This window comes from Enhydra lutris, unplaced genomic scaffold (genome assembly GCF_002288905.1).
Source record: "Enhydra lutris kenyoni isolate GAN:26980312 unplaced genomic scaffold, ASM228890v2 scaffoldscaffold25, whole genome shotgun sequence".
Classification (NCBI taxonomy): Eukaryota; Metazoa; Chordata; class Mammalia; order Carnivora; family Mustelidae; genus Enhydra; species Enhydra lutris.
In genome coordinates this window covers 23,447,249-23,505,151 of record NW_019154109.1, presented here as the reverse complement: position 1 = coordinate 23,505,151, position 57,903 = coordinate 23,447,249, and the positions used below count along the sequence as shown (strand labels likewise).

General features: G+C 47.6%; 1 protein-coding gene and 1 non-coding gene across 2 annotated transcripts; one reads left to right on the top strand and one right to left on the bottom strand.

Annotated features, from left to right (window-relative positions):
• The first annotated feature begins 4,254 nt into the window (after nucleotides 1-4,254).
• LOC111150986 (HHIP like 2) lies at nucleotides 4,255-47,628 on the top strand. Its single transcript, XM_022508661.1, has 13 exons — nucleotides 4,255-4,575; nucleotides 8,388-9,040; nucleotides 9,814-9,957; nucleotides 12,521-12,852; nucleotides 13,896-14,022; nucleotides 19,191-19,336; nucleotides 23,685-23,766; nucleotides 26,858-26,940; nucleotides 27,648-27,948; nucleotides 31,561-32,258; nucleotides 33,165-33,184; nucleotides 35,452-35,855; nucleotides 47,022-47,628. Exons 1-13 carry the CDS (start codon nucleotides 4,255-4,257, stop codon nucleotides 47,626-47,628), a joined length of 3,918 nt encoding a protein of 1,305 aa, XP_022364369.1.
• On the bottom strand, nucleotides 32,513-32,585 carry TRNAT-UGU. Its single transcript has one exon. It is a non-coding gene; the product is annotated as a tRNA-Thr (tRNA).
• Nucleotides 47,629-57,903: the final 10,275 nt, after the last annotated feature.

Here is a 57,903-nt window from a genome sequence, read left to right as displayed (position 1 = left end):
GATACATCGTGATGGAATGCACAAGATCTGGGCTACATTCCAGAACACCTAAATTTAATTTTTTGATTTTTATTTTTTTAAAGATTTTATTTATTTTAGAGAGAGAGAGAGCACGCAAGCAGGGGGAGGAGCAGAGGGAGAGGGACAAGCAGACTCCGTGCTCAGTGTGGAGCCCAGTGCGGGGCTCGATCCCACAACATGAGCCGAAATCAGGAGTCAGACGCTTAACCACTTAGACGACTAAGCCACCCAGTTGTTCCAGAATACCTAAATTTTATTGCCGTTTTTCCCATTCAACCAAAGCAGGACCCTAAACGTTTCATGGAGCATCTCAGAGGTAATTCACTTGTCTGTACATTGGGAATACAGCATTTCCCCTTTACCTCAGAGAATTTTTGTGAAGTTCAAAGGAGATTAGGAAATACTTTATATACTGTAATACAAATGAAGAGAGTTATTAATACATTCCCTAATCTCAAACACACCTGTTCATTTCCATATGGTGAGAAGGCAGATAAACCAAGAGAGAAAACTGAACTATATGGAAGGGAGTGAGCTAGAACACTTCTTTTTCTACTTTTTCTGTCTTATTCCATGACATGATGCTAGAATAAACACCAAACCTGAACCTTCCAACAATATTTTTGAAAGGCACTTGCCAGGGGTGCCTGGTGGGCTCAGCTGGAAGAGCATAGGCAACTTTGATCTCGGGGTCATGACTTTGAGCCTGAAGCTGGGTGTAAAGATTACTACAAAAATAAACTTATAAAAAAAAAAAGTGCCCTTGCTATATGAAATAGCGTGTTGGGTTGAAATGGGTTGAACTGTGTATTCCCAAAAAGATATGGTGAAGACCTAAGCTCCCGTCCTTCACAGTAGTGACCTTGTTTGGAGGTAGGGTCTTTATGGAGATGAGCTAAAGTAAGGTCATGAAGGTGGGCCTAATTCGAAATGACTGTGTCCTCATAAAAGGGAAAAATCTGGACACAGACACACACAAACAGAATTCTCTGTGAACACAAAGACAGAAATTGGGGTATCCTATCCTCAGGCTGAGGAATATTTGAGATTACCAGTAAACAGATTCTTCATGGCCCTGAGAGGAACCAACCCTACTGTCACCTTGACCTCTGTCTTCTAGGCTTCAGAAGTGTGAGGCACCTGCTGTTTCAGCCCCAGTTTGTGATACTTTGTTACAACAGCCCCAGCAAACGAATACAGTATTTTTTTTAAAAGTTCTGTTTGCTTCCAAGACTGGAGCACAGGTGATTTCAGATACTCAGTCTGGTCCCAACTTGTAGTTCAGACTTAGCTCCAAAGCTCACGTAACAGTGAAAACTTGTTTCCTGGTCTTCTCCATCTGTACCTCGTCTGAGCACCCTGCTTAACCCTCCTGAGGATTTTCCTAGCCACTCCAGCCTGATGCTCTCTCTCCCTCCTGGGGGAGTTTGTTTCTCATTGTTACCTTCATATCATCTGCCTAGTGTTATTGGTCCTTTCTTCTCAGAGCATAAACTCCTTGAAAAAGTGTGTTTTGTGCATCCATTTTCTGTCCGACATTCCTCCTTCAGAATAATGCTTTGTGCATGATAATAGCATATTGATGGTAAATTAATAACTGCATAATGATTATATAATCACATATATAATTATACTGAAAATATTATGTTGTCCCATCTGAAATATTGCATCTTTTAATAATCAGAAATGTATGTGTCAATATGTCTGGTGGGACCTACTAGCTGATCTTTTCTTGGTAATTTTAAAATCCCTCTTTGCCTAAAATATTAAGATCTGATTTGAATTTATATGTCCTGGGTGGATAGGAATTATTATGTCCAAGGTTTTTTGTTTTGTTTTTTAAATTTTACTTATTTATTGAGAGAGAGAGAGAGTGTGTGCGTGCACGAGTAGGGGGAGAAGCAGAGGGAGAAAGACAAGCAAAGTCCCCTTCTGAGCATGGACCAGGTCTCAGGGCTTGATCCCATGACCCATGAGATCATGACCTGAGCTGAAGCCAAGAGTTGGACACTCAACAAACTGAGCTAAACTTCTTTATTTTTTCTTATTATTTTTAAAAGATTTTTACTGGCCCCCTCAGGGATCACGACCTGAGCTGAAGGCAGACACTGAACCCCCTGGGCCACGCAGGTGTCCCCGCTATAATTCTTTAAACACAGTCATTAAGAATTATTTTCCGAGAAGCAGGCATTCCTTTTGAACTCAGTATATTTTGTGGCAAAGGCAAAACTGAGACATAAATGTCAATAAAATACCTAAAAGTACTTTCAGGTCCACATGGAATGAGAGAATGCACCGACTCTTATGCCTCCTGGGGTCAGGCTGTTCCCTCCCATTTCCAAGAAGGTCGTGGTGCATGAGTCCGCTGGCTGCAGTTGGCCATTGTGTTTGTCACTCCTCCTGCCCAAGGCTTCCAGGGCGATGACATTATCTAACCTTCCAGCAAACAGTCCCCTGGAAACAGCACAGACACCAGTGATTCATGGGTGCGTTATTATGTTTTAAAAACCAGTATTCAACTAGGGATGTTACTACAGTACAAACAGGAAAGCAGAGATGTGTTGTCGAATATTCTTAACGACTCCCTCCTCCTGACTTTTCCCTTAGTTATGAGAATGATGTTTGTTTGTATTTTAGGTGCCACCGGGCCTTCATAAGCCACAGCAATGTCAGCACACACTTGACTAGACTGGGGCTCCTTGTGCCCTCTTGAGGACACCCTGGAAAGGCTCTTCTGGGTGGTGAGCAGGAACCCTCCATAGAAGCCCATCTAGGCTGAGAAGAATCTTGATTTCATGGGCATTTCAAAGGGCAATTTTTGCCCATAAGGAAATTTCAGAGTGGAGTAGAGCCATGGAAGGTACCAGAAGGAAAGTGAACTCTGGTGATGCCTCTGCAGGCTTATGCCCAGGTTCAGGCCTCTGTCTGGGTTTGGGGTTGTTTGAGTTCGGGACTCCATGTCCTTCATCCACTCATTACAAATATATATATATTTGTATATATATATATACACACACACACATACATGCATATATAATATATATAATATAATGTATAATATAAATATATATATAATATATATAATACATTATATATATATATTTAAATTTTATTTTTTGAGAGAAGGGTGAGGGGCAGAGGGAGAGGGAGAGAGAGAACCTCACACAGACTCCATGCCCAGCGCTAAGCCTGATGTGGGTCTTGATCTCACAACCCTGAGATCACGACCTGAACCAAAATCAGGAGCGGCTGCTTAAGCGACTGAGCCACCCAGGTGCCCCTCATTTAAGAAATATTGAGCCAAGCCTTGTTATGTGCAAGGAACAGGTATAAAGTGAAACACATTCTTAAATGCTAATGTTGAAACATATCCTAAGTGCAGAGGTATGCCCCGAGAGCGAGCATAGAGCTGGCACAAATAAAGACGCAGATGTTCTGTGATTGCTGGGGACGCTGTCCAGTAGCCCCCATTGCTGACTCCTTGTTTCCCCCGGGCCACGCTCCCTCCCTTCTTCTTGCTCCTGCTGTGGATGTAGGATTTACGGCATGTCCTCTCTTCCTACCACTGCAAGGATGGCCCTCTCCAGATCACAGGGACCGCATGGCTCCCCGTGCCTCCTCCTACCGGCTCCCCCTGCCTCCCCCTACTGCCCCTCCCTGTTCTCAGATCCCTGCCGGAGTCCCGGTGGTGCCATTCAGCACTACTGGAAGGTTTGCATCTTTCCCTTGCACACTCCGACCCCTGGGACTACGTAATCTGTAATCCCACGTGTTCTCTCCGGGAGACTCCCAGCAGCTCAGGCTTGTGAAAGAAGCTATAAACAAAATGTGAATTTCCTGCCCCTCCCCCGCCCCCACCCCGAGGAATTCTTAGCAGTTTTCTTGAATCCCAGCAGACCTGCCATTGACACCACTGAACCTTTTCCTAAGAAGCCATGCACCCCAATCACTCAGCAGTAAGGGTCAGAACTTGCACCAGCTTCATGTTTAGGTGGGATTGGAGGGGACGGGGACACCTCTCACTGTTTTCATAGGAGGCACTTGGCTACCCACACCGCGGAAGGGGCACCGCTCATAAACCACCTCAGGGAACTCCTTGGGGGCGGGGATAAAAGGAAGGAAGAAAACACCCTGGGGGTAGAGAGTGCAGGGTGGGGGGGAGGGAGGGAACTAGAGCACAGCAGGGGAGCCAACCTGAGCCAACGCGGCAGCCGGAGTCTTCCAGAGCCCAAAATGCTAAGGACATCCACTCCTGGGGGTGCTCTGAGCAGCTGGGCCCTCAGACTCCCTACTTCTTCTGGCATTTTCCACCTCTGCCTCACATTCTGGTTGGGCCAGGTGGGCTTGCCGCAGGGACACCCCCAGTGCCTGGATTATGGGCCCCCCTTCCAGCCCCCGGTGCACCTCGAGTTTTGCTCAGACTACGAGTCTTTCGGCTGCTGTGACCAGCATAAGGACCGCCGCCTCGCTGCTCGGTACAGGGACATCATGGATTACTTTGACCTCAGGGGCCATGAGCTGTGTGGGGGCTACGTTAAGGACATCCTGTGCCAGGTAGGCCTGAGTGAAACCCTGCACGGTAGTGAGGGAGCCAGCTTGGCAAAGTGCGGATGCTGGGCTTGGTGGCGTGGGTCCTGGGGCAAGGGGGTTGGGGGGGCTCCTTGGCCACTGGCCCTTTAGAAAGCTCTCCTGGTAGCTGTCTCACCATAGAGCTCCGGTCTCTGGATGCGCACACGGAAGCGAGGGGGTGCTGGCTTTGGTTTCCACCTGGAGACCTCTGGCGGGTCTCCCCACCCCCAGGGGGTCCGCTGGTCCTTGGGCTTTCTCACCCCGAAGGCAGAGATGGGTGTCCCCCATGGAGCTCTCCGGGCAGCATTGCCTGGAGTTTCCCTGCACTGCCCTGGGAGCGGGGCGCAGTGCCTAGCCGCGGTGGTTACCGAGGCCTTGGAGTGGTGGCACCTGCTGGGGCCCATTTGTGCCAGGGGGTCTCCGGTGTGATGATGGTGGTGGCAGAGTCGGGGGGCTCTCCCCGGCATTCTGGAGCTGGGCTGACAGGGCTTCAAGCTGCTGGGAGACAGTGACTCACAGAGGTTCTGCTCCTGCAGGCTCTCCAAGGGCCAAAATCCACATCCCTGGCAGGCATCCCCCATCACCAAATTCTGGGAAGAGGGGTTCAGGGTGCAGGGGAGAGTCACCCTGGAGGACGGCCGCTGAGAGAGGCTGCCACGGGAAGGGGTGCTCTCATGAGGTGTGGGGGCGAAGAGGAGGGAGTACAGGCAGACCTGTGATCTGGGACCCCGCTGAGCCTGTGGGCGCAGCCACTGGGCCCTCCCGCCTCCACTGCTCCGAGCGCACTGGCCGCCCCCTCTCCCCATGGGCAGGGCACACCGTAGATCGCGACGCAGAATCCAGCCACCTGGGTGGTATCTCCCCGGGGCTGTACTCTCCTACCTCAGGCACCACCCCTCAGCGGGGAACAGGATAATTAACTCCGGAATAACCATGGGGGGCCGAAGCTGGGCTCTTCTGAGCAACACCAAGATCGTTCGTTTCCGAGATGCCCCCTGGTGAAATTGTCTCCACCCTCCCTAGGGCTCCCCTCCCCCGTGCTTTCCCTACTGGGAGAAGTTTCCGAAAGTCAAATTCAGCAGCTCTCCTCTTGGAGGGATCTGAGGAATCAGAATAACCTACATGAGTCTATTTATTTAGTCTCAAGTCCCCTCCTCTTTCTTTCCGCGAACGGAGTGTATTCCCAGCAGTGATTCTGCGGGAAGTTATTAGGATCCTGATTTTACTGTTAAAGAGTTCGGAGTTTTTTTGTTTTTGTTTTTGTTTTTTTAAAGATTTTATTTATTTATTTGACAGACAGAGATCACAAGTAGGCAGGGTGGAGGTAGGGGCGGGAAGCAGGCTTCCTGCTGAGCAGGGAGCCCAACGCAGGGCTTGATCCCAAGACCCTGAGATCATGACCTGAGCTGAAGGCAGGGGCTTAACCCACTGAGCCACCCAGGGGCTCCAAGGAGTCTGGAGTTTTAAAGAACTTGTCGAAGGTCAGACCGTGCTGAGGCACAAATCTAGAGGCTCAGGCTCTGAGTCTTCTGCCCTTTGGATCATATCTCACCAAGACGGAGTCCCAACAGTACCAACCCATTTACTTCATGGTTTTCGGGCCCGGGCCAAGTGTATGTCCCATTAGAACAGCCTTGGTGCATCTTGCCCCCTTCCCTGTTCTCCATGCAGAGAACAGAGTCTGACACCACACGGGAAACTCTTCTGGGCTTTACTTTCCTTAAATAGAGAAATGCTGTCCTGAGATAACTGAGTCAAAGCAATTCTGCGGACTAAATTTCTGCCCAAGCGTGTGCCATGCTGGTTATATTTCCACGGCCCCCTCTGTCCCCCCTCTTCATTCCACTCCTCCAGAACTTGTCAGAAGTCTTACAACCCTTACCGAGTGGAGGATATCACCTGTCAAAGTTGTAAACAGACTAGATGCTCCTGCACTGTAAAAGTTCGCCACGTTGACCCTAAAAGGCCCCATCGTCAAGATTTGTGTGGGAGATGCAAAGGCAAACGCCTGTCCTGTAACAGCACTTTCAGCTTCAAGTATATCATTTAAATGAATGTAAAAAAAAAAGAAATGGTCCTACTTGAACGTGAGCTAACAGAGCAGACATGTTAGCTTTTCTCTATGCTCCTTTCTGCCTCTCCCTTCTCAAAAATACTTCATGAAAGGCTGTATTTTTGATAAAGCCTTCAAATAAAAGTACTGCAAAAACGAAAAAAAAAAAAAAAGAGTGAACAGGCCAGTGGGATGAGACTCAGACCAGTTCATTTTGCTTCCTGTCAGCAGCTCTGACAGGTTTCCTGAACTGAAACAGGCCATCCAAGGAGAGACACTGAATCTTCTCGAAGGATTCTTTCTTCCCTTTTTTCTAATAGCTAGGAGCTTGCTCTGCAACCTCCCATCAGGATTGAATTAAGAGTGAACAGGGAATTCAGGCACATCTGAGAAATGCAGCTCTTCCCTTGTTAGGTGGCAGGGAACACAGGTAGGCTGGGATGGTCCCCCTGGCGACTGCTGGCAGAAGGGTTGGTGATCAGAAAGGGGGTTCTTGGGCCAGTGGGATCTGTCTGAGGCCCCAAAGTGCACCCTTTAAAAACGGCCTTTATTACTTATTCCCAGTTGCCTGCCTTTCATTACTCTCGGGAGGTAGTTGTCTGCCCACAATAATCTATTTTCCTCCTAAAAAAATGTCGTGGTGTAGGGAGCCCTGAGGAACAGGTACTTGGCAGGTGGGTCCTGTGTGTGTCTGTGTAAAGAGCACTGTGGCCCCATAGCCATGCCTCAAATTTGTGTAACTCCCAGCGTCTTGCTTTGTATACAGGAAGCACTTACATAGTTTTATAAGTAAGTGAAGAAATGACTAGATGCCTAATCTCTGGGAGTGATACATCGCATGTCTAGTTTGGTGATTTTATTTTGAATCATAAACTATTTCAAACATATAGAAAAGCACAGAAAATTAAATACTTAACGTGTATCCAATACCCAGATTTAACAAAAACTTTTGCCACATTGCTTCGGATTTGGGTAAAAGAAGTCTTGGGGCACCTGGGTGTCTCAGATGGTTGGGCATCTGCCTTCGGCTTGGGTCATGGATCTCCAGGTCCTGGGATTAAGCCCTGCGTCTGGGTTCCCAGCTCAGCAGGGAGACTGCTTCTCACTTTCCCCCTGCTTCTGCTATGTCTGTCTCGTGCGCTCTCTCTCAAGTGAATAAATAAAATCTTAAAAAAAAAAAAAAGGAATAAAGTCTTATAGATACAGCATTTATAATAAAGGGAACGGTAGGGAAATTGGTTCTCTCTCTCTCTTTTTTTTAAAGATTTTATTTATTTATATGAGCGTTCCTGAACATGAGCGGGGTGGGTGTGGGGCAGAGGGAAAGGGAGAAGCAGACTCCTTCCCAGCAGGGAGCTGATGTGGGGGCTGGATCCCAGGATACTGGGATCCTGACCTGAGCCCAAGGCAGACACTTAACCGGGTGGTTCACCCAGGCGGCCCGAAATTAGTACTCTTTAAAAAAAAAGTCATCGCTTACTAAAACTTTAAAGTGTCAAGAACGAAGTTAATATGCTAAAGAAGGTATGGTGAACATGAAATATTGCTCCCTCTTTTTGCCTTCCAGGAGCGCTAACTGGCCAGAAAATTGGGGTCCCCGAAAAGAGCTTTACCAGTCGTTGCTCATAGAAACTCCAGAATCCTGATTCTTTCCTAGACCATTTTCCTCCTGTGTGCTCAAAAATTGGGACCAGCCCCACCATGGCCAGTCTGACTACCAGTCAAGCTTCCTTTTTCTTCCTAGGAGTGCTCACCCTATGCCGCTCATCTCTACGATGCTGAGAACCCTCGGACGCCCCTCCGGAACCTTCCTGGCCTCTGCTCTGACTACTGCTCCGCATTCCATTCCAGCTGTCACTCTGCCATCTCCCTACTGACCAATGACCGTCACCTGCAGGGCTCACATGAAAAAGATGGTGCCCATTTCTGCCACCTCCTCAACCTTCCTGACGAGGACTATTGCTTCCCTAATGTCCTGAGGAATGACCATCTTAACCGCAACCTGGGTGTGGTGGCCAAGGACCAGCAGGGCTGCCTGCAGCTCTGCCTGACCGAGGTGGCCAATGGGCTGAAGAACCCGGTCTCCATGGTCCACGCTGGGGACGGCACCCATCGTTTCTTTGTGGCTGAGCAGGTGGGCGTGGTATGGGTCTACCTGCCTGATGGGAGCCGCCTGGAGCAGCCCTTTTTGGACCTCAAGAAGATCGTGTTGACTACTCCCTGGGTAGGGGATGAGAGAGGCTTCTTGGGGTTGGCTTTTCATCCCAGATTCCGCCGCAACCGGAAGTTCTATATTTATTATTCATGTCTGGGCAAGAAGAAGGTAGAAAAGATCCGGATTAGTGAGATGAAGGTTTCTCGGGCTGATCCCAACAAAGCTGACCCCAGATCAGAAAGGTGAGATATGCCCATGAGAATGAGCAACTCTGTACTGCACTCCAAAATAATGCCAGTGTGTCCTCTGAGATGATAAAGGGACATGTTTCCGGTTTTAGAGACACTAGCTTATAACACTGACCAAGGAGTCATCAGTAGGGAGATGGCAGACTTGCAGCCACAAGGGTTTGAGAAACGATTATAGATAATATCAATGTATTAGATATAATAGTGGCCTCTGATTATTGTGTGGTCATTGAATTCCAGGCCCTTTGCCTTGAACATGGATATTATCCTTACAGAAAGCTGTGGCACAAAGCCATAGAGCCCTAGATGCATGGTCTGATGAAGGACTTAATTCTGTCACTCCAAGCTTGTGGTCTTGCCACCCTACCAGTCTGTCTTTTTTCCTTCTTGTTCTTTCTGCCTTGTGTCTCTTGTCCCAAACAGCGAGGTTGGGGATTGAAATGGACACCTAACTGACAGATTAACTCCTGCTGGGTTGCCCAAAGGAAGGGATTAAGAGTTCTGGTAGAGCAAGAGAGTAAGGCCCAGAAAAAGGTGATTGTTACCCTGGCTGTGTCTACAGCTCATGAAATCATGACAGGAAAGAAAAACTATCCATGAAGCAGTCATACTGGGGAACAAGGGGAGTCTTAGCGCTCCAAGCTTTGTGATTCTTGGAAACTCTGAAGCAGGACTTGGCTGACTTGGGCCAGTCATTTCTGGGTGTCTGAAAAGGATGCAGTTTTAGCTCATATCAAAACCTAATGCACAGTTTCTTTTCCTTCCAGAGTCATCTTGGAGATAGAAGAACCAGCCTCAAATCATAATGGCGGACAACTTCTTTTTGGTGTGGATGGCTACATGTACATTTTCACTGGGGATGGAGGACAGGCTGGGGATCCCTTTGGCAAGTTTGGAAATGCTCAGAACAAGTAAGCTGGGGGGAACTGGGCTCCTGTCCCTTTAGCGAGAGCCCTTGGGATGTTTTTGCTGAGATGGAATCTCCGGAGCATCAAACCCAAATCACGTACTGCAAGACGTAGCCCCCTCTGTTGAGGCACGTGGGAGAAACATTTGGTTTTCTGTCCTGTGAATTTCAGGCACAGTGTATTCTGGAAAGTAATACTGTAGATGCTCCGTGTAACTCTCAGAGTGCTATGGGGACACGAATTCAGAGTGTTCAGTATGTACTAGCGTGACAGTATTTACCTCACCAAGATCTTACGCATTTCAGTTCAACTCAGTGATGTTATTGAGTGCCACGCTCTGGGCTCTGTGCTAGGCCCTGGACACGTGTGAGAAGATAGTTAATACGTGATATATTTTGAATGCTTACTGTGTGTCAGGTACTGTTTTGAATACTTTGTGTATATTGAAGAATGTAATTCTGTTTATTTATTTATTTGAGAGCAAGGGAGACAGAGCGGGAGGGACAGAGGGAGAGAGAAACTCCGGCAGACTCCATGCTGACCATAGAGTCTGGCGTGGAGCTCCATCTCACTATCTGAGCCAAAACCAAGAGTTGGATGCTTAACTGACTGGGCCCCCCAGGTGCCCCAAGAACATAATTCTAACATCCCACGAGGGCAGGGATTTTTATCTGTTTGTAAATTGATGTGTCCCCACCAACTCAAATAATGCCTGGTATGGGAGTCACTTCAGAAATACAATGGAAGGGAGGACTCCTATGAAGTGTAGGTATTATGATAGTCATTTCACTGATAGGAAGATGAGGCACAGAGGAGTAAAGTAGCTTGCCTAAGGTCACACAGCAAGTGAGTGGCAGAACCAAAATTCAAACTCAGACAAGCTAGTGCGAGAGTCCAGGGGAGTCTGGGCTGACCTAGATCAAAGCCCATGATCCTGATGTCCTTTGTAACAGCAAGCACTTGAATGCCATTATCCTCGATAATAAAATATTGAAGTTAAAGTAGTCAAGAGCTAATGGCGGCGCCTGGGTGGCTCAGTCGGTTAAGTGGCTGACTCTTGATTTCGGCTCAGGTGGGGAGTCTGCTTGTCTCTCTCCCTCTGTCTCTGTCCCCAGTCAAATAAATGAAGAAATCTTAAAAAAAAAAAATAATCAAGAGCTAACATTTGTCAGATGCCTACTGTTGGGAATCGAGTCACCTGCTACAGGCAGGGTAACTCATTTAGCCCTTAAAACCACAACTACACTGCGAGGTTGTCTTTCTCTAGCCTGTTTTACAAATGAGGAAACTGAGGCCCAGAGGCCGCAGTCAGTGGCAGAGCCTCCTGAAAGCTCTGTCCTTTCTGTGACCACAGTGCTCTGTGAGGAAGAATAAACCAACTCCTTTTAAAAATTCATAGTGTTAGTGCCCACTTTGGCAGCACATATACTAAAATCAGAACACTCCAGAAAAGATAAACATGGCCTCGCTACAAGGATGTTTCATATGAAAAAAAAAAAAATTCATAGCGTTAAACCCAACCTGAGAGAAACCATCTCATTGAAAACATTTTAAAAATTGGAGCTTCAACTTGCTTGCTCTGGGTTGTATGGGCCAGGATCCCATCCGATTTATGCCTTCTGGTTTTCCCTGAGCCAAAACTTGGCAAGTCTTAACATTTTGTTGTTGTTGTTGTTGTTTAAGATTTTATTTATTTATTTGACAGAGAGAGAGGGAGAGACAGTGAGAGAGGGAACACAAGCAGGGGGAGTGAGAAAGGGAGAAGCAGGCCTCCCGCTGAGCAGGGAGCCCTATGTGGGACTCCATCCCAGGATCCTGGGGTCATGACCTGAGCCCAAGGCAGACGCTTAACGACCGAGCCACCCAGGCAACCCAAGTCTTAACATTTTGCATAAGTCAGTCTATGTGTCTCGTACAGAGATGACTTTATGTATAGATCTTGTATACACGTGTGTATATCTTTAAAAAACCCTGTGTTCCCATGTGATTCTTAGTAGTTGTTTGGCGTTGACTATCAGTAGGTCCTCCTGGGCAGTCTCTGGTCTGGTGCTATTTTATTTTATCTTATATTTCATTATTTTATTTAGTTTTAAATTTTGAACACTTAACATGAATTCTACCCTCTTAAAAAAATTTAAGCATAAACAAAAATTGTAGGTGTAAATACGGTATTGTTAATTATAGGGACAGACGTACAGCAGATCTCCAGAACCTACTCATCTGATTAACAAATGTCCAACAGATGTATGGAAAGTGTCAGTCCTCATCAGGGAAGTGTAAATCAAAAACTACAATGAGAGATCACCTCCCATCCATTAGGATGGCTCTTTATCTCCCTCCACCGCCCCCTTCCCCCCCAAAACAACCCAAACACAAAAAGACAGCAAGTGTTGCTGAAGATGCAGAAAACTTCGTATACTGTTGGTGGAAATGCAAAATAGTGCAGCTGCTCTGGAAAACAGTAAGGGGAGGCTTCAAAAACGGAACAAATAAAACTCGCCAATGACCCGGCCATCCATTTCTGCGTGTTTATCCTGCGCCTGTTCCCCGGCGTTCTTCCTTTCAGAAGTTCCCTGCTGGGGAAGGTGTTACGGATCGACGTGAACAGGGCAGGCTCAGACAGCAGGCCTTACCGAGTGCCCCCGGACAATCCGTTCGTGGCCGAGCCAGGGGCCCACCCCGCCGTGTATGCCTATGGGGTCAGAAACATGTGGCGCTGTGCCGTGGACCGAGGGGACCCCGTCACGCGCCGGGGCCGAGGCCGGATGTTCTGTGGGGACGTGGGACAAAATAGGTTTGAAGAAGTTGACATCATTGTGAAAGGCGGGAACTACGGCTGGAGGGCCAAGGAAGGGTTTGAGTGTTACGACAGGAAGCTTTGTCACAATGCCTCTTTGGGTAAGTCAGAAGTTCTCTGGGTGATTTCTGGAGTGGACTGAGGGGGTTGGAGGTGGAGGTGGGGAGTATGACCTGGGAGTTCTGCCCTGCGGGTCACTCAGGGGTCTTTGTTTATGGCCTGTGGGATCGAGCTTCCAGGTTGGCCCTCCATTCACAGGCACCGGAAACATGTTGGGTTAGTGCTTGTTGATCTGATGCATTCGGGTCTCGCCTGGGTTCGGGGACTGGGATTGACCGAGGAATCTCTATTTTAGATTAGTTACCCACAGGGTTTTTAGGCTAATTTGAGAAAACCCAGCAGAGGAAAGTTGGTGGCTCTGTTTTTCACTTATTCCCATTTTGCCCAGCCCACTGAGATGGTATTCCATATGCAGACTGGTGGTACAGTCCATCAAGATGTGCTTTTCAGGCGTTTTTTTTTTTTTTAATCAGTGGTGCCAAATCTTTTTTGACCCTCATAAGTTGCAAAGGAGTTTTAGAGACCCTCACAAGATTTTCAGATCCTTAAACCTGAGTATCTGCCATGTCAGCCTAGGGAATACACTTAGGTGTGTGGGTTCTCAGGTCACTGCCTCACAGGTGGGGCAGTCTTTGGCTTCCTCTCGGCTTCCAGAGGCCAGTCAAAGGGGAAGCTCACAAATATTGTGGTTGGTGTGTTGAGAAAAATAAGCATGATTCTCTTGGCTGCCTGCCCTTCCAAAGACCAAGAGAGAAAGCATTCTCCACTCAATCAGGCAGCTACATTTAAAATCCCCATCTTCCTCATTGAAGCTCTAAATTTTTTTTTTTTTTTTTTTTTTTTTTTAGGGAGAGAGAAAGTGTGTGTGTGTGTGCATGAGCAGGGTTGGGGGGAGAGCAGCAGGAGAGGGAGAAGGAATCCCAGATAGGCTCCGTGTTCAGTGGAGTCCGACAGGGGCTTGGTCTCAGGACCCTGAGATCATAACCTGAGCAGAAATCAAGAGTCATATGCTTAACCAACTAAGCCACCCAGGCACCTGAAGGTCTCAGTCTTTAGCTGTGACACTCTCTTTGTTCATGGACAGGTGACATTCTGCCAATCTATGCTTATGGTCATGCAGTGGGCAAGTCAGTCACTGGAGGATACGTCTACCGTGGGTGTGAATCCCCAAATCTCAGTGGCCTCTACATCTTTGGGGACTTCATGAGTGGGTAAGAAGGGATTGGTATCTTCTTTCATTTCTTTTATTTCAGCATTTTTATTGAGATACAAACTACATGTGGCGAGACAAAGTCTCTAAGAGCACAGTTGGATAAAGTTTTACAATATATACCCTTGTAAATATGTTAAGATGCAGAACATTTCCATCACTCTGGAAGGTTCCTTCTTGGCCTGTTGCCTGTCAGTACCACCCCTTTCTCTCTCACTCTCTCACACACACACACACACACACACACACACACACACACACACACGTCGGCCAGAGGTAACCACTGCCATCACGTTAATTTTGCTTCTGGAATTTAATATAAATGGAATTGTGTATATGCATTCTTTTTTTGTACGTGTATGGTTTCTTTCATTCAGTAACATCAGTGAGATTCATCTCTGTTGTCACATGTATCAGTTTCTCTCTTTTATTGCTTTGTAATATTCAAGTGCATGAATATAATACCAGTTATTCATGTAGTCTCCCGTTTTGGCTATTTCCAGTTTTTTACTACACATTTATTATATATTTATTATGTATATTTAAGTGTGTGTGTGTGTGTGTGTGTGTGTGTATAGCTTATGTCCAGCAACCTTGTCAAACTTTTTTTTTTAAGATTTTATTTATTTATTTGACAGAGAGAGACAATGAGAGAGGGAGCACAAACAGAGGGAGAGGGAGAAGCAGACTTCCTGATGAGCAGGGAGCCTGATGTGGGGCTCGATCCCAGGACCCTGGGATCATGACCTGAGCCGAAGGCAGACACTTCACGACTGAGCCACCTACGTGCCCCCTTGTCAAACTCTTATTAGCTCAATTGGCTTGTATGTGTGTGTGTGTGTGTGTGTGTGTAGATTCTATTGGATTTTCTAGAAGAAGATCATTTTGTCTATGAATATAGATACTTTTACTTTTTCTTTTCCTGAATTGCAAGGCTTTTATTGTTATTCTCTTGACTTAATGCTTCTTCTTAAACTTCAGTACAATGTTGGTTAGAAGGTTTCCGTTTTTACCAGTGAGTATGATGTCAGTTGTAGGTACTTATAAATGCCATCTATTAGGTGAAGAAGTTTTCCTTCCATTCCTAGTTCACTGAGAATTTGTATTAAGGCTCGATGTTATGTTTTGCAAATACAAATGCAAAATGCAAGATGCAAACGCGTCTTTGCATCTTGTGAGAGAATCGTGTGGTTTTCTCATTTTTAGATTTTAATATAGTGAATTACATTGATTGCTTTTTTTTTTTTTTTAAATCATTGAAGCAGTCTTGCATTTCTGGAATAAATACCATTTGGTCATGATGTATTTTCCTTTTAATATATTGTTGGATTGGATTTGCTAACAGGTTGTTGGAAAATTTTGCATCTGTGTTCACGAAAGGGATTTCTTTCTTGGAATATCTTTGCCAGATTTTGGCGTCAGGATAATGCAGGGTTTATTAGAATGAGCTGGAGAGTGTCTCCTCCTCTTCAGTTGTCCAGAAGAGTTTGTTAAAATAGGTTTTATTTCTTCTTTATATGTTTCTTCCAGGTGAAGTCATCAAGGCCTAAAGTTTTCTTATAGAAAACGTATAGTTGTGTCTCGTCTGGTGATTTCTTTGGTCTTCTTTTTTTGTTAAAGATTTTATTTATTCAGGGTGCTTGGGTCGCTCAGTGGGTTAAGCCTCTGCTTTGGGCTCAGGTCATGATCCCAGGGTCCAGGGAGCCTGCTTCCTCCTTTCTCTGTGCCTGCCTCTCTGCCTACTTGTGATCTCTCTCTGTCTCTGTCAAATAAATAAATAAAATCTTTTAAAAAAAGATTAAAAAATATTTTATTTTTTCATTTATTTGAGAGATATTGAGAGAGAGAGCAAGGGAAGGAGAAGAGGGAGAGGGACAAGCAGCCTCCATGCTGTGTTTAGGCTGACTTGGGGCTCGATCTCAGGACTGTGAGATCATGATCTGAGACAAAATCAAGAGTCAAGGCTTAACCAACTGAGCCACCCTGGTGCCCCCATTATTTCTTCTGTCTTCTAATTGGTGCATTCAGACCATTAACATTCCACGTAGTTAGGGACATAGTTGGATTAATATCTACCATATTTTTTACTGCTTTCTATTTGTTGCCTTTATTCTTTATTCTATTTTTGTCTTCCACTCTTTTCCCGCCTTTTGTGGATTTAACCGAGCAATCTATGTAATTCCATTTTCTTCCCTTTTTTAGCATGTTAGTTATACTTTTTTTTTCTTTTTCATTGGTTGCCTAGAGTTTGCAATATACATTTACAGCTAATCCAAGTCCATATTCAAATAACATTATGCCACTTCAGGATGAAAACTATGGTCACTGAGTTGAGACTGTCCTCTTTTCCTTACTTTTTTTTTTTTTTTTGTTTTTTTAAAAGATTTATTTATTTTAGAGAGACAGAGAGTGAGCAAGGGGCAGAGGAAGAGAATCTTTTAAGCAGACTCCCTGCTGAGCGAGAAGCCCTACACAGGGCTTTGATCTCACAACTTGGAAGATCATGACCTGAGCTGAAAGCAAGAGTTGGATGCCTAAGCAGCTGAGACACCCAAGTACCTCGAGACTGTCATTTTTTTCTAATACATAAGTTTAGTGTTCTGAATTTCTCCTCAAGTCCTGCTTTAACAGGATCCCATAAAGTTTGATATATTGTGTTTTCATTTTCATTCAGTTAAGAATATTTTCTAATTTCGCTTTGACGTACCGTCTCACAAGTTGGTTTGAAGTGTGTTAGTTTCCAAATATCTGAAATTTTCCTGAGGTCTTTGTGCTATTGATTTATAATTTAGTTTGATTGTGGTCACAAAGAGACTGTGTTTGATTTGGGAGATGACCCTGGATTATCTAGGTGGGTCCTAAATATACTCACAAATATGGTTGGAAGAAGGAGGTAGAGGGAAATTTGAAGACAGAAGAGATAGAAGTCAGGGTAGTAACAGAAGCGGTGTGGTGAGCGCATGAGTCAAGACATGAGGACAACCACTGGAAGCTGGAAGAGGCAAGGAAATTGATTCTCTTCTAGAGCCTCTGAAGGGAACACAGCCCTGCCAACACCTTGATTTTGACCCAGTGGAAACCATTTCAGGATGTTGGCCTCCAAAACTCTAAGAGAATAAGTGTGGGTTGTTTTAAGCCGCCAGGTTGTGGTGATATGTTACAGTGGTGGTAAGAAACAAATATAGTTTCCATTTTTAATACTCCTCATTACTTTGTGCATATTTCCTTCTGGGGATGTCATTTTTTTTAATGCTTGAAGAGCTTCCTCTACTATTTTTTGAAAAATGGATTCATTGGTGATGAATTCTTTCTGCTTTTGCTGTCTTTTTTTCCCCCTTCCTTTTTGAAAAATATTTTCACTAAGTATAGAAGTCTATGTTGACATACTCTTTCTTTAATTCTTTAAAAATATTGTCCATTATCTTCTGCTTGGCCTTAATTCCAATGAGAAATCTGCTGTCATCCTTATATTTGTTCCTCCATATCTATCATGTTAGGTTTTCTCTGGCCATTTTTGAGATTTTATCATTGGTTTTGTGGAATTTCATTATGATATGTGTTGGTGTAGTTTTTGTCGTATTTTTTGTGCTTGGATTTTGGTTGCACTAATTGGATTTGTGAGTTTATAGCTTACATCAAATCTGGAAAAATCTTGGCTATAATTTTTTTCAAATAGTTTTTGTTTCCCCATCCTCTTTTTTCCTTCTCGTTTAGATAATGCTGAAGCAGAACTTTGCTAGAAACTCTTCCCAATGCTCTGTGAATTATCTTTACACTATGCCTGACCCTGAGTAAGTGCCAAGTACTTTCCTTTCTAATTCTTTCCCCTGATTTGGGTGGTTCCCTCACATGTATGTGCTGTTAAGTGCAGTGATGGATACTCAAGGGAGACACTTTGCAGCTCTCTGGGGCCTATTCTCTGCACCCCCCTCTTCTCTCCAAAGTCTGTCCTGCAGACTCTTCCTCCATAGGTCTTCCTGGACTCCTTTTCAGTTTAAGGAGACTGCTGTCTCTGCCTGTGTTTTCCTTCCTTGTGCTGGAAACTTTCTCAAGGTAGTAAGCTGGGAAAATTTTAGGATTTACTTTGTTTCTCATCTCTTAGGGAATATAGTCCTTCATTGGCTGATTCCCAGTGTCTTTTAAAAATTGTCACTCTAGGGCGCCTGGGTGGCTCAGTGGGTTGAGCCTCTGCCTTCGGCTCAGGTCATGATCTCAGGGTCCTGGGATCGAGTCCCACATCAGGCTCTCTGCTCAGCAGGGAGCCTGCTTCTCTCTCTCTCTGCCTGCCTCTCTGCCTACTTGTGATCTCTCTCTGTCAAATAAATAAATAAATAAATTCTTTAAAAAAAAAAAATTGTCACTCTATTGTCTAGGTTTTGACTCTTTTTAAGGTGTGAGGGTAAAATTACCCCATCTTCCTCAGAAAGGACAGTAGTATTTTCATACTGTAATACTTGGTTCCAGAGATGGGGAACAGCCAGTAATCGGTCAGTTCCTTTATCATCACTTGTCAGGTCTTTGGGATTTAATTGTTCTTTGTTTTTCCCACAGTTCCCCCCATCTCCTTACGTATCACTTGGTTGCTATTCAGTGATTCTTAGTCAAAGCCCATGCACCAGAATCACTGGGATTGAACATCTTTGAATCTATAAAATGTTTCATGTGAAAAAAAGAGTTTCATATGACACCCTACTTGACCCATCTTCCTTTTCTTTTTATTCTAAAAACCTGCTTTTAGGTCAGACAGATGACTACATAGACATAGTAACAAAAGCAGCTCCCAGTTTTGGGGTCCTTACTGTGTCCCAGGCACCCCGGGGAGTTATTCACGTATATTATCTTACTTAACCTTTGCAACTTTGGTCCGCGGTAAATTCACTTTACAGATGAGGGAACTGAGGCGTAGCCGTTGAAGACATAGCCAAAGGTCACAAACTAATAGAAATTGAATTAGTTTTTTGTAGCGGTGGAACCTTCTCGGGGCCCCAGACTCCTCTTATGATAGAAGAAGAGCTGCTCCAGCTAGGGACAGCGGGTGACCCACGTATCTCTGAAGCAGCTTTTTGATTCCTGGGAGAGGCTAGGTGTTGATCTCCTAGGGAAGGAGGAGGAATATCTTGCAGGGTGAAAATATGGATTCCTATAATAAAGGTTTTATTTTTCATCTAGTCGACTTATGGCTTTGCAGGAAGATAGGAAAACCAAGAAATGGAAGAAACGGGACATTTGCCTTGGCAACACTGCGTCCTGTGCCTTCCCAGGGCTGATCAGCACCCACAGCAAGTTTATCATCTCTTTTGCTGAAGACGAAGCAGGTAACAAATGCCCAGGGTTATGCTATTTCTGCTTTTTGGAACTTAAATCATCACAGGCATTGTGAACTGACATTTGTTATAAAAATTACTCTTAACTATTGTTATTTAAATAACAACTACACTTCTATTTTTACTACCTTTTAATTTTTTTTTTTTTTAAGACAGAGGGAAAATGTACAGCAGGGAGGGGCAGAGGGAGAGGAGAGAGAGAGAGAGAGAATCTTAAGCAAACTCCACACTCAGCACAGAGTCCCAATTCGGGACCGATCTCACGACCTGAGCCAAAATCAAGAGTTGGATGCCTAACTGACTGAGTCTCCCAGAGGCCCCGTAGTCAGCTTTTAAAATGTCCTGGATACTGTTCTAAGCACTTTACATTTTTAATGTTATTTAATAGTTACAGTGTTCCCGTGACGTAATGCTTATGCTTATTTCGCCATTGAGGCAACAGATGGAATATGCCAACCTACCCCTTCTTGACCGAGGCCCACACCTCACTGTGTGGGGCAAATTAGGGTCTATACTTTGGTCTTTCGGTCTTTCGACCGTGAAGGAGATTCCTGTCCTCCTCCCTGACTGAATTCTGATCTGCGATCACAGGAACGTGGGTGGGGCCAGTAGTGGGGCAGATATGCTGGACGCTGGTGTTTACCCTCCTGGTGCTGCCTGGGAGGGAGCGCCTCTGGTGATCAGCTCCTCACTGGGCCTTTCCTCACCCTGCCGGAGTCTGTGAGGCCAGTGCTGGGAGTGAGCCAGGGAGAATTTCTTCCCTGAGAGATCTCTGTTAGAAGGGTAGACAGCTCAGTGGAGGCTATTTGCTAGACAGATGAGGTGTTTATTAAGGGCGTCAGCAAAGCAAAGCGTGTGTGTGTGTATGAGAGACAGAGACTCTGCTCTGCTAACTTGCCTCAAATTATGTAACCAGAAAATGGATTTTTAATTTCAGCTTTACTTAAGTTGGTTACATTTTGAAAGATAATATTCTTTTTTTTTTTTTGGTGAGGAGGACAGGGCCTGTGATCTCTTTGGTATTTGGCACTGCATCTAGCCATGCTTGGGGTCTCGGAAGAGAACAACAGGGTCTCTCAGGGCCCCTTCCAGACCTGGGCTTCTCTGTGAGGGTGAACCAGAGCCTTGAAGGTTTCCTTAGTTTCCTTAGGGGCTTCTTTCCGTTCTGAGTCATGGGGTGACTGTGCCAGACCTTCACTTGAGCAAGACATACGGAAATCCAGTCAGCTCTTGGACCTTTTCCTAGCTTATCGTTTGAGATGAATGTTTTAGAGGAACGGAGGATATTCGAGAGAATTCAAGCATTCTCAATAGAGAAAGTCTAAGTGAGTTCCAAATTGGAAGTCCAAACATACAAAAAAGGAGAGAAACCACAGGCTAGCAGGATGGTGCTCCATGAAAGGAGGATGACGGGAAAGCCCGAGGCCTGGTGGGGCGTCTGTCCTGCCAGAGCCCCTCCAGGCTGGGGCCCCCAGGTGGCTGGAGCTCACACTGCCTGGAGGCTGGAGCCCCGGAGGTGGGTCTTCCCCGGGGATCCTGGGCTGCTGTCTTCTGCCGCTTGCTCCTTCTCAGAAGGCTTCGGAAACCTTGGCTTGGGTGGTTTGGTTTGCTGTGCCTGTCGGCTTCTCACTGGAGAAAACAGGCAGCTTTTAAGTACCAGTCAGTACGTCTGGCCAACAAGACTGAGTGTCCTTGGCTGAATTTTATCAAGTGGACCTGCCAGGGTGTTGTTCCCAAGCCAGACTGCCCAAAATGGCCCTAAAGTGAGGAAGGCTGTTTTCAAGACTAGTTCTTTTCTTTTTTCTTTTAAAGATTTTATATATTTATTTGAGAGAGAGAGAGAGAGAGAGAGAGAGAGCGCATAAGCAGGAGAAGGGCAGAGGGAGAGGGAGAGGGAGAGGGAGAGGGAGAAGCAGGCTCCCCACTGAGCAGGGAACCCGAGGTAGGGCTCGATCCTAGGACCCTGGGATCATGACCTGAGTCGAAGGCAGATGCTTAACCAACTGAGCCACCCAGGTGTCCTGAGGCAAGTTATTTTCTTCCCACGTTGCTTGGTCTTCCCACGTTGGTTGTTTGCGTGGAGTAATTCAGATTTTCTGCTTGTGTCCTAGCCTTTCCCACTTAAGGACATATTTTTAGATCTGAGTATTTCATTATTTTGTTATCACTCACCACGCTGTAGACATGTCCTTTTTGGTTGAACCGCCAGTACTGCGGTGTAATTCCAGGTTTTCTAGCTGACAGCTGGCGTAAAGAAGTGACTGCGGAGGGCGGGGCAGGAGGTGGGGCTGTCCCTTGCTGAGTGGGTCGTGATGGGTTGGATTCCTGAATGTCAGTCACATTCTCAAGAGGGCTGGTCCAAGTACTAATGCTTGCACTAAGTTTAGTCGCGTGCGTTTTGTTTGGCATGGCATATTACAGATTTTTGGGGTAGTCGTTTTTGGTCCTTAAATATATTTTTAAAATTGTCAGTTGGACATGACACATGAAATTCACTTCTAGCATTGTTTTCCCCTAAAAATACAATGGGAAGGGACGCCTGGGTGGCTCAGTTGGTTGGACGACTGCCTTCGGCTCAGGTCATGATCCCGGAGTCCCAGGATCGAGTCCCACATCGGGCTCCCAGCTCCACGGGGAGTCTGCTTCTCTCTCTGACCTTCTCCTTGCTCATGCTCTCTCTCACTGTCTCTCTCTCAAATAAATAAATAAAATCTTAAAAAAAAAAAAATACAATGGGAAGTCTGTGGCATGTTTAGGCCATATAATTCACATAAACTGGTGTTGTGGAGGGACTATGCCACAGTGTGGGGTTTTCAATTAGAGCAGGAATTCTTTGCATGGTCTAGAGGGGCTCCTGTATGATGTCACCCCACGGACATGCAGACGCTTGGTAGACCCCTCTTTTTATCAAATGGACAGTGCCTGGGCTTTCCAATCAGACGAGGCAAACCGGCTCTAGGGTGGGGTGCATCTTAATGCCTCAGACCCCTTACAGAGCAAGGTGACCATATAGTTGGTGAGGACCCCAAATCCAGAGTTTATTAGGAAGCTGTACGTGGGGGCTCCATGAAGACCGGAGGCCTCACATTCGGCACGGGACAAACATAGGTCACTGTCCTCCACTAATTCAAGGAAGAAGGTTGTAGAATCACTCCAAGCTGTCTGAAGTTCTAGGCTTTTCCAGTTACCAGTTTAGTAGACATTTACTTCCATGAGGTTGAGGGAGAGCATACAACAAGTGAGCTCAGTTCAGTGCAGTGGCATAAGTATTATGGCGTGAAGAGCTGATCATAATTTTTTAATTTTTAAAAAAGATGTATTTATTTATTTGAGGGGGGAGAAGCAGAGGGAGAGGGAGGGAGAGAATCCTCAAGTAGACTCCCTGCTGAGTGTGGAGGCCCATGTGAGGCTCCATCTCAGGACCCTGAGATCATGACCTGAGCCGAGACCAAGAGTCGGATGCTTAACCACCTGAGCCACCCAGGCGCCCCGTCACTTTCTAACTTAATCCCTAATAATCATGTGAGTATTATTAGCCCCATTTGACAGATGAATTAATAATGTGAGGGTTACACAAGTTGAGAGGTTGCCTGAGACAACACAGCTAGCAGCTGGTGTTGTCAGGATTCAAAGTCAGAAGGCTCCAGCCTGGAAGTTGGGCTCGTCAGCCCATCCTTTCCTGTCCCTCAAAGGTAACCGGGAGAAGAGATGGAATGAGGTAGTGACCGTGAGCAGAGAGTGTTCACCGGGGGTATTGGGAGGCACGGGGGCTCGACCATGGGTAGAGGTGATTTCTGGGAGGTGTGGAGAAGGCCAGGAGGACTGTCTGAAGAATGGGGGGTCAGGGGAAACGGAGGACCCAAGGACTGAGGAAGGAAGGTTCAGCTGGAGGGAGAAGCGAGGAGTGGACTCAAGAGGGGGCAACAGAGAGTGACAGATAAATGGTCCTTAACCTGTCAACAGCTATTTCAGGGTTTCTCAGAGAATCCTTAGTAATAGTCAAGAGGTGGGGGAGGAAGTGGAGATTCGTTAAGGAGAAGTTTCTTAGAGCAGAGATGATAAAGGGGAAGCCTGTTTGGTTCATTGATTGTAAACAGAGATGCACGTCTGTTGGGTGCACTCTGAGCTAGTCTTTGGGGGTCAGAGAAGGGCTTTCTCCTTAAGGAGTTCACAGTCCTGTGAGGGCTGAGCTGTCAGTCGGGGTTCTGGGGTTCTCTTCCTGGGGCTCCCTTCCTGCGGCTCACTGCATTTCAGGGCTCTAACCCCATGTCGAGGGTTTTCTGTGCATCCAGCTCTGTGTCTCCGCCATCCTACTGATGACCTGTCCCTGTTTCCTCAGGGGAGCTCTACTTCCTGGCCACCGCCTACCCCAGCGCCTATGCACCACACGGATCGATTTACAAATTTGTTGACCCATCGAGGTGAGCTTTGGTCTCATTTTCTTCTTAGGTGCATCCGTATCAGCCCTTGTCTTCATGGCAGATCGTGAAAAGAGTCCTGACTCCCCAGGAGTTACCAGAAATGATCAACGAAGCAAATCTTCGCTTTAGATAAAAAGCAGATGGGGCAAATAAATGTAGAGGGCAATGTGTCTAGGAATTATGAAAAATTTGGGAAATGGTCTCTTGTGGTGGGAAATGAGGATCTTGAGCCATTCTTGGATGACTAGTCTAGACCTGTGGATCCTGTTTATTTTTGTTTTTTAATATGCTTCTGGAAACTTCTGTCTGGGATCATCTGACAATGGGTGTATAGTTCTGACCACCTGAGTAAGTGCTGTTGCCCTCTCCTCTGGGCTTAGTTGAGATCTCAAGGTCCTGGGCAAATATCTTATTTATGTATTTATTTTTAATATTATTGTGATTATTTTCTTCTGTAGGTGCAAATTTTGAAGGGCTCCTACTGGCCAAATCTGGGACAATTTATTTATTTTTAAATATATTTTTAAATTTTTTGAACATTTTTAATTTAAATTCAATTAATTAACATATAGTATATTATTAGTTTCAGAGGTAGAGTTCAGTGCTTCATCAGTTTTACATAATACCCAGTGCTCATCACACCACGTGCTCTCCTTAATGCCCACCACTCAGTTACCCCATCCCCCCACCCACCTCCCCTCCAGTAACCCTCAGTTTGTTTCCTAGCGTTAAGAGTCTCTTAAAGTTTGTCTTCTTGTCTGATTTCTTCTTGTTTTATTTTTCTGTCCCTTCCCCTGTGCTCCTGTTTGTTTCTTAGATTCCACATGTGAGTGAGACCATATGATAATTGTCTTTCTGTGATTGACTTCTTTCCCTCAGTATAATACCTTCTAGTTCTATCCACATCATTACAAGATGGCAAGATTTCATTTTTTTGATGGCTGGGTAATATTCCATTGTATATATACACCACATCTTCTTTATCCATTCATCTGTCGATGGACATCCGGGCTCTTTCCATAGTTTGGCTATTGTGGACATTGCTGCTATGAACATTGGGGTACAGGTGCCCCTTCAGATCACTACATTTATATCTTTGGGGTAAATACCCAGTAGTGCGATTGCTGGGTCGTAGGGTAGCTCTATTTTCGACTTCTTGAGGACCCTCCATGCTGTTTTCCAGAGTGGCTGCACCAGCTTGCATTCCCACCAACAGCGTAGGAGGGTCTAGGCAAATACCTCAAACTGGTTTCTTAGTGTCTCGTCCCGACCCTTGCTGGAATTCTGTGGCAATATTTACTCAGTTGGTGGGTTCCATACTGTTGACTTCTGCTTTTCTGCCAGCCTCTCTCAGAGGCTAACCAGCTGCCCAGACAACGGCCATAGGACAGCTTCCCATCTGTAAGGGTGTCGAACGTGTGGTCCTCACTCTCCTGGAAGGGAGATGCAGCGGATCCAGCCTGAGGGCCTGGGGCAGTGCATGGATTTATCTCCGGATTCTGCCCCAAAGCAAGCAAGTCTCCCCCCAAAATCAGCTTGAAGACAGAGTTCCCTGTGCGGCTACACTGGTCCTATGGGGGGGGTGGTGTTCAGACGACATTCAGCCATTGGGCGCTGCTGCGTGTGGGTCAGGGCTCAGGGGCCTGGCCCGGTGCTGCTCCCTGGGGCAGTAGGCTCTCGGTTTCCGTGTTCTCGGGGTTCCTGGAAGAAGCTCCGTCCCTGAGGCTGGGCCTGAGGTGCTCTCTGAATGGCACCTGCAGGATTGCTAGGGGGCAACTTAGGGACTGGGCTGGCTTCCCCCACCCCCGGGTCTGCATGTCTCCCATGCTTGGGGGACAGCCAACCCAGCACTCAGTTCGGGCGCCTCAGGTGGCAGACAGTGGCTGGGTGGGGAGTTCTGCTCTTTACCCTCAGAGGTTTCCTGTGTGAATCACTTTGTCTGCCCTTTGGAAGTTTCCTGGTTTGGCTGGGGGATCATCGAGCTCCCTTCTCTCCTACGAGCAGCCATAAAACAGCTACAGCCTGTCCACGTGGAAGACATGCCTACGGGCTCACCTTTCTCTCAGGCTGACACTCATCGAGGTGTCGCCGTGTGCCAGGCACTGTGCTGGGTGCCGAGCAGGTGGGCTCTCCTTTAGGGCTCACAGAACCCCCGGGGGACAGGCTCGTGCCGTCACTCCACGGGGAAGCTAGCTGAGCTTGGCCAAGGGAACTTAATCACCTGAGGGACAGCTAGCAAGAGGGGGCCCAGGACAGGGACACCGAGGAGCAGGGTCATTTCAGCATCTCTCCTTCTCTTCGGTGGTCATCATGTGGAGCCAGACGGACCTGCAAAGCTTCTCCAGAGTCTGGATCTGGATCCAGACGCTGTTCTGCTTACGCACACGGCCTGGCTGTCTCTGAATGCACCTACGACAGATTTTGAGGAGCAAATGATTCATTTCCGTGTGATTTTTCCCCCCTTCCTTCCATCCTTTCTTCTTGCCCTCCTTGAGAGTTACAGACCCTGGAACCTGGGCTTAAAACTTGACTTTGCTACCAACTAGCTGTGTGACCTTGCACCTGTTTCTTAATCTTTGTGTGACTCAGTTTCCCCCTGTAAAATGGGGATCCTAGGGTTATCATGAGGTTTCGGTGAGTTATATGTATGAAGCATTCATGTGGCGCCGAAGCACTAGGTGAGTGTCTGTTAAATAAAGAAAATTACTTTTTTTTTTCCCACCTGGGATGAGGGGGATGAGGGTGACAGTAGGGAGACACAGAGCTGGAGCGAGGGAGGCAGAGGAGGCAGTGGGGACTGGCCTGAAAGTTCCATGTCTGCTCTGAATAGCGAGTGCTCCTTGTCTCCAGGGGCTGTTTTATTTCAGAAGATGCGCCCAGGAGACAGCAGTTACGGAGTCCTTATTCTAATAGGCAGAGAGGCTGGCAGTCCCCGGGGGCTGTGCTGTGATTTCTTTTTTTAAGATTTTATTTTATTATTTATCCCCCCGGATAAAGGAGAGCTGAATCCAAATCTTGCAAATGTATGACCTGGGCTTCCTGGTCCCGTCCTCAGAATCTTGTGTCCTCACTTTTCTCTCTCTGTTTTCAGGCGAGCACCCCCCGGCAAGTGCAAATACAAGCCAGTGCCGGTGAAAACCAAGAGCAAGCGTGTCCCGTTCAGGCCGCTCGCCCGTGAGTCTGTCTCTGTCCCGGGCTTAGGCCCTGGCCTCGAGGCGCTGGCACGGTGCCCTTTCCCAACACGCTCCAGTCCTCCCGGGGAGGGAGTTCTGTTTCCCGCCGAGGTCTTATGCTCTGGATGGGGACTGTGACTGTGGCTCGGTCTCTACATCTCTGCATTGCGGAGTGTACACATGTGCTTCTGCCGTGGTCCTCCGTCTGTCCATCAGTTCGTCTCGGGCACTGTTCATTCAGCCCTGAGTTTGCAGCAGTGGCTGTGCTAATCCCTGGGGCTACAGCAGTGAACCTGACCTGGAGGAGCCCAGAGTTAAATGTAGCGCAATCAAATGGAGAAATAAAACTAGCACCGACGTTCTGGTAGAGAAGGATGCCCAGGGGATGGAGGGGCCCTTAGAGGGGGCAGAGGCAGGGTGGGGATTCAGGAAGGGCTGATAGAGGAGGGAGACTAACTATTCCAGAGCCATGGATCACTGGAGTGAACTTATTAAAAGCAATATATTTAGATCAAGGCCAGTCATGAGGCTTGAGCTTATAACCCCGAGATCAAGAGTCACATACTCTACCACTAAGCCAGCCAGATGCTCCTGAAAAGAATTTCTATGAAAGAACCCTCCTGTAGTCGTGGGTGTCCTGGGTGGTGTTTCCCTTAGGGTTACTTGCCAGGATTTCTGTTTCTTACTAAATAAATGTTTGTTTCCCAGAGACAGTCTTGGACTTACTAAAGGAGCAGTCGGAGAAAGCTGCTAGAAAATTCTCCAATGCAACCTTAGCCTCCAGCCCAGAGCAGGCCTCGTCTCAGAAAGGCCCCTCCAAGGAGTCCGCTTCTCCCACAAGCAGCAGGAAGGCGTCTCAAAGGCCTGGTACCAAGAAGAGAGCCAGAATGTTGTCCCCAGGCCCCCAGGGCAAGAGGAGGCCAAGCCCAAAATCCCCCAGGGGCCAGGGCCGGCCATCAGCACAGCTGAGGCGGGCTGGCAGAAGTCTCCCTCGGCCTCTTCTGCCAAGGTGGCTGACCAGGGCACGTGCCAGGGGAGAACCACCTCGCCGCATGGAAGCTGCTCGTGGGGCTGCTGAACGTGGGCATTAGCTGAATGGGAGGCAGAGCTGGAGGTGGGGCAGGTAGAAGGAACTTGACTTAGGGCGGGAGCAGTTGTCCTCTCTGCAGGAATCTTGCTATCTGAGTGGATGGGTGCTCCTTCTCTGCTTCTGCGGGGGCATCGGATCCCACATGGCCAGGGTGCTGGGCTAACCTCGGGCAGTGGTTAGCCTTGGACTCCCACTGCGCATTCTCTTACTTCATAAATGCCTACAACTTAAGGTAATAAATCAATATTTGCTCCGTCGGTCCTGTATCCTTTGATCTTTTGGATGTTCGCCTGGCATTAAGAAATCTGGTGTGCTTCAACAGTTTGCCTAAGAGCCCTGTTTCACTCTCTTGCCTCTTCCCAGGTCCAGGAGGAGGCCTGTAGAGACATGTTTCGAGGAAAGCCCCTTTAAAATGGTCTTCTTTGCCCCAGGCTGTAGCTCACAGACTGACTAGGGGCAGGTCCTGGTCCGAAACTCCAGCTTCCCCTAATTTGCCTTGGCCGATAGCATCATGAACATAACTACATTTTGAGTACTTCTTATGTGCCAAGATTATATACATTATCTGAAACCTCAAAACCTTGCTGGTTATGTGTTGCCATGTAATGTCTGTTGAAGAGGAGGAAAGTGAGTCTCCTGAGGTTAAGCTACTCGCCCTAGACCACAGTAGGAGGGAACAGGGAGTCGTTCAGCTGGACTTGAACCAAAGCCCCTCTCAATGTCTTGAGCACCTGCCCCCCTGTGGGGCCCTCTGTGAGGGTCGGTGGCTTTTAAACAGGTATTTGAGGAACAAAAGAACCAAGAGAGGAAACCATCCCAGTCTTTAGGAAGTTCTCCAAATCCTGCAAATCATCCAGAACGGTGTAGGCAGTTTGGTTTAAGAACAAAAACATGAAATGCCAGGGTTGTTGAGGATTTTCAGAGGTCATGTAATCACTGCTTTCTATATGGTTGGACATACCCTGCACAGCTTTTTTTAGATTTCCAAAGAAGCAGATTCCATTTTTTTCTTTAGCAGTCTTTAATGGTAGGCTAACCTAACCTAATCTAAATACCTCAGGCCTCTTTCTGATTCTTTTTCTCCTGTTCTGCCTTTAAGAGAGCTGTCAAACACCGGTCATCATTTTCTGAAGATCATTTTTAGATAATTTTTTCAGCTGTTTCCTTTGGCCTAGCTTATGGCTTTTGTTTTTCTTTAGTTTTGCCTATCTTTGTAACTCTTATGAACATTCTCTAGGATAGGCATGAACTTCAGGATCTAACCAGCCCTGATATTTTACACTTTTAGCATCTTCTCAGATGAGACACCAACACGAAGGCGGGAGAAATTCTACCCTGGATCCTTTTGTCAAAAGATGGCTGGACATCCTGGTCAGTTTGGGGAGACTGGACTGACCACTTGAACAAGTGTTTGAACTCACTTGTCTCACTTTTTTCTGTAAAATCTTTCTTTGAGGACATGTGGCAAAACTAGGGTCTGGCCTGGAAGTGTTTTGAGCCCTTGGGGGAAGGTGCTCAGAATTCATGCATCAAAGGACCATGTCCTTCAGGTTCTAGGCTGCCTTCTGTACACAGGTTTTGAACAGGAGGGTGGCAGGTCTAGGGGAGGGAACTGAACAGGTCTCCCTGAAATGCCAGGAAGCTTGGCGGGGGGCGGGGGGGGGGCAGGGAAGGAGCAGCGTATCCCCCTCTGGCAAAGTGGCTTTCTTTTCTAGAAATTGGCTGGCAAGGCCCGTGAGCTGTCACAAAGGGGCCAGTGCTGAGAGAACAATCATTTAGGTCATAGCCTAGATGGTTTTGGCTTCCTTGGAGGCTAAGGTTTTGAGAAATTCAGATAAAGGCATACATGTGCTTGCTCTTTTTAGAGGCCTGCTGGGGAGAGGGTTGGAGGGGCCGTAAGTAATGGTCCTGCTGGAGGAAGAGGACTGGGGTGCTTCAAAGGCATCTTTTTCCTGCTATGTTACTTGAGGATTGAGTAACTCAAAGCAAGCAGGCTCAGTATTATGGTAATTGAGGATCTGAAATGATCTTACAAAAAGGCATTCAGGCATTGAAGTGCTGACCCTTGTGGGATCACTATGGGTCTTGTTTTTGCACCAGCGGGGCCCATCTCCTCGGAGCACTCTGAGCATTTCACCTCCACAGCATCCCTAGCAGCAGCTGTCTGGACTGCAGAAGGGCCAGTAACCAACCAAAGTAGGAGGGTGCTGTTCCAGAGCTAGAATCTTGCAAGCCAAGATAGAACATCTAGTTGCATGGTTCCCAAAGCGAACTCAACTTCAGAAATACATTCTCTTGGGGCACCTGGGTGGCTCAGCGGGTTGGAGCCTCTGCCTTCGGCTCAGGTCGTGATCCCCGGGTCCTGGGATCGAGCCCCACATCTGGCTCTCTGCTCTGCAGGGAGCCTGCTTCCCCCTCTCTCTCTGCCTGTCTCTCTGCCTACTTGTGATCTCTGTCAAATAAATAAATAAAATCTTAAAAAAAAAAAGAAATACATTCTCAAGAAAAACACCATATGATTTCACTCAGGTGTGGAATCTAAAAAACAAATGAATAAACAAGAAGCAGAATCAGACCTATAAATACAGAGAACACAGTGATGGTTGCTGGGGGGGAGGTGGAGGAGGGGGCATGGGCAAAATGGGTGAAGGTGAGTGGGAGATACAGGTTTCCAGTTACTGGAGAAATCATGGGAATAAAAGAAACGGCTTAGGGAATAGAGTCAATGATACTGTAAAACTGCTATATGGTGACAGACGGTAGCTACACTTGTGCTGAGTACAGCATAGAGAAGTTGAATCACTATGTCCTACAACCTGAATGCAACACTGTCACCCATACTCAAATGAGAAATGAAATAAAGAAAGAAAAGAAAAGAGGGGCACCTGGGTGGCTCAGTGGGTTAAGCCTCTGCCTTCAGCTCAGGTCATGATCTCAGGGTGCTGGGATCAAGCCCAGCTTCAGGGGCTCTCTGCTCAGCGGGGAGCCTGCTTCCCCCTCTCTCTCCGCCTGCCTCTCTGCCTACTTGTGATCTCTGTCAAATAAATAAATAAAATCTCAAAAAAAAAAAAAAAAAAGAAAGAAAAATGAAACGAAAAGAAAGGAAAAGAAAGAAGAGAAAAAAAAGACATTTCCTTGCCCCTGTGGAATTTATTATGTTGGGAAGATATTTAATTCCACTTCAACCATTTCTATCCTTACTGCTTGCCAAACACAGTGCTGGCTCTGGGAAACCCACACATGAAGACTTAGCCCAGGTTTACCTGGTGGAGCACAGGTTAAGAATTAACTTGAACTCAAGGTCACAGGTCGTGGGCTCTCTGAAGCAGCACCATCCAACGGAAATCGGACGCTGCAAAGGGGAGCCATGGGTGTCATGTAAAGGTTTCCAGTAGCCACATTAAAAAAATAGGTAAGATTAATGTAATTACGTATTTTTTTAATCCAGTATATCCACAGTATCATTTCAGCACGTAACCAAAAATTCCTAGTGGGGGAGAGCTGACGTTCTCCTGGTGCTGTATCGTCCAGCTCCGATGCGCACTGCACTCGTGCGGACAGCCCGGTCCACGTCAGCCCCGCTTCAGACCCTTGGTGGCCGCGGACGCTTGCGGCTACGTGGCAGATCGTCCGTTATCAGCCCCTGGTCCCAAAATACGGGAAAAGGAATCCGGGGTGGGGAAAATCCGCCTGTTCTGAAAAGACTCTGGTGGCCGCAGTCCCGCGGCGCTCCGGAATTAATTCAGGGAAACCGCGGAGAAGCGAGAGCGGCCGCACACGCCCGCTTTCCAGCAGCCCGCGGTTGTTTACTTTCGGGAGGCGCCCCTCCTCCCTCTGCAGGGGCAGGCCCTGCGAGCAGGGCAGGACGCGGGGGTGCGGCTGCCACGTGTCGGCCACCACGCCCGATTCCGCCCGGGACACGTTGGCAGCGCTCGGGCGGAGCGGGGCGGGCGGCCGGGACGCGAGCTCGCCGGCCTCCCGGGAGGCGAGTGGGAGCCGGCGCGGCAGCGCCGCCCGCCGGCCGCGCGGCGTCACTGCAGGCGCAGCGCTGGCCCCGCCCTCCGCCTCCTCCGGCAGCGCCCCAGGCGCGCCCCGCCCGCCACCCCGGGAAGCCGCCGCGCACGCCCCTCCAGCTTCTAATGCAGGGCTGGGGCTCGACTTGCAGGGCGTTGAGAACGAGCCTGTGGGGCCTCGCGTCTCCTTTGTCGAGAACCGAGTCGCAGGTCCTGGTAGGGCCGGGTCGCCGAGGACGGCTTATCTTTCTTTTTCCTGCTCTTTCTGTCGGCCCAGGATTTCTCTTCCGGGTCACGCACTGGAAGGATGCCAATCATTTGCATTTCAGAAGGAGTGATTTTTTAATCCTGCTAGAAGTAGCTTTTTCAGAAATCGTTTTTCCATTTTGGAATTTCTATTCTGTAAAGGGGAGGATGTATGTTAAAAAAAAAAAAAAAAAAAAAAAACCAACCAATTGGAAAGCAACAAGAGGCCCCAGCGAGGATCGAACTCGCGACCCCTGGTTTACAAGACCAGTGCTCTAACCACTGAGCTATGGAGCCTGCCCGTTACCTGCTCTTCTCTCGTTCAGGGACATTGGAAGTAAAATTGCTTTAGCTGGCAGTTTGAAAACAAGTGACCTCATGCATCCATTATCAGTGATAATGGTAAAGACTATGAAATGCTGGAGAAAAATGCCTTCAATAGACAAGCATTAAAAAAAAAAAAAAACAAAACCCAACCCAATGTCAAAGTTCTATGTTTATGATTACAAAACATTAAATCATACCTGCCTTAAGTTATGCATAAAGACAAGGGCTGGAAGGGAAAAATGCAAAGCAAAAATGAAATGTTCTGATTCTATTCTGAGTCAGTCTTTTACATGTGAAAAAAGCCTCTAAGCCATTGTTTACATGACACATTGTATCAAATTTAGTATCTACTGGGAAGTTATGGGGAGTGTCTTTGCTTCTCCTAAGTTAAATAAGCTATTGATTGTGGATGAATTAATTGATTTAACAGTATTTATGAGTACTCCCATTGCTCTAGACTTTGGAGATTGGATGGATAAGTAAAGCTCTGTTCTGGCTCTTTAATGACCAGGGATCCTCAAACTGTGTCTCATTCTTTTTTGTTGAAAGAACCGTTTACCGAGGGAACGGTAACGTGAATATGTATGGACATTCCCCCTGTGCATGGCATTTCATATTCCCTCTCTTTAATAAGGACATGAGTCCTCTTGGATTAGGGCCCACCTCCCTTTAACTTGATCACCTCTGTGAAGATTCTGTCTTCACATCGGTCACATTCTGAAGTCCTGGGGGTTAGGGCTTGCATCTAAGAATTTTGAGGGGGCACAATTTCTCAGTAACAGATGCAAAGTCAGGCATTCAATTAAGGCAGAAGCAAGGCTTCCTTTATTCCCTTGACGCTGCCTGCCTCTGGTTAGCAGACCGCACCAGCGATTTTCATTTGCTTCATCCCCACTGTTTTCCAGATCAAATGATGAATCCCCAGCACCTCCCAGCAAGAGGAGAGATGTGATAGAAAAATAGAGCCTCTCCTTCTCTCAACTCTAACTTGTGAGCTGTAGGATAAAGGCTGTAAGATGAAAGGACAAGGTGAGGAAGGGCTAAGCAGGGTGAACATCCTATAAAGGCTTCAGTCTGCTTTTGACTTCAGGAGAAAAAGTCTGGGAGGGCTTTCCATTGAATCTTACGTCCCCTCCTCCTTCTCCCCATCCCCTCCTGATGGGGCTTTATGGCCCACTTACACATTCACCACCTGAGAAATGGAGGTGATCATTTTGGCTCTATCTCTGAGAGGTTTGGGGGATTCAGCCCAACAGTGAATTTGAAAGTGCTAGGAAATTGTGAAGTGCCAGAAACAAACATGATAGGGAGGGAAGGCATCGTAGGGTCCAGTTTGGATGGAAGGAGAGGACAAGATGGGAAACAGAAGTCTCAGCAGGGTCCCTTGGCTGTTTTATGTTCTTTTTGGTTTAAGACGACAGTTTCCTTTGCTCACCCCTGCCCTCATTCTCTCCTGGTGAGTCTATGGCAGCCCCTAGGGCTGGAGGGCAGGAGGGACTGCGTTCCCATTGGCTTGGGACAGGGGCTCCTGCCCTCTCTCACCCTTTCCTTGGAATCACTGTCCAGAGCCGGCTCCTCCTGGGAGGAAGCCATGTTCTGTCTCAAAGTCAAACTCAAGGTCAGAGGGTGTGAGAGTGCAAGGGCCAGGAGGAACTTACAAGCTCATCTAGCTCCAGTTCATTTTGAAGACAGGGAAGCATTGGTCCAGGAAGGGAAGGGGCTTGCCACATCATGTAGTACAATGGTCAGAGAAGGCTCGTTGCCATTGTAGGGTTTGGGACTTCCCATGGTTTTTGTTTCCTACTGTGAAGGTTGGTCAAAGAAAGTTAAAAAACAAAACAGAACAAAAGACAAAACAAACAAAGTGCAAACCAACCAACCCACCACCCAAAAGAGAGAGCAAAGGGGCTCCCTGAATTTGTCCAAGATAAAGGTAGTCTCTTTAGTGTGGGTGCCAGGGGTGGTGGTGGTGGGTCAGGACAGGGAAGGAGGGAAGTAGGTGGAGGGTCCTTCCTCTGATCTGGTACTTTCTTACACCCACCCACAACCCAGCTAGAGGTGGAAGGTCGGGGATGGGACCCCCATGGCTAGCAGAAACCCAGACGGAGGGAAGACAAAGTTAAGAAGAGAGGGGCAGGAAGCGGGATGCTGTTCATGTTGCTTTGTAAACCCAGCACAGATTGCATGAAGCTGGCCACCTGGCCCACGTGTCTGAGCTTTTCCACCCCACTCCCCCACCCCCACCTCCCTTTCTGTTGGATGGGGAGGACAGCAGGAACCTAGGGCCCAGACAGGAGAGCTTTAGAACCTGGGATGCTGGGCTCAGGAGCTCTGGTCCCAGCTGACCCTCTCCTCCCCTTTGGCTGGATCCTTGGTGGGAGGGGCGGTAGTATCCTTCCCAGTAACTCAGGGCACACAACCCTTCTCACCATCCCAGATGGAAAAGTCTTAGGGTGGACAGCTCAGAAAGTGGGTAGGCAGCTCAGTAGTGAATGTCGGCGGGACTTCTGTGGCCCGATGAAACGCACTCACTTATTGAAATGATTGTAACAAAATTCATCTCCTGGATATTGATCCTATTCCGCACCAGAAAGCCTTCCCTTGGGTAGGTTTCTAGTTAGATTGCTGGCTTTTGGGTGGACTCAGATGCAATTCTGAGTCCGGGATGATGCGCTCCGACGGCACTGGATCAGGTGCTGGGCCGCTTCGCGATAGGACCGGGACTACCTGTGCTGTTTAGGTTGCTCTGGGAGGGAGGAGGCTGGAGGGTGAGGACTGAAGAGAAGGACGGAGAAAAGGTACCCCTAGCCCCGCCACCTCGATACCTGGCTTGCAGAACGAGTCTACAAGCTCAGACAAAGTCCCACTTAGTGGGCTCCCGCGAGCCTCGCGTCTCTTCCCTTCCAGATCAAAAGCAGGGGCCCGGCGGGCGCAGGAAAGATCTTGGCCTTTGGGGTCTGGCAGACCTCAGTTCGAAGACACGCGGAGACCCCGGGTCCCGCCTCCTGCCGTGGAATTGCAGGGGGCCGCCGGCTGCCCCCGGGGAGACCTCGGGCTGGAGCGGCGGAGGGACCTGGTTCGTGGCCCGGCTCTGCCCCCTGCCGGCGGCACGGGAGTCACTGTATCCTCAAGGCTCGGGTTCCTCACCTGGGCCGAGGGGCTGAAGGGTCGTGCGGCCCAGGGTGCGTGTGGTCCACCCGGCGGCCGCGCCTCCCCCGCAGGTGCTGCCCGCCGGGGGAGGTGAGCGGCCCGCCCGCTTTTTTGCCTTCTCTCGGGTTGCGACCGAGGAGCTGTCCCTGGCCCCGGAGAAAGCCGTCCTCCTCTCCCTTCTCTCCTCTCCGGCATCCCCGCTCTGCCCTCGACTCCGGGAACATCCAGCCTCTCACTCTCCGCGGGACCCTTCCCATCAGCTTTTAACACGCTCCAGTCTCTCCTACAGAAAGTATCCGATGAAAGAATAGGAAATAAAAGCCCCAGTGAGTTGTCTGCCCTGGTCCCCTCCTTCCTCACCTCCCACCCACTCAACTTGCCCTCTCTCTTCCATCCCCCTCCCGGCGGCCCCTCCGCCCCCCGCGTGGATAAACCTTGGTGTCTTGGCAGCTTTTGTCCCCACTGACCACTTTCTCCTCCCTGAAGACTCTCTTCTGTGTCCCTTACGGCCCGCACTCCTGAGAGTCTGCCCACTTCCCAGGAAGCTGCCTCTCCGCTGTCTTTGCAGCCCGACTTTCCCTCAGGCAAGGGGCCGGTGCGTGGTGAGCCACCCCAGAGGTGGTCTTCGCCCTTGCAGAGCTCATGGGCCAGCGGGGGACGCCACCGTCGTTCGGATAATTGGTGCAATCGCAGCGACCACGGCTGGGGAGCAGGAACAGTGAATATAGACAGCTCGGGTCCCTCACATGTAAAATGGGTTGATGATGATGATGGTGGTGATGATGATGGTGGTGGTGATGATGATGATAAAAATAATGTGAACACTAATAACGTCTCATGTGGGTACCCGGGAAAAATAGGTGAAACCTGATGAAAATAGACGAACTTGGCATCTGGGGAGTACTTCACGGATACACGTTTCTTTCATTACCAGTTGTACCTGGAAGTAGTGTGCGAAGCCCCCTGTGGTGAGAGGGTCCCTCACAGAAGGCTGGGTGACAGGAGGCAGAGGAGGGGGTAAAGCTCAGAGGGCCCAAAGCCGAGGTTCTGTGGCCAGAGCTCCTCTCAGGCACCTGCGGAGTGAGACGTTGTCACTCTCCTTTGGGAGCTGATACAGGAGTGGGTGAGTCATATCCAGAAAGGGGAGATTTTCTCACTATTGAAAGACAGGGATTAGAATTATTCAAGTCGGACAGGGCAAGTGCTCAACGAGGCTGGGAAGAGGATAGTCTTTCAGATGACACAGCTGTCTTCTGTCATTTTCCCTGCCCTCCCCCCACAACCCCTGCAGTCCTTTGGAAGAGTTTCCAACCCCCAGCAACCACAAGACAGTGGGGTGGGGGTCCATAGTTTTGGTGGGCAGAATGATATTGGAGATGGTTAATTCAGGGACCAGATGGCAGTTGCGACAGTGAGGGCCTCTCAGGAAATTGTTCAAAGGGTCTCATGAGACCAAGAAACTCCCCCAAAGAGCCTTCGTATGTCTTATGATCCTGGTAGGAAGGGAGAAAAGAAGGCATCCAGCCTGAGGGGAGTTGGGCCTAAAGACATAAACACAGAACCTGAGTATCTTAGAGTTCATCCAGCGCCAGGGGTCTCAATTCTGGCTGCACATTAGTTATCTTGGGGCTTAAAAACGTCACTGCCCAAGCTCCAGAAATTCTGGTCTAATTGGCTTGGGCTGAGGCCTAGGCATTCCTTTTTCAGTGCTCTGCACATATTTTCAGTGTGCAGCCACAGCTGAGAACCTGATTGAACTAATCCTTTTCGTCTTGTAGATGAATAAACAGGGACTTTGAGAGCTTAAATAATTGACCCTAAATAAAGACCTTACAGTCAGTTACTGGCCCCAGGGTCTAAACTTGGACCCAGGGCTCTCTCCATGACCCTATAACAACAACTCCTCTAACTAACACTTAGGATTGGTGTTCCTAGAGAGAATAGCTACAATGTTTATGTCTTTAAACATAAATCTGGACATAGTATTGAACAGTGTTGGCATACTCTAGAAAACTGAGATGTTCCAGAAACATTTGTAATCTTTGATCCCAGGATCTGGAGATGGTGACAGGCTCAGGTTTTGGAGTCACAAAAGCCTGGTTTTAAATGGTAGCTCTTCTTCTACCAGCTGTGTGACGTTGGCCATGTTACTTAACCTCTCTGAGCTTCAGTCTGCAATGTAAATATTTCCTTGGAGAGTTAACACAGATTGGTTTCTTGATTGCAGAAGATTACATAGAATATTGTCATAAGGCTCTTAGCATACAATTTGTGCCTTTTAACTGGTAGCAGTCATAGGAGTTGTTATTAGTTTTATTGTTATATTCTGATGTACTTGCCTTCTAGAGCAGTGACTCTCAAGCAGGATGAATTTTGCACCTGTAGGGAGCACTTAGCAATGTGTGGAGATATGTTGATTGCCATAATAGGTGGGGAGAGGAATGCTACTGGCATTTAGTGGGTATTGGTCAGAGATGCTACTAAACATTTCCAGTGTGCAGGACAGGTTCCCTCCCCCCCACCCCCCAGAATTATCTATCCTGGTACCAAGGATAAAAACCTGCTCTATATATCGGAAAAGAGTTGGGATTTTGAAGGGCAGGGCTATTGGGTAGTATTAGGATGACGGTCCTTGGTTCTTACACTGATGAGGAAGCAGGGGGACAGTGAGTTTAGGGGACAGTGAGCAGCTCCATCTCTACTTTCAGTCCCCACAGAGGATGGACTTTCTACCTCTTGACGTATGAGTCCCTGTCCTAAGCTGTGAGGAAAATCCTGCACCTAGAGCTTGGGAGGCTGGTATGAAAGGCTTAAATAACGCCAAGACGATTGGACCGGGTCCCGCGGGAGGGCTGTCTTTCTCCACGGTGGTGCTCTGGGCACCTGGCACGTGCATGAGTCTTCTCTCTCCTGAGCTAGCACATCATTTATAAATGACAGCCGCCGAACTTGGAAAGTACGACACCGAGTTGGCAAGTGCAAAACTTACTCAGCTTTCTCGCCGGAGTCTCGTGTCTTAACTTACTTATCTTTAAGAGAAGATAAGTAGAACACTGCCACGCAAGCTCTGTTATGTGAGGAGGGAAGAGCGCGTGTGAAATTTCTCCGGAAGAGCACGAAACTGTCAAGGTTACGGCGGGCTTGATCTCGGCTGCAGAGGAGCGCGCGGGCACGAGGTGGCGCTACGTTCTCACGGCAGAGGAGGGCTCTGCCCCGGACGCACGTTGCAAAGGTGGGTGTTGCCGCGCGGACACCCCAGAGTGAAAAAATAACTGGAAAGATTTAGTTCTTAAAATAAGTCAGCAGCCCAGCGAAGCAAGTACTGCTATGGCAGGTACATTTTCTAGCTTGAACTGATGGAAAAGGGCATTTACTGCCTACAGGCATCAGGCCACAGATACCAAAAGATAAAAATACACAATTAAATGAAACCACGCAGCAGGCCCGGCCTCAGAAAGGAATGAGAACGCGCTGGACTCAGCCATAGGTCTGGGATCTGGCACCGATGTTCCTCCCGAATGACTGTTGTGTAAATGCGCAGTTGTCCCGTGGAGACCCTTTTCATTGTCTGGTTGGCTCTTCCCCAATGAGGAGAGGGCTGGCCCCGTGCTTAGATGCCGCCTTTCCCAGTCTCCGTGTTCCAGTTGGGACGGGCATCACGTTCCTTACCTATGTTGGAAGGCAAGCCAAGTGACCATCACAGGAGGGGGATGCGAGTGAGAAGGGGGAGGAGCTATCAACATTGTCATGGTGACGGGCCATCCACCTGCTGGGGGGGGGGCAGAGTGGTCTCCTGGGGCAGTCTAACACCACTGTGGTGGTGGGGGTTCGGACTCACAGGATCGGACACAAGTTCACAATCATTTCGACCTGTCCCCACTCTTGCAGCCCTCGCCGTGCAGTCTCAGGTTGGCGGTGCTTTGGAAGGGGAGGTGAACCATGAAAGACTATGGACTCTGAAAAACAATCCGAGGTTTTTGAAGGAGCCGGGGTTGGGGGTGGGAGGTTGGGGGAACCAGGTGGTGGGTATTAGAGAGGGCACGGATTGCATGGAGCACTGGGTGTGGTGCAGAAACAATGAATACTGTTACGCTGAAAAGAAATAAAAAATTAAAAAAAAAAAAAAAAAAGAAGGGTGGGAGTGATGGACTGAGAGGGTGGTTTGGGGGCCTAATAGTCTTGCATCCCAGCTCCGCCACCAGCTAGCTCTTTTACCTTGGAAATGTCATGTCACTCAAGCCCTGGTGAAGAGGTGATCTGTGAAAGGTGGATAAAATGGGCAGGGAGCTTGCAAGAATGGCTCCAATGAGTTCCCAGCAGCGGAAACCGGGAAGACTTCAAATAAAGGGGCCAGACTTCACTGGAGGAAGTGTTAGACCCAGCGGAGGGACCTGGAATGGACATGGGCAAATGCCATTTTCAACACTTTTAGCCGTTTTCATTTTTGCTTGTGGCTGCCTAGCTTTGGTGCTAACCCATGCTTGGTAAATTGTTAGTTTAATCTCCTGTTCTTGGGTTTCTTGACCTCTAATGATGGAACCATAGCTGTCACGGTCGCAGCACTGGGCATAGGGTATGAGCACTTTAGAAATACTTATCCCCTCAGTTCAGTGTTTGCAAGCACCTGTGAGGCAGGATACATTTGAGGAGAAGCCGGCGAGTCACTGGGGACCGTCCTCTGGCCCGTGAGCCGGAGATTCTGGAGGCTAACTCCTGTCCTTCGGAGGAGGCAGGTGGGCACAAAATCAACTGCCCATAGGAGAAGCAGAGGTTCTGGCTTTTTCTCCAGACTGTAGTGTCTCGAAACTGCTCTGGAAAGAATATGCTGTGAGTTCTTGTTTGATCATTAACGATACTTCAAAGGACAGATACCACGCATACCTTCCTTCCCATAGATGCACAGCTTCGTTTTTATCCTAAGTCACACGTTTTCATTGGGTTATAAACAGCCACAGGGTTTAGAACAGGCCAGACCCCTAGCCGTGGGATATTAAACCAGGACTGTCTGGGCCAGTGATGCCTCAGGGTTGAACACTCACCTTCCAGTGGTGACAAAGTGACAGACAGTCGTCTCCAGCACCCTTCTGAGGTCAACCTTTGGGTTGGAAGTGGTTCTTGATATAATTCTGATTTCCAGTTGGTTAGCATCTCACCGTCTCCCAAACCTCATTTTAGGCCCTTTTGGAGTCAAATCACCTTGTCTTTCATACTTTGTCTTAGAGTCCAGCCTCCTGGACCAGGATCTCTAGGCTTTGTGATGTAAAGCACATTTGCCAACTTGGCCTGGGTCCCATCTGCTGGCACGTTCGGTGTCGTCAGTTTCAGATAGGGTGCTTTGGGAAAGGGAACTAACATTCAGAGAGGGCACACTATGTTTCAGGCATCTATCGGGTGCTTTCTGTACATTGATTTATGTATATAAATAGTCTCATTGCAATTAGCCCTGTCTAAGAGATGTCTTTAAGGATGACCTTGTTTCCAAGTAGGCAGCTTGCAAATGCACTTGAGTTTAAAGCTCGGATCTGAGTTCTTCCCAGTGCCTTGTACTACTGAAGTTTATGCCTTAATCAACACATATTTATTTAAGTATCTTTTCTGCAAGAAGTATTGTGCTAGGTAACCTTGAGCAATTCAAGGACATGCAGGCCATACTTGCTGCCTTCGGGGAATTACAGCACAGTGTGGGAGGAAGACTTACATGGAGGGAAGTTAATGAGTGATACCAAGTTATCACAAATACCCAGTAAGAAGAGATGAAATGCTCACTCAGGGAAGAGACACCTGGGTGGTCAGTGGAAGTTCATGAAGAAAGTGGGACATGAGCTCCTTCTTGAAATTTGCGTAAGATTTGGGTGGAGCCAGACCCGGCAGATTCCAAGTGGAGTTCACAGGGTGTGCTCCACGGACCCAGTGTCAAGTGGTCTCAGCGGTGTGGATTCCTCTGGTAGAGGGCGCTGACCTCAGCAAGGTGGGGACCCTTCTCCCCAGAGCCTTGTTTAGAGCTTGGTTCCCACATCCCCAGAATGGCTGGGGGTTCCCTAGAGAGGGGGAATCAACTGGGTGACCTCAATGACCCCATCTTGGTCTCCCCAATCTAGGAGGACTGGTAGAATTTACAAGTCTCCTCCTCAAACCACGACAAGGTCATGCTGTTGCCTGCAACTCTTGTTGGGGCTGGGGGGCAGAGGATCTCGTCTGTGGATATCTGTGCTCTCTTTCTCCAATTCTCTCTGTGGCTGTGTCTCTTATCCAGCGAATCCAGGGGGCAGCGGAGTGGGAGGCACGCAGACTCTGTACCAAGCAGGCTTATCACTTACTTGCTGTTTGACCTTGGCCGAGTTGCTTTATAAACTGTGGTCTCCTCATCTGTAAAATTCAAATTAATACCAGTTTCTGCTTTTTAGGGTTGCTCTGAAGCTTAAGTTGGATTGCACATAAAACCATTTCAGACAATCTTGGTCCACGTGAGTAAAATGCAGAGCTCAGTTACCTCTTGGCTGCTCTGATGAAATGCTGGCTATTTGAAACAAGTACTCACGAGTGCTTTCAGAGTATCCACGGCCTCAGCAACAAGTACTCGCAAGTGCTTTCAGAGTATCCACGGCCTCAGCATCTGAGTTATTCTCCTCCTATTGGATTTCTGAGAACTGGTCGACCACTTTTGCCCTAGACTTTCCAATGTTTGTTGAGAGCCTACAACATGCCCTCCCACTGTAGGGGTCCAGTGATGGATGATGGAGACATTGTTGCTGTCTTGTGAATGTGCCCTGGGGTTCCTGCTGCGGGCTGTTCCCAGGTGCTCTAGAGAGGGGCTGCGAGCAGAAGCCCTTTCCAGGGCTGTAAAGGTGCCCTGAGAGCCTTCATAAGAACACGATACCCCGTTCCCAGGTGAGTCTCAGTCCTTTGGGCTGTGGTTTGGGATGTTCTTTCAGTCTCTCTACTGACAAATCCTTTCTGCTTTGAGTGAACTATATCAGGGCTCATCTCTGACTACATGTTAGAAGCACCTGGGAGTTTTGAAAAGATCCTGATGAGCTGGAGCCCTCCCTGGACCGACAGGGCCACCGTCAGGGGTGGCGCCTGGGCATCATGTATTTTTAATGTTTCCCAGGTGATTCTAGTGGCATCAGGATTGAAACAGGTCCCCGTCAAAACCTTGCAGCAGAGAATCTCCCTAGACTTTGGCTTTCAGCAGGCAGTTTGTGGGTGATCACTGGGGAGATGATCTCAGATTGGTTTCCCCAATTTTTCCCCTAAACTTCCTCCCGAGGGTTTGAAGTGTTGGGTTCAGGAGACCTGCTTTTCAGATACAACTTCTGGCATTTTGTTCCAAGTGAACTTGCTTTTTATTTTTTGATGAACTCTGAAAGCTCTTTGCAGAGATAAGTTAACCTCTTGCCTATAAAATGGGACCAAAATAATATACGACTTCTTACCTATCAGATGAGAATCTAACAAGAAAAAAAAAGAGTAGGGTTAACTGTTGGAAGAAATTAAAAATGTATTATATGCCATGGATGGTGCTTAGGTTGTCTGTGTGTGTGTGTGGATGTTTAAATAGAAGATAAATGGAATTTGGTTACTACACCGGGGGAACTATCAGTCTAATGGGGGAGAAGTCCACGTGCTGTGAAGTCACAGCAGGGCAGGTGGTAAAAACTAACGGCTTAGACTTGGTGGGGACCCTGCTGCCAGCCTCTCTTGTCTGGATTTGAATTCTGGCTCTTAAACTTTTGAAAAGGCATTTGACCTTGATGGACCTTCGTTTCCTCCTCTATAAATTGGGGGACAGGACTCAGACCTTGTCAGCTAGGTGGTCATGAGGATGAGGTGGGTAACAGATGTAAATTATGAAGACTTATGCTTGGTAAAGAGGGAACCCTCGATGCAGGAGAGTAATCATCGTTGGGAGCTTACAACAGGAACCAGTATGACGTTTTCCATTTTCAGCGATATTCAGACTCTGAGATGGCAGCCCACCAGTGAGGAAGCTGGACACCCTGCATTTCAGATGTAGGGAGGTTAGAGGCCCATTTCCTTCCCCATCGCTAGCCTTGCCTGTGATTTAGATGCTGCGAGAGCCGCTTTGGGTATGTTGTGAACCTTTGTGAGTCTTGATGTTATCATCTGTTAAATGGGGAGACTTGTCTTAGCATGAGGATGAGCCCACACGGGGCTTCTCAGCCTAAGTGCTCAGCAGATGGGTCTTCATTCTGCAGAGATGCGTGTGTGTTTCCCTGGAACCCCGCACTGCCCTACACTTGGGGAGATTACTAAGTGTGGAGGAACACAGCTGGAGGCCGCCGGGGTGGGGGTGGGGTGTGGGGAGACGAGGATTTTAAGATTGAAACTTAGTAACATTAATCCTTATTTTCAAAGCTCTTTTCTCCAATTCATCTACCTCTCCCCAGCTGGTACCATTGTACTTTGCATTTGACTTGGCGGGATTAAGTGTGCCACTGGATTCAGGGGACAGTGGTGAAGGTGAGCCGTCTGACGTTCTCATCTGCATGACGGGATAAACTGTCCTTGAATCTAATCCACAAACTAGAGTGTAAAGCTATTAGTCAGGTCCCTAGGCAGAGCTTTACTGGACCGAAGTGTCCAGGCTCTCCATACCTGATAGATAGTTTGGAAAGACCGAGCGTGCATATTAATTCCCTGTCTCTGCAAAATGAAATCCACTTTTGAGCAGTAATGGCTGGTTTCACAACATGCCAGCATCTGTCGCTGGTGCGAACAAGTGATTGTGATCACAGAATATGTTTTTCTGGCTCCCCTATGGCCTTGGGGAGGCCGTGCCCTCTTCCCAGGGTGGCTTGCTCTCTGGCTGAACTGGTCCGGCTGGCTGTTTTTAACTCTGCCAACTGGCCATGGAAGTCCTTAGTGCGCTCCCTCTACAGCGGTGTGTGAAGTTGAGATGATGGCTGAAAATTTCTCTGCACCTACAAATGGGCTCAGAAATCTCTATTAAGAGTAAATTAGTATGTAAGGCATGAAATCAGACAAAAACCTAAAAAAAAAAATGTTTAACCATTCACCTCCCCCTCTCTTTTTTTAAGATTTTATTTATTTGATAGACAGAGATCACAAGTAGGCAGAGAGTCAGGCAGAGAGAGAGGGGGAAGCAGGCTCTCTGCTGAGCAGAGAGCCCAATGTGGGGCTTGATCCCAGGACCCTGAGATCATGACCTGAGCCAGAGGCAGAGGCTTAATCCACTGAGCCACCCGGGCTCCCCTTACCTCTCTCCTTTAACTTTTGGCTCCAATTCTTCCTGAGACGTAAGTGCTGGGGAACATCAGCAGAGACACGTGTAGCGAAGGCTGAAGCAGTGGGAACACATCTAGGAAAAAGTTAGGGTTGGAATGAAGTCATTTTAGGCAGCAGTTTGGGGTAAGAAAGCCTAGTTTGGACTCTCTTCTTTGGTAATGGCTTTCCTGAAGGGAAATGGTGACCATTTACAGATTCCAGAAGAAGGGGTCATCTGTACCCTGTGACATTTAACTACTATATTTTCTTTAATTTAAAGTATTGTTTCCTAAATAACAAGCCAAGGAGCACTGTCCTGGAGTGATGTTCCAGGAAGAGGCTTTGTGGTCACAGAGGCCTGGGAAGCCTGAAGACTACAGTGCCTCATGGAAATTCACAGCTCTTGTTGGCAGGTTAAAGGCACTGAGAAGTCCCACAGAGAAGTAAAGGGTGTTAGTTTGTTTCACCAAGCACTTCATAACCTTATTTAAGTTTGCTAACAGAAGCCACGAGGGAAAACATCTGATGAAGCAACATACTCCCATGGCTGCCACTGGTCTGTGGTCCCAGTCCTGGGATGCCCCTCCGGGAGAGGCTCCTGGCTCCCAACAACACATGGGGGAAGGGGCTGGTCTCTGGCTTGTGGAGCCGGCAGTGGGCTGGCCTGGTCAGGCTGGTGGCCACAGAACGGAGGACGGCATTCCTGCTAAGTCAGGCTCTGAGGCCCTTCTGCTGTGCGGGGGGATCTCTGCTCTTCCTGGTGTGTTTTCCAGCCCCTTGGTGTTACAGGGGGGGTTTTGCCAGCAAACCTGGCTTCACAGCAGAGTTTAAAAAGGGTTCTTTTCTGTGGCCCATCCCAGGGTGTTATCTAAAGTGAGAGGAGTGGGGGGACCTGGTTGGCTCAGTTGATGAAGCGTCTGCCTTTGGCTCAGGTCGTGACCTTGGAGTCCTGGGATGGAGCCCTGGGATGGGCTTCCTGCTCAGCGGGGAGCCTGCTTCTCCCTCTCCGCCTCCCTCTGCTCGCTGCTTCCCTTGCTTGTGCTTTCTCTCTGTCAAATAAATAAATAAATAAAATATTAAAAAAAAATAAAGTGAGAGGGGTGGCAGCAAATAGTCGGGGCGATGAGCATCCTTCCTGACTTCCCCCCTTGGACTGAGAAGCAGGACAAGAAGGCAGCTCTGGCTGAGCAATGCTGGTCAAAGGAGAGAATCGAAGAATTTGAGACCATGGTCTTGGTCAGTGTGTCGAGTCATTTAAAATGCTTATTGTGCTGGATGGGGCACAGAGATGAAGACAGTCCAGAAGGATGAAAATTAACCACCCCAAGGAGGGCTCAGGTTAACAAATAATGGCAAAAAATCGTGCCTTAGGAGAGGGACTTACACAGTGGGGGCAGGGAGGGGTCAGCAAGCCCGGAACTGGGGGTCTGAGAAACTCAGCTTGGAAGTGGGAATTTCTCCTTGGACTAAAGGGCAGGGAGAGAAGGGAGGGCATTCCAGGCAGAGGTTATAGCGCCGACAAGAGAAGAGGTTTCCATAAGGGGCTCCTGGGAGGCTCATTCAGAGAAGTCTCTGTCTTCAGCTCTGGTCATGATCCCAGGGTTCTGAGATTGAGCCCCGTGTTGGGTTCCCTGCTCAGCAGGGAGGCTGCTCCTCCCTCTCCCACTCCCTCTGCCCGTGTTCTCTGTCTCTCTGTCAAGTAAATAAATAAAATCTTTAAAAAAGAAAAGAAAAAAAGAGGTTTCCCCAAGCAGTGAGGATGGGGAAAGGACTTCCCCCAGGTAGAAGGTACTAGCTCTGGATCCAGGCAGGGAGAGGAGGGAAAGAGGAGAAAGGAAGACCACAGGTCAGAGTGTGGGGGTAGGGAGAGCGGCTTCCAGCAGCTTCAGTGCCATGTCTGGCCGAGTCATCATACAGACAATCACATCACGTTTGGGAGAGAATCGCGGGCTTGGTTTCGAGTGCGGGGCACTGGACCTAACACCTCGTCCTCCACCTCTTCTCCAGGAGTGACCATCGGGGAAGAGAGGGCAAGGTCTCGGTGCACTGGAAGCTGACCCTTCACCTCAGCAACCTCCCACCCAAGGTGATGGTGGGATCCTCACCTCCTCTCGACTTTGGGGCAGACAAGTGGGCCCTCTTCCTGGCTGTGGCGGAAGCGCCTTCCTGCTGGGGCCTGAATGGCAGTTCTGTCCCCGGCTCAGGTGCAGGCAGTGACGGAGAATGCCCCCATTGTGCAGGGAAAGGGCTTCTGCAGGGCTGTCAGGGCCTGAATATATATAGCGACCCGGGCTACAGTCACGTCCAGAGTCGCTATCAGAAAGAAAATACAGGAGATCTCCATGTCCGCCAAGATGTCACACCTCAGAGATTTAAAGCTGGACGAAGCGACTTGCTGACCTCCAGCCCGCTCACCGGGGGCACATCTGTCTTCCTTGATAGAATTCTCCAGGCTCTGGCTGACGCTGCTGCTGGGCCGGGCTCTGCTGCTGAACACGGGCCTGAGCCTGCAGGCCTCTGGGAAGCTCGGCCTGCTGCGCGAGGCCCTCCCTGGAACAGGATGCGCGAGGGCTTGTTTTGCTTTTTTCCTCTTTGTCTTAATCAGCCCCCATGACCTTCTTTTCTAGGAAGTAATAGCAGCTGGGAAATGTTATAGATGAGAACCAGGGCAATGACGGTGACCACTGCCGGCTCAGTGGCCTATTGGGTTCCTTCTCGTGCTCTGGAGAGAGGCCTGTCACCAAAATTCTGCAGGTGTTTCTGGTGCATGGGACTGGGGAGTGAGACAGGTTAAGAGACAGACCGGGTGAGCAGACCCAAGAAACATACAGACCTAGGAGCAAAAGCCAGGGGAGAGGCAGGGTCCTGGGTGCCAAGAAGCCTAGGGAGAGGAGTACCGACGAGGGGGACCAGTACAGTACATCATGGCAAGGCCCAGAGGCCAGGCTGTGTGGTCTTAGGGCCGCGAGATGAAGACAGGGCTTCTAGAGAGCCAAATGCAGGGAAACAGTTACACTTTTCCTTGTAGGGCCCTTCTCAAAGCCCTTAGCAGTCAGGCTATGGAGAAGGAGGATAGTCGTTAACTTGTAGAAAAAAGACCCGCTTGGGGGCTTGACTCGAAACACCAGGGGTTTATGAACCAACCCTTTTCCCTTCCTCCTGTTTCCTTCCCCCTCCTCCTAGGCGGCCCCCACCTTTTCTGGCAGTCCCGCACTACTCCGGTGGGAAGGGAACTCTGCGTTTTGTCCCAGCCTCAGGCATGGAGTTGCGTGAGTTCATGGTGGAGGTGCGGGGTGAGGTGCTCATGGAGACAGGGCAAAGGTTCTGATGTTGGGCTGGACTGTGTGTGCGCTTTCCCGCCTCTGGTTAGGTGGGCAAGGCAGTGAGAATGAATGAGGGTCTCCTGTTTGCTGCCTTTTCACCTTGTAGCTGTCCACCTCTGTCTGGGGGGAGCTGAGGGGTGGCCACAGTCATTGGTGGCGGTGTGACTGTCATGGACAGGCTGGGAGAGGGTGACGCCTGTGTGGGACATGGAGTCAGGCTTTTGTCCCACTTCCTGTGGGGAGGGTGAGGCATTCTGGGGTCCTAGCAGAATTCTACGTGTTGGAGGGCTCTGGGGAGGGACAGCAGAGCAGTGGCCATGTGGCCAGTGGCTCTGGGGAGGGACAGCAGAGCAGTGGCCATGTGGTTGTCTGAGAGGCAGGGAGGGGCCCAGCTGTCTCCGGTGACTTGCTCCCTGTTATGGTTTGGCTAAGGGAAGCGGCTCGAAGCCCTGAATTAGAGTGATTCAGTTCTCTCTTGGCATCACTGAGTCACAAGGTCAGGGGTTTATCTGGGGGGTGACCAGTCCACAAATCCTTTCTCTTCTTCCTTCTATTGCCTGCTTTTTTCAAACACACACTCAGATCAGCAAACTGGGAAAACAAACGACAGGCTACCCTCCCCTTCCCCGCCAAAAAACCCCAAAAAACAGCCTGGAGGCAAATTGTAAGCACTCAAGAATAGAAATTGTCTTCATAGGACCCCCCCCCTTTTTTAAAAAAGATTTTATTTGTTTATTTGACAGACAAATATCACAAGTAGGCAGAGAAGCAGACAGAGAGAGAGGAGGAAGCAGGCTCCCCGCGGAGCAGAGAACCCGATGCGGGGCTCGATCCCAGGACCCTGGGATCATGACCTGAGCCGAAGGCAGAGGCTTTAACCCACTGAGCCACCCAGGTGCCCTAGGATCCCCTTTTAATTGCTACTCCCTACCCCCACCTCCCACTTTCCACATTAAACGAATTATATTGAAAGCTGGAATTTTCATTGTAGGAAGCCCGAATCCCCTTTGTGATGGCTTCATGAGAGGGTTAGGGATAGGTTATTGCCAGGGAACACCTCCTTGGGGGTGATGGTGACCATTCTTTGCCTCCCCTGGGGAGAGGGGACGGAGGCAGGGGTGTGATTGTGGGGCTATAGATCCTGAGCTCAGAAAGGGGCTCTGGGACAAATGGGGGCCTCTGCCCTTGGCTCTGTGGTTCCATTCATTTCTCCTACTTTGTAAAATGCTTTTTGAAAGCACAGTTTATGATTTTGAGGTCCTTTACATTTTTTTTTAAAGATTTTATTTATTTTTTTGATAGAAATCACAAGTAGGCAGAGAGGCAAGCAGAGAGAGAGGAGGAAGCAGGCTCCCTGCAGAGCAGAGAGCCCGATGCAGGGCTCGATCCCAGGACCCCGAGATCATGACCTGAGCTGAAGGCAGAGGCTCAACCCACTGAGCCACCCAGGCACCCCGAGGTCCTTTACATTTTTTAATGCTGGGCAAACGCTGGTGGCCTTGTCCTTGTAATAGCTCTGGATGCAGGAATAAAGGATCTATGCGTAGAGGCTATATTATTTGAAAGAACAACTGAAAATAGCCAAGAAACATTTTATATTCTTATCAAATCCTTTAAATAGGTCTTGGGTCCCTAAAAAGTCCTATGTTGGAGCCCTGCACTTCTAGGAATCACACATCTTCACACCTCACTAGACAATCAGTTATCATGGTCTTGATGCTCGTAGAGCTACTCTCTCCCCTGTGTCACAGTGTCCTTGGGGCAGGAGGAACTATGAGTTATTTATTCATTCCTGCCATGCCTGGGTGCTTTGCCTCTGCCATCTCACGAGATCCCTCCGCCCTCTTTCCCCCTCCTCGACACAAATTGGTGTCTCTCCCTGTTGTGCAGGTGAGGACAGGGAGGCTGAGTCTGGGTAATCTGTCCAGTAGAGTCAGAACGAAAGGGCAGGAGTTAAGAAGGGTCAACGCTGGGACTGGAGCCTAGGCTAGTCTGACTTGGAAAGCTTTGCTCTTTCCCTTATACCTTGCCATCTTTCTATGGCTTTGGTTCCTATTTTAAAGGTCACCAACCAACATATTCCATCTTTTCAGGTCAGGTTTGCCAAAATTCCAGGTTTGGCACTGGACCCTTGGACTCTGTGAATGCCTTTGAGGTGGAACCTGGGATCTGCGTATACGCCCCCCTGCCTCTCACAGCTGTGTGCTAAGTTGGGTTGATAAGGCAGGTGGCACATAAGGTGGATAATTGATTTTCCTTTTATGAATATTCATTTGAGGTTACTTCTCCATCTGCTCTCCTTCTGCAGTTTGAAAATGGCCACTGAGTACTGAACAGGAGCATGCCTGTCCCTCTCCTTCTAGGTCACGCCTTGTACCGCTGGAGGAACAGGGCTGAGTCAATTACATTTGGAAGGCCAGAACACAGAGGGCTGGGTGGATTGTCTGGGCTTGGGACTTTTCCAGATTGCATAGTCTTAATTGTATTGAGCTCTTTGGAGCCATCTGATGAATTGATTCTCAGCATGGCCATCTGCACAGAAATGCAGGGCTGGTTTCAGGACCTGGAGGCAGTTATGCCCGAGTTATGTGGCTGAGCCCTTGGGCAGCTCTCAGAAAGGGAGGGCTAGTAGGTCGCCAATAATAGTCCGTGATGGAGAAGAAGAGCCATCAAGTGTGGAGGCCTCATTAGTTTTGATGGATTTGGCCCAAATAATATAACATTTTAGTCCCTTGTGTAAAAGCCAGGCTAAGTACCAAATAAAAATGTCTCTTTGGGCCCATAGGAACTGATTTTTGGGGGAGGGAAAATTTGGTGACCCTCTTGCTATGGTTCAAGTGTTCCAAAGTGACGAAGTTTGTGTTGAAGCTGTGTCTTTCGCCTCAGAAGAGGCTGTTTACCTGATATCATATCAACAAGGACTGAATATTATGTAACTCTTCCCCCATCTATGAAATGTGGTAATTGATGTTCCTAATAATGACCTCTCAAGATGGAAATATGTGAAGTGGCCCCTTGCATCATTACAGATGGACAAATCTTGTTCACTGAAGTTTTAATGTAAAATGCATTTCATAGTTCCAGTTCTGGGGACAATTACAATGTGTAGGGTTTCCCCCCAATGCCACCAAGCAATTCTGGGACACCAACTGAGTGTCCTACAACTCAATTCTGGAACTATCTGCCTAGAGACAGTGTCAGATCCCACAGCTTAAAGGCTCCACTCCAGGTGCCAGTCTCAGGTCTGGGGTGTCACCTGTACTTCTGACCCCCTCCATGGTCTGATTATTTTGCCACTGGCTCATGAGACTTAGGACACTAGTGTACTTGCTAGATTATTGGTTTATTACAAAGGACACAAATATGAATGAACAGCCAGGTGAAGAGATATATAGGATAAGATGACCCTCTGTCCTTTGGAATTTGGGCCCAGTATAATGGCACATGGAAACATTTTGGTTTGCCTACCTGGAAGCTCTTCAAACCCTGTCCTTTTCTGGGGGGAGGCTTATGGGAGCTTCATTACACAGGCAAATCATTGGCCTTTGGTGATTGATTCAACCTCCAGGCCCTCTCCCCTCCCCAGAATCAGCAGGTGAGAATGGATGTTCTGATCTTCGATTTAGGTTGGCTCCCCAGGCAACCAGCACCCATCCTTAGTTCCAAAAGTCACTTCATTAAAAGGGAGAGACAGAGAGAGACCTTAAGAGACTCTTAAGGATAGAGAACAAACGGAGGGTTGATGGTGGCAGGTGGGTGGGGGGATGGGTTAGATGAGTGATGGGTATTTTTTTTTTAAGATTTTATTTATTTATTTATTTATTTTTATTTATTTAATTTCTTTTCAGTGTAACAGAATTCATTGTTTATGCACCACACCCAGTGCTCCATGCAGTATGTGCCCTCCATAATACCCACCACCAGGCTCATCCAACCTCCCACCCCCTGCCCCTTCAAAACCCTCAGATTATTTTTCAGAGTCCATAGTCTCTCATGGTTCATCTCCCCTTCCAATTTCCCTCAACTCCCTTCTTCTCTCCATCTCCCCATGTCCTCTGTGTTATTTATTTGACAGAGAGAGATCACAAGTAGGCAGAGAGGCAGGCAGAGAGAGAGAAGGAAGCAGGCTCCCTGCTGAGCAGAGAGCCCAATGTGGGGCTCTATCCCAGGACCCTGAGACCATGACCTGAGCCAAAGGCAGGCGCTTAACCCACTGAACCTCCCAGGCATCCCAAATGATGGGTATTAAGGAGGGCACTTGTTATCATGAGCACTGGGTGTTATATATAAGTGGTGAATCACTGAATTCTACCTCTCAGACCAATATTACACTGTATGTTTTTAAAAATTTATTTTAAGTTCACTTAATATATAATGTATTATTTGTTTCAGATATATATATATTCAATCTGAAACAAATAATGCATTATACATAATTATATACATAATTGTACATTATAATTATAATGTATAATAATATATATAATTATATATGTATAATAATACATTATATATATTATATATATATTCATATATATTCACATCTTCTTTATCCATTCACCTGTCAGTGGACATCTGGACTCTTTCCATAGTTGGCTATTGTGGACATCGCTGCTATAAATATTGGAGTAACAGGTGTCCCTTTGGATCACTTCATTTGTATCTTTGGGGTAAATACCTAATGGCGTAATTGCTGGATTATAGGGTAGCTCTATTTTTTTTTTAATTTTATTAATGTATAATGCATTATTTGCTTTGGGGTACAGATCTGTGAATCATCAGTCTTACCCAATTCACAGCACTCACCATAGCACATACCCCCCCCCAATGTCAACAACGAGCTACCTGCCCAGCAACCCTCAGTTTGTTTCCAGAGATTAAGAGTCTCTTATGGTTTTTCCTCCCTCCTTTGTCCCATCTTGTTTCATTTTTTCCCTCCCTTCCCCCCATAACCCTCTGCCCTATTTCTCAAATTCCTCATATCAGAGAGATCATATGATCATTGTCTTTCTCTGATTTGACTTCTTTCCTTCAGCATAATACCCTCTAGTTCCATCCACATTGTTGCAAATGGTAAGATTTCATCTTTTTGATGGCTACATAGTATTCCATTGTGTGTGTGTGTGTGTGTGTGTGTGTGTGTGTGTGTGTGTACCACATCTTCTTTATCCATTCATCTGTTTATGGACATCTAGGTTCTTTCCATAGTTTGGCTATTGTGGACATTTCTTCTATAAACATTTGGGTGCACATGTCCCTTCAGATCACTACATTTGTATCTTTAGGGTAAATACCCAGTAGTACGATTGCTGGGTTTTAGGGTAACTCTGTTTTCAACTTTTTGAGGAGCCTCCATATTGTTTTCCAGAGTGGCTGCACCAGCTCGCATTCTCACCAACAGTGTAGGAGGGTTCCCTTTTCTCCACATCCTCGCCAACATCTGTGGTTTCCTGACTTGTTCATTTTAGCCATTCTGACTGGTGTGAGGTGGTATATCATTGTGGTTTTGATTTGTATTTCCCTGATGCCGAGTGATGTGGAGCACTTTTTCATGTGTCTGTTGGCCATCTGGATGTCTTCTTTGCAGAAATGTCTGTTCATGTCTTTTGCCCATTTCTTAATTGGATTCTTTGTTCTTTGGGTGTTGAGTTTGATAAGTTCTTTATAGATTTTGGATACTAGCCCTTTATCTGATAAGACATTTGCAAATATCTTTTCTCATTCTGTCCATTGTCTTTTGGTTTTGTTGACTGTTTCCTTTGCTGTGCAAAAGCTTTTTATCTTGATGAGTCCCATTAGTTCATTTTTGCCCTTGCTTCCCTTGCCTTTGGAGATGTTTCTAGGAAGAGTTGCTGTGGCTGAGGTTGAAGTGGTTGCTGCCTGTGTTCTCCTCAAGGATTTTGATGGATTCCTGTCTCACATTGAGGTCTTTCATCCATTTGGAGTATATTTTTGTTTGTGGTGTAAGGGAATCATCCAGTTTCATTCTTCTGCATGTGGCTGTCCAATTTTCCCACCACCATTTGTTGAAGAGACTGCCTTTTTTCCACTGGACATTCTTTACTGCTTTGTCAAAGATTAGTTGACCATAGAGTTGAGGGTCCATTTCTGGGTTCTTCATTCTGTTCCATTGATCTTTGTGTCTGTTTTTGTGCTTGGAGTTTGGAACTGTGATGCCACTAGGTCTGGCTTTCTTTTCAACATTCCTATTACACTGTATGTTAATTTACCAGAATTTAAATAAATATTTGAAAGAAAAAACCCCCCAAGCAGAAAACAAAATTTGCCTCATTAACATAAACTCAGTCATGATGGAAAGGGGTTCATTGTGAATAACAAGACACTGATTTTACCTTTATGGCTCTAAAGGGATTTCAAGAACTGAGGAGAAAAGACCAGCTATAAGAAAAGATGCTCCTGTGGTGCTTGAGTGTCTCAGTCAGTTAAGCATCCAATTCTTTGTTTTGGCTCAGGTTGCAATCTCAGGGCTGTGAGATGGAGCCCTATGGCAGGCTCCTGCTGTGTATGGAGCCTGCTTGGTATTCTCTCTCTCTCTTTCTCTCTCTAGCTGTTGCCCCTATCCCCTACCCCCCATACTCTCATGCTCTCTCTCTCTCTCAAAAAAAAAAAAAAAACAAACAAAAAAAAACAAAACAGATGCTCCCATTTTTCTTTTCAGAAAATTCCAAGTGTTTTGGGAACTATGAGCAAGGAACCAAATATATACTTATTATAGAGACAAAAACCAAAATATGTATTTATTATAAATCCCACAATATCACCCTAGGCTACATACTTCGGGAATTGTTAGGCTTTACATTGTATTTAGGAATACTCTCAGTATTAAGATAATTAGTACAATTCTGACCATGATTGATAATGTGTAGCTTATTCTACATTTCTCATTCAACATTCACTCATTCATTCCTCACTTATAGCGAACACTTTCATTCATTCTTTTTTTTTTTTAAAGATTTTATTTATTTATTTGTCAGAGAGAGAGAGAGAGAGAGAGATCACAAGAAGGGGGAGTCTCAGGTAGAGGGAGAAGCAGGCTCTCTGCTGAGCAAGGAGCCTGATGCAGAACTTGATCCCAGGACCCTGGAATCATGACCTGAGCCTAAGGCAGAAGCTTAACCAAATGAGCCACCCAGGCATCCCCCTTTCATTTTTTCTTAAGAAAGAATTACCCTGTGCCTGGCATGGGGCAAGAACAATTAATAAAATTTAAAAGTTAGCATTATGTAAAAATGGCACTAATTGAGCATGAGTCTTAGGCACCATCACAGGCAGAGAAGACCTAGAGTCCTGGGTAAGACACAGCTCATGCTAGAGTGGAACATGTATGTAGTGGGGGCATGGGCTGGGAAACCAAGCAGTGCATGCCTCAGAAAGGGGACCTGTGGAAGAGCTTCCCACACTTGAGGGGCTTAGGGAGTTTGAGGGATAAATGGATATTATCTCAGCAAAGAGGAAGGGTGCCTGAAGGTGTATTCCAGAAGAGTGACTGCTGTCCTGGAGAGAGACTACTGCCTTCTGTTTTTGAATTGGTCTCTTTCTTTATCGGAGTCATCTGTGTGAACTTTTGGTCTACAACAGTGGTTCTCAACTGGATTTTGCTGTGTCCTCCCCCACCCCTGCCAATTCCAGAGACATTTGGCAGACATTTAAGGGTTGTCGCAACTGGAGGGGTGGGGTGCTACTGATATTTAGTGTGTACAGGCCAGGGATAGTGCTAAACGTCCTATTCATGCACAGGACAGCCCCCCCGTCAAAGAGTCTTAGGCCCCAAGTATCAATACAGCTGCTCCTGAGAAATGGCAGTCTAGGTCTGCACTCATTCTCTGCCTCTGAACTCCCTGCAGGAGCACTTTCAAAGGAGGCAAGAGGTGCACCCCCTGGCTGGTGGTAGAGGGATACTGAGGTGCCAGCTGAGAGCCTTTTCCCAGGTCCACCCCCGCTAGATGCTGGAGGAGGGATTCCTCGCGGTCATGTGTGATCCTGTCTGTACTGATATAAAGCAGTTGGCTAATAACTAAAATGAATCAAAGTACAAGCCACTGCCTTATGATGGCATTTGAACCAATAAACACATGAAGAGAGTGTGTGAAATGAAGACAATAGTATCCGTTTGAGTGGTTGGGACAAGTTAGAGGAAATAGCATATGTGTTTAGCACGGAATATGGTGACAGCGCTGCTGCTTCTCTTTTATTATGGTGTGATGGCTTCTTTGATGTGTCAACTTGGCTAGGCTCTAGTCCCCAGTTATTCAATCAAACAAATACTGATCTAAATCTTTCTAGGGGGGGCCTGGCTGGCTCAGTCAGTAGAATGAATGACACTTGATCTTAGGATTGTGAGTTCAAGTCCCAAGTTGGGTATAGGTATCACTTAAAAAACAAACAAACACTGATCTAGGTGTTTAGCAGATATAGTTACTGACCCTAATCAGGTGACTTTAAGTAAGGGCGATTATGCTGGATCACGTGGTTGGGTCTGACTGAATCAGGTGAAAGGCATTAAAAAGAGGGCTGAGGCTTCCCAGGGGAAAGCGGGAACCCTTCCCTTGGATGACAGCGTCCGGTGGATTGGATACAGAATTGCTCTGGCTAGTTAAGTTGACACGATCTCTAACCCAGTATAAGCTTGTAATCTAAAAATAGGGTTTGGGGGGCACCTGGGTGGCTCAGTTGGTTTAGCGTCCCACTCTTGATTTCAGCTTAGGTCATGATCTCAGGGTCATGAGATCAAGTTCTCTGTTGGGTTCTGTGCTCAGTGGGGAGTCTGCTTCTCTCCCTTTCCCTCCACCCCTCCCCTGCTCACTCTCTCTCTGTCTCTCTTAAATAAATAAATCTTTAAAAACATTTTATTTATTTATTTGACAGAGAGGGAGAGATCACAAGTAGGCAGAGAGGCAGGCAGAGAGAGAGGGGGAAGCAGGCTCCCTGCTGAGCAGAGAACCTGATGTGGGCCTTGATTCCAGGACCCTGAGATCATGATCCAAGCTGAAGGCAGAGGCTTTACCTACTGAGTCACCCAGGCACCCCAATAAATAAATCTTAAAAAAAATAGGATTTAGGGAAAAAGAACTTATTTTTATGTATAGTTAGTTCAGTTTTCTAATGAGGGTGGATCCCAAGGTCAAGTGTTTTTGTGTTGGGCTGGGTGATGATGGAGGAGAAGTAAGTTACAGTGACTCTTTTCACCTAAAAATGGAGCTGGAAGGACACTGAGGAAGGGCTGGGTGAGGAGATAGGCTTGTCCAGGGAGCTGCCGAAGCTGCCGAGGTGGTCCGAGAGGAGAGCCGGGGGCAGAGTGGCTGTGCCAGGAGAATTTCACAAGAAAGAATATAAAAGTATCCAGGGGATATTATTTTATTTCTTTTTAAAGTTTTTTATTTATTTAAGAAATCTCTACACCCAATGCGGGGCTTGAACTCACGACCCCAAGATTAAGAGTCACATACTTTTTCAACTGAGCCAGTCAGCTGCCCTTATCAAGGGGATTTTATAGAAAGGTTTGCATATGTCATGAGAATGTAGACCTTCTTCCCTGCCTTCCCATG

Bases quoted from the DNA above. Each gene is read 5' to 3' on its own strand.
- LOC111150986 (XM_022508661.1), top strand. From the start codon at position 4,255: ATGCTAAGGACATCCACTCCTGGGGGTGCTCTGAGCAGCTGGGCCCTC. The intron at 9,958-12,520 runs GTAAGCTGGGGG...TCTTCCTTTCAG, and splicing joins TTTGGAAATGCTCAGAACAA to AAGTTCCCTGCTGGGGAAGG. The intron at 23,767-26,857 runs GTGAGCTTTGGT...CTCTGTTTTCAG, and splicing joins AAATTTGTTGACCCATCGAG to GCGAGCACCCCCCGGCAAGT.